This window comes from Bacillus rossius, chromosome 11 (genome assembly GCF_032445375.1).
Source record: "Bacillus rossius redtenbacheri isolate Brsri chromosome 11, Brsri_v3, whole genome shotgun sequence".
Lineage (NCBI taxonomy): Eukaryota > Metazoa > Arthropoda > Insecta > Phasmatodea > Bacillidae > Bacillus > Bacillus rossius.
This window is the reverse complement of record NC_086338.1, coordinates 23884317-23956405: the sequence shown is the minus strand read 5'-3', so window position 1 is coordinate 23956405 and position 72089 is coordinate 23884317. Positions and strand designations below refer to the sequence as shown.

The following is a 72089-nucleotide window of genomic DNA, read 5'->3' as shown; positions in this document are numbered from 1 at the left end:
ATACAGTGTGTTTAATGCTGAGGTGAACTACCAGAGCTACTCCTCCCCATCTATTTTGTTCTCTATCGCGCATATAAACTGTATAGTTTAGTATTGTCAGTCGGTCGGTCGGCTGCAAGTGTGTCTCGTTAATCGCAGCTATTTTGATTTTATATTTTTCCAGGTGGTGGATGAATTCCGGTAATTTATGTTTAATGCCACGTGCATTCCAGAACAGGAGGGAATGTAGACTTAACCTATCGGCCGAGGTTGTTATGCAACACTGGGCCTGTGACGTCGACCCAAGTGTCTCCTCGGCTCCTTCAGGCCGTTATGCCTCATCAGCGTCCTCTCATTTATAAGTGAAGTGTTTACGATCAGGGACGCACCCGTGTGCGCCCTAGTACGTCAGCATATGTCATGGTGTTGTAAATAGTTATACTTATTATGTACATTTTTTAAGTGATCACGAGCCTCCACGATTGTATATATTTGTAACGTAACAGAACTCACGTCATGAATAGTGTGTATAAATGTTGTACAAATACTTCGCTTGTCATTAATCTGTAACTCATTAATTAATTTGTATTCTCATTTTATTAATTAATTACTTGTCATGTCGTTTTAATAATTCTGTGATTCTTTTAAGTGCTATGTTAGTAATGTAATCGCAGCCTGGCGCACCGCGAGACGGGGCTCTCCCACGCCGGCCAATTTCCCCTCCCCTCCTCTGTGGCCCGCGGGCCTCAGCGCGCGGACGGGCGGAGAAGGGCAGTGGCTTGTCAGACTCGGAGCGGACCAGACGTGGGCTCGCTCCGCTCCACTCGGGACGCGTGTAGCAAGGCAACGTTGTTCGCTCTCAGTATGGGACTGCCTCTGCAGAGGAGTTGCATTGTGTCGGGATTCGTTATACCACTGTACTATCTGAGTCAGTACGTTACGTTACATAACTGTCTCCGCATACGTAACAGGCCACGTATGTGCTACTTTGAACTGCCGAACTTTCTGAGTCAGTATGTTACGTTACAGAACAATCTACGCATACGTAACAGGTCGCGTACGTGCTTCATAGCACTGCTGAACTTTTGTAATCGGTACGATTCGCTACGGGACTGCATTCACTGTCAGGCCTGGTCGTATTTTGCTTCCCTCTAGTTTATTTCCAGGAGTCTGAGTTGTGGCAGGGAGAACGCCCGTTCCGCGACGTGCAGGCCAGGCTGCGACAGGAATCTTCACGGAATAAAGGAGCTCGTGAAAATGGACAGCATCATTTTCTCCTTGTTACCACCTACTATTCCTTCACCTAACGTAAATGCCCCTCCTGGTCCCATATTTCACGGTCCCGGCCACGTTGCCCTGAACTCCACTCCCTCTCCGACTGGAGCGACGCGGGCAAAACGGGACGGTTCACAACGGGGACTTAGGGACCATAGGCCGAGGGATGTCATATGGCTCCCAACTAGTGTGGCCGTAAGTGCACACGAATGCACGCAAACGCAAGCGAACGCACGTAAACACATGCAGACAGGACGGAAGCAGGTGCGACAGCGCGGTGTGAGAGCGACTCGAAATAGAGAAGTCGGCGCGAGATTACGTGGCGCGGGAAGGCGCGAACCCGATACGTTGGCGAGAGATAATCGCGGCGTGGAAACGGCGCGAACCCAAGCCGCCGGCGACAGATAACGCGACGTGGGAGCGACGGGAACCCAAGACGTCGGCGAGATATATCACGGCGCGGGAACGTCGTGAACCAGAGACGTTCGGCGCGAGATAATGCGATGTGGGAGCGGTGTGAACCGGAGACGGCGGGCGGCGCGGCAGGGATCGTTGGCGAGATAACGCAACATGGGAGCACCACGAACCCGAGACCGCCGACGCAACAAGGATCTTCGGTGCAAATTAATGCAGCGGGAAGACGCAGACCGTATTACGGATCAGTGAAGTTGACTACCGATAAGCATGGACGACTTCCAGGAAGCGTACGAGACCTGGGCGGAAGCGGACTTTCCAGAGCCCGGTGAGAGCTGCGAGCACATCGCAAATTATGAGTGTGGATTTTGCTTCGAATACCGGGCGTATGGAATGACAATGTGCGGTGCGGAATCATGCCCCGGCGGGACATCTGATGGGTGGATCTGCGAGACGTGTGGGAATCTATGGCACAAGGAGTGTTCACATCTGGTCGTGCGAGAAGAGGCATGGATGTCCGGCTTTACGTGAGACCAGTGCCGAGCGAAGCTGTGTGTGGGTGTTGCCGCAAGTGTCACGACCACGAGGATCGAGTGGTCACACAGGCCGACTCAGAAACGCCGCCCCCAACATCGCCGCCCCCAACATCGCCGCCCCCAACTGCCGTAGGGGCTCACAATGGGCTGACGCGGTGCGAACCGGCCGTGCTGCCACAACTGCCCATCATTCACGTCAACGAGAGCGTGCCACAACCGCTTGTCATGCACGTTGACGAGGGCGTGCCACAAATACTCGCCATGCACGTCACCGAGGGTGTGCCACTACCGCCTGTCACACACATCAACGAGGGCATGCCACAACTGCTCGCCACGCACGTCACCGAGGGTGTGCCACTATCGCATGTCACGCATGTCAACAAGGATGTGCCACAAACGCTCGCCATGCACATCAATGAGGGCATGCCACAACTGCCCTTCACGCACATCAGCGAGAGCATGCCACAAACGCCTGTCACGCACATCAACGAGGGCATGCCACAACCACCCATCACGCACATCACCGAGAGTGTGCCACAACCGCTTGTAACGCACGTCAATGAGGGTGTGCCACAACAGCTCGCCACGCATGTCAACGAGGGCGTGCCACAACCGCTTGTCACGCACGTCAACGAGGGCGTGCCACAACCGCCCGTCACACACAGCAACGAGGGCGTGCCACAACCGCCCGTCATGCACGTCAGCGAGAGCATGCCACAAGTGCCCATCACGCACTTCAACGAGAGCATGCCACAACCACTCGTCACACACGTCAGCGAGAGCGTGCCACAACTGCCTGTCACGCACATCAGCGAGAGCATGCCACAACCGCCTGTCATGCACGTCAACGAGAGCGTGCCACACCCACTCGTCACGCACGTCAACGAGGGCATGCCACAACTGTCCGTCATGCACGTCAATGAGGGCGTGCCACAACCGCTTGCCGCTCACGTCAACGAGGGCGTGCCACAACTGCTCGCCGCGCACGTCAATGAGGGCGTGCATCAACCGCCCGTCACGCACGTCAACAAGGGCGTGCCACTCACGCACATCATCGAGGGCCTGCCACAACTGCACGTTACCAAGGGCGTGCCACGACCGCCGCCCTGCATGCACCTTGGGAGCACCGCCGCCTGCCACGCGCGCCTCTGAAGGTGCCACTCCCCTTCCACCCACTCGCATGCCACCTTGTAAGCGAAGCCGCCTGCTGCCATGCACACCGCTGAAGGTGCCACGCCCCTTCCGCCCGCCACGTGTGCCGCCTTGGAAGCGATGCCGCCTGCTGCCACGCGCGCAACTGAAGGTGTCACGCCCCTTCCACCCGCCTCATGTGCCACCTTGAGGGTGACGACGCCGCCCGCCACGCATGCCCACTTGGAAGCGATGCCACCAGCTGTAACGCGCACCGCTGAAGGTGCCATGCCCCTTCTGCCCGCAACGCGTGTCGCGTTGGGCACACCGCCGCCTGCTGTTACGCGCGCCGCTGAAGGTGCCACGCCACTTCCACCCGTCACGCGTTCCACCTTGTGAGCGATGCCGCCGCCTGCCACGTGCACCAATGAAGGTGCCACGCCCCTTCCGTCCGCAACGCGTGCCGCCTTGGGTGCACCGCCACCTGGCGTTGAAGGCGACGCGACGCTGCCGCCGCCGCCCACCTCGGCCGCCCCCATGGTGACAGGTACGGTCCGCACTGACACCACGAGGACGCCGGACTCACCAGGTTAGTGGTCCAGTGCAACGGCCCAGTGTATCACGTCCATGCGGGTAAATGAAAGGCGTTGACGGACATAACGGTCTCGTCGGAGTGGGGTCATTTGACGTCGACCCAAGTGTCTCCTCGGCTCCTTCAGGCCGTTATGCCTCATTAGCGTCCTCTCATTTATAAGTGAAGTGTTTACGATCAGAGACACATCCGCGTGCGCCCTAGTACGTCAGCAGACGTCATGGTGTTGTAAATAGTTATACTTTTTATGTACATTTTTTAAGTGATCACGAGCCTCCACAATTGTATATATTTGTAATGTAACAGAACTCTCGTGTCTTGAATAGTGTGTATAAATGTTGTACAAATACTTCGCTTGTCATTAATCTGTAACTCATTAATTAATTTGTATTCTCATTTTATTAATTAATTACTTGTCATGTTGTTTTAATAATTCTGTGATTCTTTTAAGTGCTATGTTAGTAATGTCATCGCAGCCTGGCGCACTGCGAGACGGGCCTCTCCCACACCGGCCGATTTCCCCTCCCCTCCTCCGCGGCCCGCGGGCCTCAGCGCGCGGACGGGCGGAGAAGGGCAGTGGCTTGTCAGAATCGGAGCGGACCAGACGTGGGCTCGCTCCGCTCCGCTCGGGACGCGTGTAGCACGGCAATGTTGTTCACTCTCAGTACGGGACTGCCTCTGCAGTCGTGTTGCATTGTGTCGGGATTCGTTATACCACTGTACTATCTGAGTTCAGTACATTACGTTACAGAACTGTCTCCGCATACATAACAGACCCGTTCCGCGACGTGCCGGCCAGGCTGCGACAGGAATCTTCACGGAATAAAGGAGCTCGTGAAAACGTACAGCTTCATCTTCTCCTTGCTACCACCTACTATTCCTTCACCTAACGTAAATGCCCCTCCTGGTCCCATATTTCACGGTCCTGGCCACGTTGGCCTGAATTCCACTCCCTCTCCGACTGGAGCGACGCGGGCAAAACGGGACGGTTCACAACGGGGACTTAGGGACCATAGTCCAAGGGATGTCACCTGTCAAGTGGCTGCCATTGAGCTTGGCAGACAGAGATTGGACGAAGCCCATCATCGCATGGACTTTTCCTGTTAGTGCAACAGATGGGTCGCACCATATAACAATGAGCTGGCACATTGGGACAGTTGTAGCCACCAGATTTGCATCTGTGTTGAAATGTGCACTTTCTGGAAGTCAGCCAAGTCTGGTTTCGGAGCTGTCTGTTCGCGGGGCACGAGCGGTGCAGTTGGCAGCACTGGAGCTGTGTCCACCGCGATGCTGGCCTTGGGTGCGGGGGCTACCTGCGGCCGGGTGAGCGCTGTCGTGCGCCTCGCCAGAGCTGGTACAGCCTTGGCTGCCACGAGCTTGTCCTGGGCAGGCTGTCGCGGCCTGTCCGGCCCAGGCTACGGGGGCCTGTCCTGGGTGGGTCGCGGGGGATTGCCATGGCCATTTTATGGCCCGTCGGGTGCTTCTTGTACCCCTTCCGCTGCCAGGAGTTGTTCGCAAGCACTGGGTAGTCCAGCTCATTGTAGCCGGGCTCGCAGTGCTGCTCCAGTGGCGAAAATCGGTTACCACCTGCCTGCTGCAGGTAGTCGCCGAGGTTCTGGGGAGGGGGGTACCTCGGAGTTCCCCAGGGGTTTTGCCTTGGGGGGCCGAAGTAGCCCTGAGGGGCCCTTTGCGGCAGTTGTGGCTGGGGCTGCATTGCAGCCCGCCTGTTGTCGCGCAAGTCGCGGCGAGACTGCTGCTCGCGCTGCTTGCGCACCTGGGGCGGGAGGTGCCTGCAGGTTTCCTTTTTGTAGACCTGGCAGCCCTTGTAATTTGCACAGTGCACCTCATGGCAGTGAGCGCACTTTTTGAAATCGATATTACCCACATTGGGGCAGTCGGATGCTCGGCGTGGCCCGCTGCACCACTGGCACACAGGGGCCGCGTGGCAGGCCTTGCCAACGTGGTTGTAGCGCTGGCAGACGCTACATTGAGAGGGGCCTGAGGGTCGATGGTAGTTCGACACGCACAAGCATGCCGGCAAACTCTTTTAGGGTGTAGATGCACTCAGAGTCGCAGCTCTGAGGCACCTCAATGACAAGTGCATCGAACTTTTCACTGCGCTGCCGGTTCTCAAGGAACCAGTGGTTCTGGACCGGCAGATTGAGTGCGCTGAATTCCTCCTGGAGGAACTCAGATGGGGTGTGGCGGTGCACTTCGCGCAGCACGAACTTTTTAGGCACTTCGTCCCTCTGAAGGAGGACGGAGTGCTGTGCGCCAAATGCCTGCAGGGCTTTCACTGCCCTGTGGTAATCGGGGACGGACACGAGATTCACCTTGATCTCGTCACGGCCACGGTTCTGGCACGTGAATTTTTCCAGGACAGCCTGTTTCAAGCGGTGTATACCCTCGGGTACGAGTGCCCCTGGTCGAGGAAAACGAACAGGGGTTGATGCGTGGTGCCCTCTTGGCGGCCTCGGTCGTGGTTGGCTGCTGAGGGGGGGGGGGGGGGCGCGACGTCATCGCTGCCCGCACCGGACACCTCCGTGTGCAGGCGTTTTGCTCGTTTGCCAGCGGCCACTGTCCAGCCGCTGGATTCGTCGCTGTTGCTCGGCCCTGAAGGGGCCTCGCTGACTGCCATCTCGACAGCTTCACTTGTCATTGTCCTTGAAGCCTACCGCTTGGGTCCACCCACTGACCGTCTTCCAGGGCTAGTTAGCCAGGTTCAGTCTAGGCTACAGGGGATCTAACTCCCTGGGTGTTGCCAAGGTCGTCGGTCGTGACACTTTCACTTACACTGCTATCCTTTACCGCCTGTGCGAATTTAGCACACAGGCACCTTTCTTTATCGCTGGGTAGCACTAATAAGTGCTAATCACAGCTTGGGCATCGAGCACTTGGAAGCACTAAGAAGTGCTGGCCACAGCTGAAGCGTCGATCTAGATGTTCACGACGAGCTACTCTGGGACACATACGTCCTCCACCGAAGCGCAGCTGGAACTCCCCCATAGTTTCTGTATAACATAATTAGTATTTTACATTAAACATTGCAAAAAATGTCATGTTTTGATTTGATCAGAACTAGTGTGTTGGCTCATATAGGTTATGCACATTTATTCGTAAAAATAGTATAACTATTCTACGATTAAACTGCACTAGAAATATTCAAATATAAATGAATTTCGCTCAATTACAATTGATTGTGAAAATAATGCTTATTCTCTTTTCCCCCACCTTATCTTGCAAACCTAGCCAACATTAATTCCATGCAAGTACTTGCATAGAAAATATCCTTGAAAACATATACACCAATCAAACCCCTCACAAATATTACTAAATAAATAATGACTCTGTAACAGTCAGAATGTTTACAGTTTTTGTTTCATTATTTTTATTATTATTTTTAACTAATTTGCATAATTTTGTGGTTAATTATAATGTAACTTGGTGTGAACGAAGAAAATTACAAAACACCAAACAATTCACACCAAGTTTCACAATGCGCTCAATGAGTAAAGGAGTTTATAAATTCACCCTTTCTATTAAGGGTACCTAGCAGAGTGTGTCTTGTAAAAACAATATATCTGATTACTATAAATTGTAAGAACAAGAATAATACATTTAATCGAATTGAGTTCTTTTAATAAATTATTTTTCCATGAACGTTCACACATTACATACAAAATACATGCCGGTCCACAATGACACGAAAAGAGGACTATAATTAAGTTCAGATAATTTCTTCACCATCATATGCTCCAATAAGGCAGCAGCCAAAGTTCATTTAGTATGTAACAAGCTATGTGCATATGAAGCACCCATACATGATACAGGACAGAAATTTAGGTTTACTTTAGAAATTGTACGAGCATTTAACAAAATATTACATAGAGCAACAACGTGCTCCGCGCGGAGCTACAACAAGCAAGTTACAAAAGAACATATGTAAAAAATTTAATATTTAAAGAATCGTAACATGTAGACTATATATCAAGGCCGGCATGGCCGTTTACAGGTTCCTACGAACCACGAGCTCTCCATACGTCACAAGTGCACGGCCCGAGGGAGCACTTACCCTAGACGTGGCGAGAAACAGATAGCGAAGACAACAAGGCAAAGTCACTCAGGCAGGCAACTCATGACACCGGCACTTATGGTGCTTAAAAAAATAAGGGACAACGACATCAGGAGACAAAATGCATGAACGGACGGCAATGCAAACCGCGGCAAGAAAGAGAGAAAAGAACCTGGAATAGGCGAACCATCGAGGTCCCAGCAGCCATACAAAGACAAACCTGCATGATGGCAAACAATTACCTTACTTTAAACGCCGGGATCCTCGGAGAAAACTGTAGCTACTTTACCACACGGCAATCTCGTGCGAACAAAAAAAATCAAACCACAGCAGTCTCTCCCTCGGTGCCGTCACTGCCTAACAAACTAACTGATCACATGCTTATCACAGCTCAAAGTATGCTAAGCTAAAGAGGCCGAGTCACAGCCGACGGCTGCTTATAAAGCCTCGCATAGAGTGTGCTGCGGTCGGAGCATCGGTGGGGAAGCTGAAAAAAGAAGGAGGGGGGAAACAAACTCACAAGGTAAAGAGGAGAGAGGAGAGAGGGGTGGGAAGGCTGTGACGTAGCGACATACGAGGCGGCAGGCCGCTTCAATAATTAATTTAATAATTTTTGTATGTTAGGGCTGGAGCTAGCCAAATCCTTGGTTGCTCGCTCGAGTAGCAGAAGATGCATATCACCCAAGATTGAATAAGCTATAAGGTCCATTTTCAGAATGTCTCGAGCTAGCATTTTCTGACTTTGTACGTCAGAAGATATGGAGTTACGACACATTGGCGAAACACTTCCGCGTCGGTCGCTTTCGACCATATTGACGTTTGCAGCTTTTCACTACGAACATTTCTGACGTTGCCGTCAGCCGGGGTCTCGTGCTAGATTCCTGCGGCGAGTCTAAGGGGCTGATTGTAGATTATGATTTGATTATCGGGAAGGCGCCAGTCTATTTGGTGCGTCTAACCATTTGTGTGAGTCAATCGGCCCCAGCGTGCTTCCCTAGACTCGGTGGCTTGGATTTAATAGTGTAATCTAGCTGCTAATGAAATAAAATGGCACTTCCTATTCAACATAGATGGCTGGTGCCTAACTATGCAACAGAAACACTCATTTGCACTTGTGAATGTGGGTTAAACATATTTATTGACGATCATGGATTGTACATGGCACTAGACTTGATTAGTTCTTTGGACATAAATGGATACACGAGAATAACACGACACTATTCTCTTGATTGAGTTATGAATATCTCTCCCTAGGGCAGTTCGTCGTAGGGAAGGTTTAGTGGTCAATAGGAGTCGGCCACGTATGTATATGAAAGATAACAGGCGGTAAGCCTAATTCGCGTGTGCGAATTATTCACATTAAATTAATCCCGAGGGGAGGTGGTTGAGACTGGCAGACGTTTGCTCAGCTGCGTTAACTAAAGCTCTGTCTCCTGAAGCCGGCCAGGTCTGGATAATGGCTATCCTTAAAGCGGCCCTGTGGCCCATGGCTTTAAGGCAGAAATTTACAACGGCAGGGTTAATCCCTGCACCGTAAAAACCGACCCGAGGTCGCGTGGGGAGTTGACATTAAAGAAGGTTTGAGACATGACTATAATTACTAGTGTGAAGAATCAGAGAATTGCAAGTTGAAGGCTCCCCACAGAACGAAAACTTTCGCCCCGGGCCGCGAGCTGATCAGAACTGCCGGAGGAGGCTGGTGTGCGAGGGGGGGAATAGTTCCGCCGCGCGCCAAGCCTCGAGTCAACAAAGAGATTACCGTTATTTGGTTTAATATTTGATAACTTACTCACTAAATGTACATGACCCTTGTGTGATTAATTATTCATGTGATAATTTCATTTCTAAACATTGACTTATGTTTTAATTGCTATATTGAATCTTTATTATTTGAAAAAATGAGTCAAAGGTAAGACTCGAAATTAAATATTTAAAACCACTGGTTCTGTTTATGTTTGTGGTTTGTTCTGGATGTTTCTTCAGCACTTTACCTTTCCATTAATTTAAGCCCTTGGGCCGTGATGAAACTTAAGGGCGTTCGTTAATTACTTTGTCCTGAGGGGGTTTGCAGTCGTGTGCTACGATGCACTCTTTGAATTATGTGTTGATTAAATGGGATTGTTTTACGAGTGCGTTGAAATATTAATTGACGGTTGTTCGCGCTAGGCGGAGTTCTGTGGCAAAATTGTAAGACTGGAAGTACTTGTGTCACAGCTCCGCACTTGACCTGGGTTGGGTTTGCTAGGGGTGCGTTCCACCAGCGGGAGCCATTACTGGCAGGCTGAGAGCGGGCTCGGTTGTCCTCCGGTGGTACGACGTCAAACGCCCCCCCTGAAGAAGTCTGGTATGCGCGCGATTAGGCTCCGCGGTGTGGTTGCACCCCTAACATGATGTTGGTTCAGCATCAGGGCGCCTGTGTGGACTGCGGCTGATAGGGTCTTCTCTCTGGTCCTGGTGCTGCTGTTGATAGGGTCTGCGCTCTGGAGATGGTGCTGCGGCTGGTAGGGTCTGCCCTGTGGGCGCCGCCCCGGTGCTGAGGTAGCAGCTGGGCCGGGAAGTGGCGCGATGGTGTTGTTGTGTTGTTCGTGGTGGTGGTTCCTTAGTTTCGGCAAAATGTCCATGCTGGTGGCGCTCTTGGTGGTCGCAGTTGGTAGTTTGCGGTCACCAGGGGGTCGATCCTCCTCCGTTGTTGTTTCGGAGTCCCAGTTGCCAGCTGGGCTCTCTGGGGTCTCCCGAGATCATACTAGGCCAGGTACCCCGGGCGTCGCCTGTCTCACACTGGTCTTGTCATGCTGAGTTGTGGTGATTCGGTGGGTGCCACTCGTCGTTTGTGTGGCGTGAGTGTGGTTGTCATTGCAGATTGTCGGTACTCTGTTATTGGTGTGTGTAGAGCGTTTTTGTGTCGTTGTTGAAAGGCGACCCATTTAAGTAGGGCTGTCTACTCCATTAGGGGATACCTGGCGCCTCGCCCATCTCTTCGTCGGCTTACCTCCACTATAGGCATTGCGCCGTCTGTTTGGGTTCCGTTTTCTCATGGAACACGTCCGTATTTGTGGTCTGGGTGTGCAGAGTTGTATCCTCTGTTCGGAGGTGCCCGGGTTTATGTCATCAGGCTCTTCTATGATGGGTGGCGTGTCCTCTGGTTGGTGTTCTGTCTCTTTTTTTGATACTTCAGTGATGGTAAAGAGGCAGCAATGGGTCTCTTGTCTTGGTTGTGATGTTGTGGCTAATTAGAGTCGTCTCATCGTGGGTCTCTTGGTGTCGCCTGGTCGTTGATGTCTTCCCCTGGTGTCAGTGGTCGGTTATCTGGGTTGTTGGCCCTCGTGGCTGATTCGGGCTCTTCTGCGACCAGGTGATCGGGGTCGGTTATCTTGTCTGGGTCGGGTGTCTCGTCGTGGTCGGGTTCACCTGGGAGTTGTCCACCAGGTGCCGTGGCGAGTCGTAGGTCATCGCGTGGATCTTCTTGACCCGCCAACCCCCAAGTTGAACCAAGTGCGTGGTCCTCCCTAGGCGCCTTTGCACCTTGTATGGCCTGCTCCAGCGAGGGGTCATCCCTGCACAGTAGTTCCTGGGTTCTACTGATATCAGGTGGAAACTGGCGTACACTTGGTCTCTTGCTTGGACCTGGGGTGGTTCCCGCATTGTCTTAGGTGTTATTTCCTGGGAGTAGATCGTCTCGTCATCATGCGTCCTCGTGCATCGTGGTCCTGCACTGGTCGCGGTCTCCCACTCCTTCGTCGGGTTGTGGTGTTCCATGGTGTGTGCCCCACTTACCTGGGAGTGGCAGGTTGCTCCCCTGCACCATCTTGGCTGGTGTGTGGCCAGTCGCTGCGTTCACACAACGTGTGCAGAACAGGGCGTCGGCGATGTGTTGATCTCATTGTGTGTGGTCATCGCCTAGTCGAAGGCAGAGCTGAATTTTCAGATCCTGATTACTGCACTCAGTAGGGTTGGCTCTGGGGTGGTAAGGCGGTGTGGTTGCTTGCCGATGAATTGGCTACCATTATCGGTCAAGGCCGATTGTGGATAGCCCCACTGAGGCAGGAATTCTCGGGTCATGAGGTGAATGACGGTGATGGCTCTCATATTGCTGCATGGGTAGGCCTCCGTCCACCGCTTGAACATATCTGTCACCACTAGGAGGAACCTTTTTCCTCTGGTGGATCGTGGGTAGGGTCCCATTAGGTCGAGAGCGATAATTTGGAAGGCATGGGTTGGTTGTTGTGGGTGCTGTTGCTCCTCTCCGTCGTGTTTGCGCGCCTTGTGGACCTGGCACACCTCGCACTCCCAGACATACTCCCGGATGTCGCGTGCCACGCCGGGCCAGTGGTAGTGTTGGCAGACCACATTTCGCTTCTGGTCCGTGCCGGTGTCCACCGCCAGGTTATAGTTATGGCAGAACCGCAAGACGGCCTTGCGTGCTTCGGGAGGCACGTACGTCTTCCATGACCCTGCCTCTCCAGGTGCTCGGATCATGATCCGGCCGTCCCAAGTTTTCCATGTTGTCTGTTGCTCGTCCTCCACTTGGAGTCGTAGTCCGGTCATCTCCGGAGACTGTAGTTGGGCCATCATGACTAGCTGGTCTACGTCAGTCACTGTGTCAGGTGGTGGGTCGGTTTGGTCGGCGTCAGGGGTTATTCGCGAATAGGTGGCCATTGGATGGTGGGGTTCAGCATTGGGTCTGGGTGGCAACATGTCCTTCCATTCCTCCACGTCCACGACTTCGTGCTGGTCGCTCGGTTGTCGTGACAGGGTGTCGGGCAGCTGGTTTTCTTGTCCTGGCATGTGCTCGACCATGAAGTCGAAAGACTGGAGCAGTAAGGCCCACCGTATTAGTTTCTTCTTTCGTCCCTGCAATGTTTCTAACCATGTCAGGCAGCGAGTGTCGGTACGTATCATGAATACGCGTTCTTCGAGGTGCGGCCGGTATTTCTTTATCACCCAGATCACCGCCAGGCACTCTTACTCGTTGCTATGATACCTGCATTCAGCTGGCCCAAATTTCGTGCTGGTGTACTCCATGTCACCTTTCTCTCAGAGATCGTCTCCTTGAAAGAGAATGGCCCCCACCCTTAGGGCGCTGTAATCTGTTTGTAAAATGAGAGGACACTCGGGGTCAATGTGCGCGAGCGTGTGGCACCGGGGGAACATGCTCTTCACCTCTTCGAACACATATTGGGCTTCGTTGCTCCAGTAGTAGCGCTTTTGCGGGGACAGTAGGTCGGTGAGGGATGTGATGATCTGAGAGAAATTTGGTATGTACACCCTCAGACAGTTAATCAGCCCGATAAAACTCTGTAGCTGTTTTCTTGTGCGTGGAACTTCCGCGGTCGCGACTTTTGGCAGGTGGCCTGTCTGAGGCTGATTGCCCTCTGCATTGACAAGATGTCCCAAGAATTCGACCTCTTCGGTGCCCAGGTGGCACTTTTCAGGGTTGGCCATTAGGTGGTGGGTGGCGAGTCTTTCGAGCACGAGTGCTAGGTGTCGACAGTGGCCTTCCCACATCTCGGAAAAGACGATTACTTCGTCCAGATAGGCGAGGGCGAACTGGTCTAGGTACCCCTCCAATACCCGCATCATCATCGCCTCGAATGTTACCAATGCACATTTTAGGCCAAATGGCATGGCTCAATACTGAAATCGCCTGCCGTCCAGGACAGTGAAGGCCGTCTTCTCCCGATCTTATTCTTTAAACGGCACTTGCCAGTATCCAGATTTTAAATCGAGCGTACTGAAGACGCGGGCTCTCCCTAGGCCGACCACTGCTATCTGTACATTAATCTGCGGAGGTGGTGCGCTAATCGTTACGGCGTTGAGCGGGCAGAAATCGGTACAGAACTGTAATGTTCCGTCCTTTTTGGAGGCCAGTACATGCATTGTACGGGCTGTTTGATGTTTCGATTACCCCAAAGTGTAGCATTTCTGTGACTTGCTTGCGTATAATTCACTGTTCTTTGAACCCATAGCCCCGCGGTGACTCGTAAATGGGTTGGTCCGTGGTGGTTGGAATTGAATGTTCCACTACTGTGGTGCACCATAAGGGCTCGTTGGTGGTGAAAACGTCCCTTCGTTTGCGAAAGATTTAGTTTATGGTGTCAGTAAACTCTGGTGGCACGTTATGGCGGAGGTCATGAAGAGTGACGGTAGGGCCTGGTGGTTTAGGGGCTCGGCCCATCGCGTACACCGCGAACCTCTCGGTCCGTCCTAAATTTATCTTGGCAGGGCCCATTTCTAGCACAGCGTCATGCTCAGCCAGCCAGGGCTGCCCCAACACAAGCTCCTCTCCCAAATCACTAACAACAGTGGACACTTGAGTAATCAGTCCCCGCAGGCTTACCTTCACATCCGCGTACCCCAAAATCTGACTGGTGTGGGTGGTGGTCGCCAACCGAACCTCGCCTTGGTATGGGCGGAGGGTGCCGGGTGGCACAAGTGAGGGGTGGATAAACACCTGGCTCGCCCCGGTTTCGATTAGAGCGATGGCTGGACGACCATTGACCTCCACAGTTACGCGGAATAGGTGGTCGAGAGACTGGATCAGTTACCCTAGCCTAGGAGGTTGTGGTAACCCTAGTGCCACATTGTCGTGTGTCGGCAAGGCTGTTGTCGCGTGATGCTGGGCTGGTCGTTTGCCATCGTTCGGGTTGTCGTGACTCATTACATCCAAGTCGAGGTGTTTGTTGGTCGTTTGGGTGTAGGCATTGTGGCCCTCGGCGTTTGTCGTAGCGGCTATCGACGTTTGTTGTGACACGTCGTCTCGCTGTGGTCGGGCGTGTTGGCAGGGCGGGTGTTCTCGTGGCGACCATAGCTGTTCGTCGTGGGAATTCACTCTTCCTTTGTCATGCCCTTTGTATATGCATGTGTTGTTGTGATGATTATTGCTTGTTGTGGCGAATAGTTACACTGTTGGCGTGCTGGTAGGCTATGCGTTGTCGTGACGGTTAGTGCTTGTCGTGGCTAGTTGCTTTACCACTGGTGCGCTTGTTGGCCATGTGCACATAGTCGGGGTGGCCAGTGAGGTTGGTGTTGGCGAGCTGCATCGTCGTTGGCATGTCGGCTGGCTACACGCGGGTAGGTGCTGCGGTGTTCAGTGTCTGGTCGATTGTTTTTTTGTTGTAGTGCGTTTGTTGTGTTCTTGTCGGTTGCTGTCATGTTGTTGGTTTGACTGTTCATCGGTGTCGTGGAAGGGAAACTGTGTCTCTTCCCCCCCTTACTCGTTTCCCGTCAGTTGGTTGTCCTATGAAGTTGTAGGCGGCCGATGGGTGGTTGGTGTTATTCTTCGGGGGTCTGTCCCCAGTGGGCAATCAATGTGCTAATGACAGGTGCCCCTCGGGCATCCTATCCTTCATTGTGGCGGTTGGTGGTTTAGGCTGGTTTCTGCTCGGGTTTGCTCGTTGGCCCGCGGTGGCCATAGGTCTTCGAGGTTTTGAACTCGATGTTGGTGTTGGGTGGCGGTGCCTGTATTGCGAATAGGCATCGGCAGTTGGGTGGGCTGCTCCGTTCTCGGTCAGGATTTCGTGGGTTTCACCGCCAAGCTCATTGAATGTTCCTTTCCGTGGCCGTCGCTAGCTGAAAATATTCCGCGACCGTGGTCACATTGCTGACGTGCATAAAGGGCTGGAGTTCGTCTCTTAACAGCAGTGTGATGGTGGGTAGTGCCCGAGTGGGTTCCGCGAGTGGTGTGATGCATCTAAATAACTGCAGCTTGTGTGCTACGAAATTTTCGACCGGTTCCGCTTCCCATTGGGGGTTGCTATAGAACTGCGTGGTGCATTGTACCATGGTTGACCCAGCGTCGAACCGTTGGTTAAAGGCATCGGCGAATTCTGGCCACTCCATGTCGAATCGCCCCTATAATCGCCATCAGGCTAGGGCATTCCCTCGCAGTTGCTCGCTGGTTCGCTCGGGCCATTCGTCGATGGGTATTCCGCTCTGTGTGAGTCGCGCCTCGCATTGGCGGATGTAGGCGCAGGGGTCTTCGTGCGGAGCTCTGCTGAACTCCAGTAACTTCGAAATGTGTGTGGTGGTTCGTGAAAACCCTGTGCGTGTGGTGGGTTGTAGTGCCACGCCTTCGCATCCGCCTGGTTGTGCGGTGGTTTGGTGTGGTGTGAATCCGAAGTATGGGTTCGGTTTGGTTTTGGTTACCGGCATCGTATTTGTGGGTTGCAGTGGCCTTGTGAAATCTGTTTCTATCTTCCCTTTCCATATTCGGTCCCAGTCCACATCCCATTGCTCGTGACTTGGTCGTGTTGTTTGTAGTGGTGTGTTGTTCGGTAGCGGGCACTGGCAGGTACTCAGCCATGGCAGTGACCCGGTCAACAGATCTGTTGTCGGGCATTGTCTACAATGTGTGCATATTCCCTGAGGTGTTTGTGAAAACATTGTCGTGTTATTGGTCGCGGCGATGTGAACTGTCTTGGCTGATGTGTCACGTGCTAGGCTAATCCGCGGGTTGGGTGCCCGGACAGTCGCACAAGGAGAGAGTGATAACTGGGCGGTGGCGTGCCTGTGCGCGCCGATCCAGGCTGTCGGATAAAGGGGGTTGCCCGGACCACCGCACAAAGAGGTGAGCGAAAATGGCAGTGGGTGGAAGGGGTGCTGGGTCGTGACGTCACTCGCCCGCGTCGCACGCTCTGTTGGAATGTCGAGCGCTGGGGAAGGGTAAGGGGAAACCTTTGACCACCGCTCTCATCGCGCCTCCCCGCCTAATCCCCGTGCGTCTAAAATGGCAGTTTCGTGTCCATGTTGTTGCTTAAAGTTGGAAATTGCGTGAAAATTATTCGAGAGAGAAAATAAATTTCTGACTGGTCTTTTGTCCGTTTTTGGTCGGATTTTTGCTGTCCTTTTTCTTTGAATTTCACTCTGTTGATTTTCCACAAGCAGGGGCGCCAAATGCCGTCAGCCGGGGTCTTGTGCTCGATACCTGGGGGGAGTCTAAGTGGCTGGTTGTGGATATTAGTTGTTTTTTTTCAGGAAGGCGCCAGGCTACCTCGTGCATCTAACCATTTGTGTGGGTCGATCGGCCCCAGCGTGCTTCCCTAGACTCGGTGGCTTGGATTTAATAGTGTAATCTAGCTGCTAATGAAACATGATGGCACTCCCTATTCAACATAGATGGCTGGTGCCTAACTATGCAACAGAAACACTCATTTGCACTCGTGAATGTGGGTTACACATATTTATTGACGATCATGGAATGTACATGGCAATAGACTTGATTAGTTCTTTTGACAGAAATAGATACACGAGAATAACACGAACCTATACTCTTGATTGTGTTACGAATATCTCTCCCTAGGGCAGTTCGTTGTAGGGGAGGTTTAGTAGTCAATTGGAGTCGGCCACCTCTGTATATTAAAGATAACAGAAGGTAAGCCTAATTCGTGTGTGCGAATAATTCACATTAAATTAATCCCGAGGGGAGGTGGTTGAGGCCAGCAGACGTTTGCTCAGCTGTGTTAACTAAAGCTCTGTCTCCTGAAGCCGGCCAGGTCTGGGTAATGGCTGTCCTTAAGGCGGCCCTGTGGCCCATGGCTTTAAGGCAGAAATTTACAACGGCAGGGTTAATCCCTGCACCGTAAAAACCGACCCGAGGTCGCGTGGGGAGTTGACATTAAAGAAGGTTTGAGACATGACTATAATTACTAGTGTGAAGAATCAGAGAATTGCAAGTTGAAGGCTCCCCACAGAACGAAAACTTTCGCCCCGGGCCGCGAGCTGATCAGAACTGCCGGAGGAGGCTGGCGTGCGAGGGGGGGAATATTTCCACCGCGCGCCAAACCTCGAGTCAAGAAAGAGATTACCGTTTTTTGGTTTAATATTTCATAACTTACTCACTGAATGTACATGACCCCTGTGTGATTAATTATTCATGTGATAATTTCATTTCTTAACATTGACTTAAGTTTTAATTGCTAACATTGAAACTTTATTATTTGAAAATTGAGTCAAAGGAAAGACTCGCAAATAAATGTTTGAAACCACTGGTTCTGTTTATGTTTGTGGTTTATTCTGGATGTTTCTTCAGCACTTTACCTTTCCATTAATTTAAGCCCTTGGGCCGTGATGAAACTTAAGGACGTTCGTTAATTACTTTGTCCTGAGGGGTTTGCAGTCGTTTGCTACGATGCACTCTTTGAATTATGTGTTGATTAAATGGGATTGTTTTACGAGTGCGTTGAAATATTAATTGATGGTTGTTCGCGCTAGGCGGAGTTCTGTGGCAAAATTGTAAGACTGGGAGTACTTGTGTCACAGCTCCGCGCTTGTCCTGGGTTAGGTTTGCTAGGGGTGTGTTCCACCAGCAGGAGCCATTACTGGCATGCTGAGACCGGGCTCGGATGGCCTCCGGCGGTACGATGTCAACGTTTGGTGAGATCCAATTTGACTATAAACATTTCAGGACCTAGAGGTAGGCCGATCTTCGATCCAGTTCCTAATGGTATCTTCATCGTCGTACCTAATTATTTTCAGCAAAACAGAATAATTTCCCGTTTAGCTGAGTACCTACCACCTGGAAGTCCGATAAATACAAGAAGATTGCTCCCGACTCCATACTGCTAGTTCCAGAAATTTTATTGTGTATCCTCTTACCCTATTATATTTCAAAGTTACAACGATTCAGTTTTACAACAAATGTGTTAAAATCTCATTTTAATTGTTTTGTCCTCTTGTTTTAAGGTCTACTTTAAATACCTTAGTAAAATTATACTTGCATTATTCACTCTATAACTATGCAGTTGTCCTGGTTATCATGTTCGAGACCGGGCATTTATTCTAGCGGGAAATTGGCTCTTATTGAAATTACGGTCCGGGAGGGCGCCAGGTTAGCTCAGCTGCTAACCAAATGTGGGTTGTGTGGGTACGTTGTCTCTGCGTGGACCACTAGGATCGTCGGCGGAGTTTGTGGTTGGAGGGGGCCCTAGCTGGTGTAGGGATTCTGAAAACAATAATAGACATGAACTCGAGATTTAGATGGTTGTTGGCACGTCGCGCACGGGGGCAAATTACTCTTACACTACAATTGCACGTCGCAGACAGAATTACCCTACAAAGTTACAATTAGTTCAATATGAATGCCCTGACGCACTGTCACTAGTTAAGCCCTCACGCCAGTCGAGGTTAATGGGAGGTTGATTGGAGGCTGCCAATACCGAAAATTGTTAACTGGGCGGCGTCCGGATTCACTTGTGGGAAGCGGGGCCCACAGTTAAATTAGATACAAAGTTTACTTGTGGTTGTAGTCGGTGACTGCACTCGAAATTAATGAAAGTTCATTGGTGGCGGGAGTCAGCCCGTGCCGTAAAGTGGACTACCCCGCGTAATGCCTCTTGCAGGGAGTTTAGAAATTAAGCGGCTGGGTTAGGCCCTACACCATAAAAAGACCGGGGACACGCGGGGAGTTAACATAAAAAATATAATAGGTTTGGGTTGTATGACTATAATTACCAGAAGTACTGTTCAGTGTGGACAAAGGATGATGGCTCCCCATGGAACGCATGTCTGCCCCGGTCCGCGAGTCGCTCTGTACTGGCGTTTGCCCGTGGCGTGAGGGAAGGTCTCAGCGTATTCTCGCACCAAAGTTGCTAAATTTCCGTTATTCGGAAATTATTTTAATAATAAGAAGCTGAGAGCAGCTCTAAATTCACACATTAATTATTAATAATGAATATGATTGGCAAATACTCTTTAATAACTATGGTTAGCAAATTAACGTAAATTAAGTTTAATAATTACACCAGAGATTGTTCGTCACTTGCTGACTGCTCCAGTGGCTAGTTACACATAAAAAACAGGGAGGTAATATTTATGTTAACACAACACTATAATTAATTAAGGCTGAAGGCTGCAAAGGAGGCACTCACAAACTTATTAAGGTAAGTTCACACGTGAGTGACTCGGGCACTCCTGCGTCGCACTTTCCTTAGGCGGGGGTTTTAATTAATGGTGGAGTTATTAATTTATGTTTGATTGTTATTGAACTGGGGTTCGAGGTGTTTAATTAATTAGACACGGTCCTTGATTCTACCTTGGCATCGAAGGCTCGCCTGACTCGGGTGGGCCATGGCTAGGGGTGCATTCCGTTAGAGGGGTCGGATACTGGCGGGTGCAGGTCGGACTTTGGGGTGGCCTTCAGCTGGACGTCTATTATACAGATAATTCCAATCTTTGGATAAACTTATTATTTGTTAATTTATTCTATCTTATTGAATAATTAATAATTGTACCATATAGACCTGACAGTAACTTTATGTAGGGATACCCTACACATCTAATCTCACACACTCTCTCACAACTTCAGTGGCGTGCTAGTTGGGATAACAGTTTGGTAATTACACCAGCAGCAGCTCGTCCTGACGCAAAAGAGGGAGTAGAGATATATTTACTACTGAAACCGAAAACAAAAATCTATTCTAACTATAAATAAGTTCAAGTAAAGAGAGTTAGGAGAACTCTCTATGTTCAAACTCCTACAGTTTGGTCTCTCAACGTGGGGCCACACCATTACAACAGAACACTTAGTTGCTTAAATATTTTTGATAAAAAAAAACAAATGTTTCCAAGAAGCCCATATTCCAAAAATTAATAAATTTCCTCCCGAAATAATTTACAAGAAAGTGTCCCTAAAATTATAATTTTGTAAATAATTGCAGTGATTATATAGATCTCAATATACTGTGCCATAAAATGGTCACAGAAGTATGAACAGTGTTCGCTCTATTATTTTTGATTTTAAACTGTATTTTAGTATGTATTTCATGTATGTTACTATTTGATGGGGTAGTTTCATTAGTCTGTGAGACTATAACCATAGAGCCACAATTGGTATTTTTATTATTATAATTTTCCTTTAAATAATTACGTGTTGACCATAGATTTGGAAATGTTTTTATTTTGGAAACGTACTCTATGGAACAAGGTTAGGGAAATAAAAGAATAGGTATGTGAGAATGACTAGAAGGTGATCCATTTGATTTAGGATATGTTTAATTACAGACCCAAGAAGCGAATTGTTGATCAAGAAATTGTAATGGTTATCACAAAAGGGATTATTGTATATTGAAGTGTATAATTTACAGAAGAGTCACAGTAAGTTCTAAAACTGCTAGTTTTGTGTATACGTTATTTCTAGTGATACTATTTGAATATCAAGTTAAATACGTACAAAACTCAAATACCTGACTAGATTTTAGTCGCATCAAAATAACTATAACTATTGGTGATCGTTGTTAGACATTTCAAGCATAACTCTTAAACCTTAAGACTTGTGAATAATTCTAAAGCAGTTCTACCGACTGAAAAAAAACCGAAGCATTTCAATTTAAAGAAAAAAATATTCCTTTACCTTATCATTATTGATTTGACACATATCAATGATACCACATATTTTATAAAGACGTGTTACATGTTTTCTACATAACATTATGGTATTTATCGGACGGGTAAATATGTAGTTGAGCGGTATTTGCAGAAAAAAAATGTTAAAAATCTGAAAATACTTTTAATTTATGCTCTTTAAATTCCTCTTTTCATTAAAGCCGGCGGAGATAAGAAATTCCAAATACTTAAGGAGATATCGCCGTTCTTAATTTTGCTATAGAAGATGTGTAACCATTCGACCGTCGCCATTTTTGTTATTTTGCCGTGTGTTCGGCAAGGCCTAATTAATTAAAATGGTCGATTAGGTTAGGTCAGTTACATTATAAATACTTTGAAACTAAGGTGACATTAAAAATAATGTGAATTAATTTTAATTATTCTTTAGTTTTAAATTATTTATAATGTAATTGACCTGACCTAACCAACCAGGACAAAGGATGGACAGTAGGAACTCACGTAATTTTTTTAAAATTATTACATGCGCAACAATATTCAAATAACAAAGAAAACATTAAAATTTGAAACGTTAATAACTCACCTAAGTTAGAGGAGGCTACAATTCATTTGCCATTAGTAGAAAATGATGTAGTCGTTCACCTAAATCACGAAAAATAAAAAAATTCATAATCGTAAACAAGAAACAATGGTGAACGCCGCATGAATGCAGGTATTGTGATGAAATAAAAAATTCAATATCTCCTAAAGTATTCAGAATTTCTTATCTCCGCCGAGTTTAATGAAAAGAGGAAGTTAAAGAGCATATAATAAAAGTATTTTCAGATTTTTAACATTTTTTTCGCAAATACCTCTCAACTACATATTTACCGTCCCTACTAGTTCGTGAAAAAATTAAAAATTTAGTATCCTACATTACAATACCTGTGCTTTTACACTGCTGCCGCCGATCATTGTTTACCCACGATAAATAGAAATATATGTTTTCCATATACTATATAGACATTCGTGAATTAACCCTGAAAGGAAGGTTTCTTAATTCCTCCTGGTTTGTAAAAAATTACAGTTTACAGCTTGCATTACAATGCCTATGTATTTACGCATTTGCTGACATTCATTGTTTACCTGTGTGGTTTTGAAAAAAAATTTTTAGAGAACTATAGTGTATGTGGTGTTGTAATAATGGAATTCAACCACTATTGCAATCGTAAGGAATTTTTAATGCTTACCTATATTTCATGTTTGTTGTTTTATTAGACTAAATAATTGGTAAATATGTAGAGTAGCAGTATTTGCGAAAAATAATGCTAACAATCTGAAATTACTTTTATTATCCTATCCTCTTTCACTTCCTCTTTTCGTTAAAACCGGCGGAGATAAGAAATTCCAAATACTTTAGGAGATATAGAATTTTTTAATTTTGCAATACTATACCTGTGCAATCATTTGACCATCGCCATTTTTGTTCATTTGCAGTGTGTTCGTGAAAGCGTAATTAATTAAAATGGTCGATTAGGTCAGGTCAGTTACATTAATACTTTCAAACTAAGTGGACATTAAAAATAATGTGAATTAATTTTAATGGCTGTTTAGTTTTAAAATATTTATAATGTAACTGACCTGACCAAACTAACTGGGACAAAGGAAGAACAGTAGGAACTCACATAATTGTTTTTTTATTTATTACTTGCACTACAATAAATGAATAAATAATCACGTATTGGTTCATTTGAATACTGGCCAATCACGGAACTGTCACGTGACAAAATTCTCCAATAAAAAAAAAATAGATACTCGTAAACAAGAAACAATGGTGAGTGCCGTATGAATACACATGTATTGTGATGAAAATCAAAAAATTCGTTATCTCCTAAAGTATTTGGAATTTCTTATCTCTGCCGGTTTTAATGAAAAGAGGAAGTGAAAGAGCATATAATAAAAGTAATTTCGGATTTTTAGCATTTTTTTCCGCAAATACCGCTACTCTACATATTTACCAAATAATTGTATTATGAAATGTTTGTTTTGTTACATTGTATTTAAAGTAAGTACTTTTTTGAGTCATGTAACTACAAGTCTAATGGGATCCAAAAATTTGAATTGTTAACATCATTCATTTTCAGTGAGGAATACGTGCTGTGCACTGAAATAGCTACACATTGAATTTTGCAGTCTTTCCAGGAAATTCTTTGATTAAAACCATCTTATATTCTGGGTTTGATATGGCTAGTGTTTCATGTATCCAAGTTTATTCCGTGATCCTGATGGCATGATCCTGTTGGCTTGATACTGTGGTACATAATGCTTGCTTTTTTAATTCATTACGTCATAAGATCCTGATAGCATGATCCTGTCTGCTTGAACCGGTGGTACATGACAGGGGTGCCCACAAGGGGGGGTAATGACGCAGACTGCGTCATTAAAATTTCAGGAGGGGGTGGTTAGAAGACGAGAAAAATGTATATATTATTTACATAATTGTAGCTTCTAATGTGAAAATTCGTTTCTGGTGCTTTGATAATTGAAAGGGATCTTGTAAATAAAACTGGCAACCCCGCACTTTCCTCAACAAAAGCAGTTTGGCATCTGTCGGTTCAGGATGGAAATATTACCTGATATGACCAAAATTATTATTAGAAAATCAGTTTTAATTAATGCAAAATGTGATAAAATATAATACTAAAAAAGTATAATATTATAAAATAATTGAGTAAATAATTGAGAAAATGGCATAAAAAAATTTGGGGGGGGGGGGGCACATCATTAGGTTAAGGGGGGGTGAGTCATAGTGTTTGGGGGGGTGGGCACCTCTGTACATGATGCTTGCTGTTTTAGTCAGTACGTGGAAAGATCCTGTTGGTTTGATCCTGTGGTATATGATGATTGCTGTTTTAGTTCAGAACGTCGTAAGATCCTGCACATAAAAAGTTCCAGAATAAGAAAACATTATGATTGTAGGCTGAAAAAAAAAAATACTTTTATTCTACTTACGATCATACCTACCTATATAATAATTTTTGGTTATGTACAAGATCTTCTACGTACTCAATTAAAACAGCAATAATCATGTACTACAGGATCAAGCCATCAGGATCTTTCAATGTACTGAATAACTGCAAGCATCATGTCCACAGGATTAAGCCAACAGGATCATGCTATCAGGATCAAGCCTGCATGATACAGGGATAAACTCCAATACAAGAAATGAAAGAATTATTATATTTTTAATCTTCCATTGTTTACTACAGAGATACACGATCGTGGGTAAACAATGACTGGCGACGGCAGTGTGAACACACATGTATTGTAATATAAGCTTTAAACTGTTATTTTCACGAACCAGTAGGAATTAAGAAACATGTTTTCAGGGTAAATTTAGGGATGTCTCTAGTATTTGAAAAACATATTTTCTGTCTTTATTTACTTTTAGTTCCACTCCTGCAATAAACTATTATTTTTTACAAACTAGAATGAATTAAGAAACCATTTCTTTAGGGTAAACTTGGGAACCTGTGTAGTTTGTGAAAACCATGTTTTCCATTTTTTTTTTCTTTAGGTTCTAAAATGTTATGATGTCCGATAATTACTACCACTTCACATACAAGCAATTTGCAAATTCACTAGTGTCTCGATTAACAAAGCTTCATTTAACTGAGGTTCCATTTTATCAGTGCCGACCTAAAGCATCATTACCAACACAGACTGACATCGTCCGAGCCCGATACGCCAGTACCCTCCCACCTTCCCCTCCAGCCACGGCATTCAAACCTCCCGCCACGTGTGTAGTGGGGGGATAGAGTGCGACGGACCTGGAAAAGATGGCGCGAGAGGCTTTTGTTGAGGCTACCCGGCGGCCATGTTTTTCCCGGCAGTTCTTCTTCGTCATCGCGGTGAGAGGGAGCTGAACTCGACGTAAACCGGACGTACCACGGAGTGTTTATTTGAGTATGAGTTACCTTGTAGAGTTGAATTCGTAACTAAACGTGTGGACAATCTGTGCGCGCGCGCCTGTGACAGTCAGCTCAGTGCTACCACGTGCGTGTTGTCTGAGTGCCGGATCACGTGTTTGCCTCCTCGACGTCTGGCGTGTGGGATGCCCTAAGAACCCACCCATCTAATCCTCAGAGCGTGCCCGGCGCTGAGATCGGGCCAGGTTCAGGTGTCGCCGAGAACTGCAGCAAGGGGGTCGAGTCACGTCCTCACACGGGCGACGTCACGCCCTGAGGCGAGAGTCTCCGCCGTGTCCGTGCCCCTTGACACGGTGGCGCCCAATAAACTCGCACGTCTCATTTACAATACCCCCGACCATGTCAAGACTGTTGAAACTTTGGCTTGATGTCCTAGTAAATAATGTAACTGTTGTTGAAAGCCTAAAGATGCCATTAGCTGATTTGAGAAAATCATTGTGCGATGTGAAGGAATTTACACCGAAGAAAGGTTGGAATAAGTCATTCCTAAAAATTACATCACTGGTCCAACGAAATTGAAGGATTTCTTGCAATTTATTTTCATGTTATCCTTTCACTTATCCAAGATTGCCTTGGTCCACATTAAATCAGTTACAGACTTTACTGTAGTGTGAAGTAACAAATTTTGTTTCTTGACTCAAAATAACCACCACAATGTAAGCAGAACGAAAGAAAAATGATTTTGAAACTCTTTGTTTTGTAATTTTTTCATGTCATGACTTTTCCATAAAAAATAAAATTAGGTAAATATGTTTTTTGATCACTAAAGGTGTTCCTCTATTTACCCTGTAGCAGTGTTTCTTGGGTCATTCGCCAAAAAGTGTGCAGTTTGGATTTTGAAATCTCAAAACTTAAAAATATGATTTTTTCATTATTATTTTTACAAGTTACCTACAGTATTATGTACATTATTGCTGTTGTGATTGTTCTTCAAAAAGATATTATATTAAGAAGTTCACATTCACGGAGGTGAGATTATGGTAACGGAGGTGAGAATAGAGTTCATAGAGTAGAATTAATGTTATCTTTAAAAGATTTGTGCAATGGGAGTGCATGACTTGATGTAAGTTTTTGGACATACGCCATTGCTAAGAACTTTTTCTTTTGAAGAAAAACTAATAAATAAAATAAATAAATAAAAATACCCAAAAAACACAAAATTAAGCAAACAATTGCTGTTGTCAACAAGGATATGAAATCCACAAAATATTCCGAAACCGGAATATGGTCAACAAAAAAAAAAAAGAAAAAAAAAGAAAAATGTACTAAGAGAACGAAGGAAAAAAAAACCCACAAATGATGACAACACAAAAATATTGAACGCAAAATAATTCAGCACAACAGTTGAAACGAGACAGAAACACGACAAAACGAAAAGACAAACAAATACAATAGTTTTACCAAAACAGAAACAAGCGACGTTTCAGGAACAGCTATCTGCTCCCGTCCTCAGGCAGAGACGCACATGGTACGGAAACACAGGTTTGTTTTTCTTCAACATAAAAAGTTCTTAGCAATGGCGTATGTCCAAAAACTTACATCAAGTAGAATTAATCTCTAGAAGCCAGTATAATAAATAACCACAGACAGACAAAAAATGTACCTATAATATTAAGACACAATTACTCTAATTTAAATAAACTTAAATTTCACATATTGATGTTAGCAAGTAATTTGCACTGTTAAATCAGCCTCCGATTTCAAGTTTCTATTCAGTATTAAAACTTACTAGTAATAATTTGAAAAATTGCAGTACACACCCACTGGTCTTACAAATTAAAAGTATTTTAAATACATTTCATGAAAGGTTTTCATAGCCTTCCAAATTATTGCTGAATAAATATTGCCCACGATTGTTCACCAAAGGTTGTTCAAAAATTTGGACTTTATCTATTCTTACAAAAGAAGTATCCTTAACTTCAGGAAATATAAATTTTTTAGATGTTGTCCTTTTTATTCATTCTGAAATGTAGAACAAACTGTAATTAGCTTACTAGATCCCGCAAATACAAAAACTAAATTTTTACAAATCTATTTACAATTAGGTCTGTACAGTTAAAGTAATAAAAAATATTTAAAATTCAAATTAAATATTATTAGTAAAAGTAAACTTTGCATACTTTTCTTGAAGCATCACTCCAGAAAAATTGTCCTGCATATGAATACGTACATTTAAGAAGCTTATGACATTTCATGTTCAATATTTTTATTTTTTTAAACACTGCATTGTAGATTTTGCAAAATAGTGATTATTTGTTCTACAGTTTTGAACAATGGAAGTGTCTGTTACTATAATAACCTTAATTGTAGGTCACAAAGAATAATTGAACATCCATTTAATAGCAATGCATCTTTAAGAGCATGTTAAAATGGCCAATACATAAATACGGGGGTTATTTTTTTTTTTCAACCTACGATCGGCTGTAATAAAAAACGGAAATGAATTGGGAAATTATTTTAATGTCAAATGAAACGTACATCTTTACTCTATTTTTCCACATAATCACCGTGCAGATTGAGGCATTTGTCGTACCGATGCACCAGCTTTCCAATACCCTCTGCATAAAATGATGCTTCCTGCCTATTCAGCCACGTTTTAACAGTGCCCTGCAGTGTGATTACAGTTTCATTTCTCCATGGCATGCCCATTAATCGATACCCTAATTGCTCGTACACGAATCGACACGTCTCGTAGTGTTTACCACCTTCCACCAACCATGTGGAGCGGCCAAGTCACACCTCAGTTGAAGCTTGGTTATGGGAATGTCAACATGGCTGCAACGATAAACTGTACGGCGAAATGTGAACTGCATGGAGTCATCCGTTTCTTACAGGCAGAAGGGCACACTGCAGCAGAAATCCATCGCCGAATGAGTGTTTTGTGTTAAAACGTGGCTGAATAGGCAGGAGGCATCATTTTATGCAGAGGGTATTGGAAAGCTGGTGCATCGGTACGACAAATACCTCAATCTGCACGGTGATTATGTGGAAAAATAGAGTAAAGATGTACGTTTCTTTTGACATTAAAATAATTTCCCAATTCATTCCCGTTTTTTTATTACAGCCGATCGGAGGTTGAAAAAAAAATAACCCTCGTATATTATGCCTGAAGTATACTTTAATGCTTGATAATTTATGTGATGTAATAATGTGTACATAATGTTTTACTCACAAAAATAACAAAATTAAAATGTTGAAAAATGTTACTTCGTTACTTCTTCTCACCTCCGTGAATATTGCAAGTAACGGAGGTGAGAGTAACGGAGGTGAGAATTTTAAACTTCAAGTTAAATAATTATGGCATATTTGAGGTTAGGCCATTTGTGTTTGTTGATTTCACTTTTATTCACCACATTATTACATTTATCTATAGAATGAAAGTTAAATACAATGTTTCTTACCTTGAAATAATTATCACGGAGGTGAGAACTTCAAAACACAATATCCATATTTCATACTACAAACTTCAGAAAATACATATTTGAAACAACTTACTAAACTGCATTTTTAAGAGTAAACAAAATGACTACCATGCCTTGCTTTTGTCTACAGATTGTTGCTTGCAATGCACTCTGTAATAAATTATTACAGTTTCAAGTCGTACTGATGGAGGTAAGAACCTGTGTGAGGTACAAACATAAAACACCCAATATAATTATGAAATAAATAAATTATGCACTTTATTTTATCAACAAAATCTTGTTTACAGGTATATATTATGGTAAATCAAGGTGTCCACTGTACGGGAAAATACGGGAAAAGTACGGGATATTTTTTAAATACGGGAATGTACGGGAAAGTACGCGAAAGTCATTGTTTTGTACTGGAATTTCAAACAAAGATAAGTTTATGGGGTAAGGTAAAATGATCCAGAAAAGTTGGTGTATTTGTAACTCAAATTAAAGGTAATACGAATTTGCGCGGAACATGAGTTACGCCCCGCTGCGAACCGAGATTCAATGAACGAAAACGTCAAAAACTGTTGGCTTGCCTTGCCAGAGTGCGTTGTGAGCATGGCCGTGGCGTGGCTAGGTTGCCAGTCCGTGTTCGCTCAGATACACTCAGTTCTCGGCTAACGTGGGACAATACGTGCAATAATTCTTGTACGCCTTCACGGCTTGGCTGTTGTGTGTGCGGTGTAGGAAGGATTAATATAATATATCACGTATAGGACTTTAGTGTTAGTACATACTGTGGCCGCAAAGAATAAAAAGTTGATTTACCAATAACAACTTCAGGATGCCTCTCTTTGAATTCCTGGTAAGCTTCTCCTACCATCATGACCATATGCCTCTTTTGCACAAGCCTTCTTTTTCCAGTCTGAGGATGTTTTACAGATTTCACATCTTGTTTACCCGGTGCCTGCTGCGCCGTTAATTTACTCTTGGTTCGGTTTACCAAACCTCACCAAGGTAAAACACGACGGAAGACTCCAGGACCTTAGGTTCAATGGCACTGCACTTTGTTGTATTAAAAAAAAATTACGAGTAGAGAGGAAATATGCAGACTGGGAAAACTACAGAACAAAATTTGATAACCTGTTAAGTATTTATATTAATAAGAAATTAAATAAATGGTTAGGAAACTGCAACATAAAATACACACTGATATCGGGTCAGCCATAACAAAACATATTTATTAAAACAAGATAATAAAAGAGTATTAGTTGAGTATTCGTACAGTCAACACAAAAGTGGGGCCCCTTACAAAAGAAAATATATTCTTATAACCTTACATATTCAAAAATTAAAGGAAATACAAAAGATAGAATAAGTATTAAAAAAAATATATATTATTCTTCAATTAAATGTTGATTTAGATGCCAATAGGGTAGTTTGATGAAATTGCAAGAAGATACGCGTGGCCGAAACAGGTTAACTACCCATGCTGCATGCTTAGGATTAGAGGTCGAAAACTTTCCTGGGATTTTCGTTGGCAGCTCCCATCGCCGTAGAACCACGGGACAAGCCCTGGGGTGCCCAGATGTTATGGGCCAAGCGTATGGATCACGCCTCAGGCATGGGGCAGCGAGAGGTCGCCAACACCCGGACCGCTAAACAAGTTTATAACAAAAAAATAAAACTATCCCATAAATAATTATAAAACCATGATTCCCAGGGAAAAGGCAGTAGAACTCACCTAATGCGGTAGTAAACACACAACTTTCGACATGGATGTCGATGGATACTTGACGAGCACAAAAATTTAGAAGTTTACATCATGGCTCACAAAGGTAGAAAGGAAAGTACTACCTTGTCTTTTCCAATAGGAAGATGACCATAGATATGACGACAATACGTAGAGATGAGAATCTTAACATTGGTTACACTTTCCTGCACTTAAGTGCAATAACTCAATAAATAAATCTTAACCACAATATTTATATAAACAAAAGGAAAAATTAATTTATGATGTTTAAAGTCTTTTGAAGTCCATATGTTTTTCTTTTAAATCCACAAGCTTAACAAATACATAAATATATTTAAAAAAAAAAAAGATTTTTATACAAAACAATTATTTCTTACAAATTGATACTTCAGGTAATAATAATTTCATTATACTTTAAACAATCTAAAGGTTAAAAACAATTAGGTATTGCAAAGCAATATAATAAAAAAAAATGTAGCCGTCCAGTTTGCATTTAAAATTAAACAACATATATAAGCAACAATGGGCGCATGCCCACACAACAAGTGCACAACGGCACACTGCCTACTTATTTCGTCACTGCATAAAAAGTTCTGTACACAAACCCTAGCTTCAGGTGATAAAGTCTTAGGGCCTCTCTTTGACGTATGTAGATGTGTCAACACATGTGACCCAATTACTTCTACTGCTAGCTTCTTTACAACTGCAGCCTTTTTGTTAGGGCTGCTAGGTAGCATTTGTCTTACTTTATTTACTGCCTTTCCAAGTGACTTTAAACACTTAAAACTACCTAATGGAGATTCTGACATAGTACCTGTAGATGAATAGCTTTTCTGGAGTTTCAATTTTTTTTGTGTAGTCTCACTCTGTCTCGGATCTTCTTTCTATTTTGTTCCTTCAATCTTTTGTCTTTTCCTATCTTTTCTTTAAATTGTAACCTCCTTGCCTTATCACGCTCTCTTTCTTTCATCAAGTACTGCTTCCATTTTTCTGGATCTGATTTTAATTTGGTTCTGTATTTCTCCATCCTAGTTGGCTTCTTTTTAGTGGGCGCCATTACCTGAAAGTAAGAGACACAATGATTATTAACATGAATAATAATAAAACTAATTAAAGATCATAACAGTGAAAAATTATGTAGGCAAACTTATTTAAAATGATGACATGTTTTCAGCAAGGTTAACTTATACTGTCTTTAGTTTTTACATTTCAATAACAAAAATCAAACAAACAAATTTGAAAAAATTAATGAAAAATAATTTTTTTGTAGTAAATATTTTTCCAAATGTCCTATCCAAAACATGGGCAAATAATCATGAGAAATGATTAAGTAACAACCTGTTACAGCCACTTTGTAACACCCTGACACGGGGGGGGGGTCGATCGGTCGGCTTTACGGTGGGTTGTTAGTGGGCGCCACCACGTGGTACGGCACGTGGACCCGGTGAGACTCCTAACTCAGGGCGTGACGTCGCCCATGTGAGACTGATATCCCCCCTTGAAAACATCTGGCACTAATTCCTGCCCGCTCTCAGCGTCGGGCACGCTTTTCCCTACGAAGTGGGCTCTCAGGCGTCCCACACGCCGTCACTCTCCACGTGGTCACACAGATTGAAAATAAAAGAATAATACGTGAAATTCACACACCTGATTTATTCCGCTAATTCCTCTCACACAAGTACACGGTTGAAGCTATGCAAAACGCCCGCGGCACGAATCGGTTTATAGGTGATGAGCCACCACGTGGTCACATGTTGATTTACGTAGTACAAAGAAAAAAGACCGAGACTGGTCATAAATTAATTAATAAAGCAGTCCCCCGACCGAGAGCCGCTCCGAGGACTAAAAGAAAGCGATTGAAATGAAATTAAAGTTAACAGAATTACTTGGCAGAGAATACAAGCGGTGAGGTCCCCGGAGTGCTGATGCGTCTGCTCTCTGTCGTTGATGGCGGAAGACTAGGGTGAGATCATGGCTCGCTCGACTAACATGGCGTCCTCCCGCCGAAACAATTGCCGTTAAAAGATATTAGCGAATTCGTGCCACGGGAAACTAAATTAACATGACAAGAATGCATTGAAAATTATGTAACAATTTTTGAATGAAAAGAAAAGATTGTACAAATAATAATTATTAAGATTGAAACGTAATTATTGTCTGGCTTCGGGTTTCCTCGGGAATGTCCGGAAACGCTATGATATTTTAATACATTAGTTAAAAAATAAAAGTACATAAAACCCTCCCGGCCGATCTGCCGTCACGTTGCACTTAGGGAATTTAAAACAAACAACACAATTATATATATTTATGTTTTTAGGGGTACGGCGCACTGGCTCGACAGCGCCCTCTTGCCGGGCGAGCACACACGCACGCACACGCACGCACGGGTAGGCGGAAGGTTTGAATGGAGGGTGGATGGTGTTTGGGCGGTGGCATATCGGACTTACAGGGGCCGTAGGCCCGGACGATGTCAATCCGTTACACCTATTTTCTATAAATACAACTATAATGTATAACATATACTTTAGTTTATGTAATGAAAATGGACTTAACCTCACTCCTACAGAAAGGAAATGATTTACTCCTGGAGGTTAAAGTATTATATAAACTTTTCTATATTTTGTGTAATGGGTGTTACACTGTGCATACGTGTCAAAATAGATCTATTATTAAGTGTACTGTTTTTTAAATACCTTTTCAAGTACACAGATGTTGTAGTCCAATGTTTCATTGATACATTAATGGCTCTAAAATGGCAGGAGTTGTTTGTGTTTATCCAAAACCAGGGCTTCCAACATGAGAAGAAAATTTTCCTCTCAGCCTTAATGAGACATACAGAAAGTTAACAGTCAAGACATAAACAAAAAAAGACAAAATTGGCAGTTATTGTTTCATGACTACATACCTAATTCACTAATGATGTGAATTGACTGTGGTTTCATAAATCTTGAATTTAATTTTTTGCTTTGAGGCTCATTTAATGTGGAATGCATGTATATTAAATTAAACTGTATAATATGCTCTTTAAAATGAGGGGTCTAACAGCTCTCTTGCGTTCTGGATACATTGGCTGTGTGTACTCGACCAGACTGTGTACCAAAAATATGTAGCCTACTTTTGAAAGTTTTGCAAGTCCAAAATTTCCTTTAATAATCAAGGTTGTAAGTTGCAACAGAGTATCAGATATGCTGAAGCAGACAAGAGCTCTATAAAATATCTTCAGCATGCTTTTTAGTAGACTGTTACTTTACAAATTTTTTAAAAATGGTGGCCACTCTAGTTTAAAGTCTTTGGAATGTGTCAGAAAAATTTGAGTACAAATTGTAGAAAAGATTTAATTGAATAGGTATTTTGTTAAAATAATTTTGTAGGTCAAGACAACATTTATACAAGATTAGGAATATTCCAGATGCTGAAATGCAGCAAGTTAAACAAAGACATTTTTAACACAATCTTAAGGGCCCTGCCTCGTCAGGGGTGTATCTGTGTTAGTTAGGCGGGATTATAAGTGTGGCACTCACTGGTGCTTCTAGCATGGTATCGCCTCTGATCGCAAGGCTCTGAATTGATGCGTAGTCTTCTCGTTGTCCATAGGACAAATATGAAATTTGAGCAGTTATCGTAACATGTAGCGGAGAAATGAAGATAAAAGTGTAATGCAAGTTGTTTGGGCATAGTGCTAGAACGTGTGGTGGTTTGGATATTTGAATTTGGCGCCATCGATCGTGAGTGCGCCACTGTGGCGGCCATCTTGTTCAGCAGTGCCATCTGTAAATAGTTTCGTCAGTCTTTTACCGTTTCTCCGCGTTGCTGGGCGTCATGCAGCTAAACTATTAGTTTCAATTCAGTTTTGTGAACATTTTTTGGTCCTCCGGGCCGGATATCTGTATGTTTGAGCCAGTTTATTCGGTGGATCGCATAAACAACGTAAAAGCCATTCAGATATCGGTCTTCTTTGTTCAAAAATTGACATGTGCAGTACCGTTACGAATCGCGTGCGTGACTTTATCCGGGACTATAGTGTTGTGCTATCAAGAAAATATCAGTGTATACGCAAACACTGTATTATTTGAGCTCATAAATGTACTTTACGTAATTTTGATTGCGTGCAAGCGATTATAGGCAACACGTGTGGTTTTAGGTTAGGCCTAGGTTACCTATCTTGCATTGGTTCGTGTATTGCCGGTGCGTCCGAACGTCTGCAAGACCGTTACTTAAAATGTCAAATCAAGCCAAAACACGTTTGCGCCTCGTTAAGTGCCGCATTACAAGACTTCTGACGCTCGCCGACGAAGTCGAGCGCAACCCGAGTCGCGCGGGACTTTTCAAGGCCACGTGTACCGATTTACACCAATTGAAGACAGACTTTGAAGAAAATCACATGCAACTTGCTATTCAAGCTACAGAGACCGAGTCGTTAGTGGAATCTGAAGCCAGCGAAAGGGAACTTGAGGAATTTGATGAAGCCTACTATAGGATACAGGAAGTATTTAACAAGATCACTGTTAACGAAACAGGCCAGAACAAACAACGCAATCAAATTGCCAAGACATCTTCGAACGTTAAGTTGCCGAAGCTGCAGTTGCCAGAATTCAAGGGTCTCTTGACTGACTGGCCCACATTTTATGACCTTTTCACATCCTTGGTGCATAATAATGAGGGCCTGTCAGATGTGGAGAAACACCAATACCTTCTGACATCACTATCAGGTGAGCCATTTAATCTAATAAAGACACTCCCACTGTCTAAGGAAAATTATATTCTGGCATGGCAAACTTTGGTAGATAGGTATCACAATGTCCGGGCAATTGCAAACATGCATTGGGACAAGATTGTGCAACTTCCTCGTCTGTCAATTGTTGCGCCTGACAAACTGAGAAATATGGTAGATGTTCTAAAGGAGAATCTGGGTGCCTTGAAAGTTCTGAAGTTGCCTGTTACTGAATGGAGCTTTGTGTTGCTGAATCTAATGTTACCAAAGCTTGATCCAGATACAAGAAATCAGTTTGAAATAGCACACAAAAATGTTCAAATGCCCACATTTAATCAATTGTTAGAGTTCGTGGAGCTGCAGTCTAAGGCCCTGATGATGTCAAATCACACTCCAGCTGTAGTGCCTGACGCACGCCCTTTTCCAAAGAGGTCACTGCCTAAAAACCCAAATTTTAAATCCTCATTTCTAGTGACAGCAGAAGCAGAGCCCTGTAGTGCCTGTGGAGACATGCATGGACTTCACAAGTGCCCTGTTTTTACGGGTCAGTCAAGTGATGACAGGATAGAGTTTGTACGTAGGAAGATGCTGTGTTTTAACTGCTTACAAGGTCACAGAGTGAAGGATTGTAGGTCAAGAAGAAACTGTTATCACTGCGGCAGGAGACACCATTCTCTCCTTCACACTGCGGTTCCCAATCAAGAAGTGAAACTACCTGCAGGTGAATCCATCCAAGAGATTACTATGCCACAAGCAAGTCACAAGGAGGATGCTGCGACAGTGGTATCGCTAACTTCTTCAACTGCAGTTTCAACCACTGTCGTTCTAGGTACTGCTATGGTACGAGTTCAGGATGCAAGTGGAATGCTGCAAAATGTTAGAGTACTACTCGATTCAGGATCGCAGAGCTCATTTATTACCGAAGAATGTGTTCATAGGTTGGGGCTAAAGTGTCGAAGGGCTAAGGTTCCTGTTGTGGGTCTGGCTCACTCTGTTGTTGTTGCTAACAGTGGTGCAGTTACTTGTTTTCTAACATCATGTAAGGGCGTAGGAACTGACGTTGTTACTGATGCTTTAGTGTTGAAGAACATAGCTGCCAATTTACCCACCATTCCCCTTCCCCACCATGTGAGAGACATGTATCGACATCTGGAACTAGCGGACCCATCTTTTGATACTCCAGGAGCAATTGATATCCTTCTTGGTGCTGATGTATATCCAGACGTGTTTGATGGTGGGCGGTACCAGCCTTCGAAGGGAGTTCCTGTAGCGTTGCACAGTATATTTGGTTGGGTTATTATGGGTAAGGTGACTCAGGTTGCAGATACTTCCAGTAGTGGTGTTGTCTCAATGTATGCGTCATCGGATACAGCCCTAACAGATACCATCCGCAAGTTCTGGGAGACCGAGGAGTTACCATCTGTCCAGCATTCCAGCCTAGAAGACACAAAATGTGAGAATCATTTTGTTGAGACTCACTCACGAAACCTCGAAGGAAGATATGTACTGAGACTACCATTTAAGGAGAGAGACCCAGATTTAGGAGATACACGTAGTCATGCAGTTAAGAGGTTACGTCAGTTGGAATCCAGACTACATCACCAACCGGAAGCCTATATCGAATATTGCAAGTTCCTCCGTGAATATGAGCAACTGGGGCACATGCATTGTCTAGATAATGCAACTGGTCAGGAACGTCGTTACTACATCCCTCATCACTATGTGTGCAAGGAATCCAGCTCAACAACAAAGTTACGAGTGGTGTTTGATGCCTCAACTCGCTCCACTTCAGGGAAGTCACTCAATGATGTTTTGATGACTGGACCCAAGCTTCAAAATGACATTGTGGACATAATCACTCACTTCCGTCTTCACCGTGTGGTATTAACTACAGACATCTGCAAAATGTATCGTCAGGTTCTCGTGCATCCAGACGATGCACCATACCAGGTAATTCTGTGGAGGGAGAACCCTGACCAACCAATACGTGAATTCCAACTTGACACTGTCACTTACGGAGTCTCAGCTGCTCCATTTATGGCGATGAGAGCCTTACAGCAACTTGCAATGGAAGAGGGTCCTCTGTATCCGATGGCAGCAAGGGTTGTGATGGATGACGTGTTTGTAGATGACATTGTGACTGGTGCAGCATCAGTCACAGAAGCTCTCGCGTTACAGCAAGAATGAATAAATCTCCTGAAACAAGGTGGTTTTGAACTAAGAAAATGGTCCAGTAATAGTAAGGCAGTTTTGGATGCAGTTCCAGAAGATCACCGGGAGAGTCCACTTAGTTTTCATGGTAGCAATGAAGTTATTAAGGTACTTGGTCTTCAATGGGATTGGAAGGCAGACGTTTTCTCATATCATGTTCAGCATGCCAGTGCAACAGTCACCAAGAGAACCATCCTTTCAGAAATTGCTAGGTTATATGATCCGCTAGGGTGGATTACTCCAGTCATCATTCGAGCCAAAATCTTTCTCCAAAGGCTTTGGTTACTGGGAGTTTCTTGGGACGACACCCCACCACTAGACTTAGTTGCTGATTGGCAGGTTTTCATTGGCCAGTTGGATGTCCTAAGCAAGCTGTCCGTACCTCGTCTTGTTTCTGCACCACAGTCAGAATACCAGCTCCATGGTTTTAGTGATGAATCCAATGAAGGTTACGCAGCTGTTGTGTATTTGCGGACTTCTAGCCACGGTGAAACAAAATCACATTTGCTTCTCGCCAAGTCACGTGTTGCACCACTGAAGACCGTCACACTTCCGCGACTTGAATTGCAGGCTGCACTCTTGCTTATCAAATTGATTGAATCACTGATCACAACACTGTCCGAGCGAATCCATATAAGTTGCATTTATGCATGGTGTGACTCGACCGTAGTGCTTGCTTGGATTAAGATTCCGCCACATCGGCTGAAAACATTTGTGGCGAACAGAGTTTCTCGTATTCAGGAGAGCAAGGTTCCGGTTCACTGGAGACATGTTTCCTCTGCTGAAAATGCTGCAGACTGTGCATCAAGAGGACTCTCACCCAAGGAGCTTCTAACACACCCACTTTGGTGGACTGGGCCAAGTTGGTTGACAGCAGAGGTGGATTTATGGCCCAGTCAAGGATATACCAGTTCAGAGGAAGGTAAAGAGGAGTTGAAGGCAATCACGCTAGTCTCATTGGTTGGTCAGTGTATACCGAACATTCTTAACATCCTTTGTAGGTTTTCGTCCTGGTCACGACTGCAAAGAGTACTTGCGTACGTGTTGAGATTTGCATTAAATTTAAAGGTTTCAAGGGAGTTGCGACACACAGGTCCTCTCACTGTAGCAGAAATTGACGCTGCCAAGAAGGTGTGTTTGAAGCAGCTTCAGCAAGAGAATTTCAAATTAGAGTTTGATTGTTTGGCTGCAGCTCGCGAATGTTCTTCTGGAATTAAAAGACTACAGCCATTCATTGACGCTGATGGGATCATCCGTGTAGGTGGACGCCTGCAGAATTCACATGTAGCCTATGAAATGAAACATCAAGTCCTGCTTCCCAAAAGGAGTTTTGTGACAGAAATGATTATTGACTACTATCATGTCTTACACCTTCATGCTGGCCCCAGTGCCACACATGCTGCAATTCGGTGTGAGTACTGGATAGTGGCAGGTAGAGGAGCTGTCAAGACTAGGATACACGCTTGTGTAAAATGTTACAGATTCAGAGCCACCAATGTGCAGCCATCCATGGGAAATCTTCCACCAAGTCGAGTGCAACAAACAAGACCATTTCTGAATGTGGGTGTTGACTATGGGGGCCCTTTCCAAGTCAGGCTTTCGAATGGTCGAAACAGTCGTTCATCCAAGGCCTACCTGTGCTTATTCATATGCTTAGCAACTAAGGCAGTACACTTGGAAGTTGTTTCATCATTGAGTACCACTGCCTACTTAAATGCCTTTTTCAGATTCGTGGCTAGGCGTGGACTCTGTAAGGCTGTTTTTTCAGATTGTGGAACCAACTTCATAGGGGCACGTCGCTACTTCAATGACCTTCAAAGGTACCTGAGGAACACCTCTAACTGGCATTGTGTGGCAGACACTCTGGCTACTCGTGGGATTCAGTGGAACCTCAATCCTCCATCTGCGCCACATTTTGGAGGCCTGTGGGAGGCAAGCATCAAGTCTGCGAAGTACCATCTCAAGAGAGTCGTTGGCCAGCAGATACTCACGTTTGAAGAGCTGTCGACTTTGTTCACTCAAATTGAAGCTGTCCTCAATTCACGTCCACTCTGTGCCATTTCATCAGATCCAAATGACGTGGAGGCCCTTACGCCAGCACATTTCCTTGTTGGCACTTCTCTGACATCTCCTCCAGCTGCAGACCTCACGGAAATTCAGACCAACAGATTAGACAGATGGCAGCTGGTACAAAGTGCATCACAGCACTTCTGGCAGCGGTGGCACAAGGAATATTTGCACACACTACAACCACGTGGCAAGTGGACCAAAAGCGAAGGTGACCTGCAGGTTGGTGACCTTGTCCTCATCAAAGAAGACCACCTTCCACCCCTGCAGTGGCAACTCGGCCGCGTCGCAACCCTACATCCTGGTCAGGATGGTGTGTCAAGAGTAGCTACTATCAAACAGCAGCATCGAGTGGTGAAGCGGCCAGTGATAAAATTGTGTCGGTTGCCAGTCAACTAAGAACCAGTGTAGTGAAACATAAAAAATGTTATTTTTGGTGGGCGGTATGTTTGGGCATAGTGCTAGAACGTGTGGTGGTTTGGATATTTGAATTTGGCGCCATCGATCGTGAGTGCGCCACTGTGGCGGCCATCTTGTTCAGCAGTGCCATCTGTAAATAGTTTCGTCAGTCTTTTACCGTTTCTCCGCGTTGCTGGGCGTCATGCAGCTAAACTATTAGTTTCAATTCAGTTTTGTGAACACAAGTGATTAAGTGCTTTCAAGAATCTGTTCCGATTGTTTTATGTCTAAAAATTACTCTGAAAACATGTCTTTTAGCCATTTTAACACATCTAGAAATACAGTTTAAAAACTTCATCTGGAAACAAAACTACTCAGCCAGTGCTTAGTTGCTTTTTGTAAACAGTCCCCACTCTGATGTCAGTAGGTTTTCAAATTGCATTGTTTTTCCTGAAGCTCTGCGCACCATATGTATGGCCATGTAGGTGGAGCCTTAGATCAGAAGTGTGTTTTGTGTAATGAGGTTAGGCACATGTTTTAGATTGAACTCTTACATTGCAAGATTCCAATGTCAAGAGTACTGCTCGTACTGGGGGGGGGGGGGGGGGGGGGGTAATTTCAGGAGCTCAGAAAATCGGGAAGACCAGCCCATTATCAATGTTGGACTAATGGAAGGTCAGGATTTTTCATTTTTCCAGGATATTTTTTGGCAATGTGAACATCCTGCAACCAGTAGTCAAGTTGAGGCTATGGGGGATTCAAAATCGAAATGTTGCGGGTAACTAAAGCAGGATCTAGGGAAAAAATTACACAGAGTACTAACTAAATGGAGCACATGTCACAAGGACAAAAAATAACACCAAATTAAAAAAAAACTTAAAATAATTTTAACAGGGTCAACACCAGAATGGAGGATGCAAAACGTAGCACATGTAAAATAGAATAATTTATAGGGTAGAAAACAAATTGTAAGAGTTCAAATCAAAAAGCTGGTTTTGAAACATGTGAAAGTTAGGTTACCTTTGTGAAGGAAAACATTAAATTTGTTAGAATGTACAAGAAAACAAGGGGAAAATATGAGATTTGCAGGTAAATTACAGACAAGTACAGACAGAAGTTTTCAAAAATCACAGTGAGATTAACAAAATTTAGATCAAAGTAAATGAAAACATTTAGATGCATACATGTCAATAAAAGAAACTTATCATGAAGTTGCAGATGCGATGGAGGTCTGGATTGTTGCAGCAAGAATATTGTGTGCAGTATATCCCAGTATAAACATAGGTTAGATGGTGCACTAAGAAGTTTTTAGCTGTAATTAAAAATTGTGTTGGTCTAAAGAGACTAAAAATTGTCAGTCTTAAAAGTTTCTTTCATTCTAGGACAGTTAAATCTGTCTTATGTTGTGTTACATCCAACATTGTAGGATTTTAATTTTTCTTTTTGTTTTAAGTGTAGGAAAACATAAATCAGTAGAAGTCTATGTACCTTTCCTTTTCTATCCAATGCAGGGCCGTCGAGAGCAGGCCGGGGCCCAGGGGATACTAACAGTGGGGGCCCCTTCCATCACTGTTAAAAATACCTAATGTTATCAACGGTGAAAGGAAAATTTTTATTCTCTTATTAAAATACAACATTTAAAATAAGAAATGGCATGTACTTATGTTATTGAAAGTCAGAAAATTATTTATGCTAACATTAATAATTTTAATAAAATTATGGGGTACAAAATAAACTCTGTCAAAGTCTGGTCAAGGAAGTCACTAATTCTACATAAATAATTTACATGAAAAATGGCATGCAAATTAAGTCGAACACAATGAGATAAGCATCAAAAACACCACGAATTCCACATAATTAAATTACATAAAACTTGGAGTACAGTAAATTATACTCGAAAACTAGGCCACAGTAAGATAAGAGATGTTACAAATTTAACAATCATTTAAATGATAGCCTGTAGTCTGCCACAGTCTGATCACATGTCTTGCAAATTCCACATAATGTAAATAAATTACTTAAAAAAATATGAGGTAAAAATTATACTGGGCCACAGATAACAGATGTTGAAAATTTAACATTAAAATTTTACATAGGACCTACATAAAAGTACACAGAACAAGTAACAGCACTCTTATCACAGCCTGAACACAGAGTTCCAAATTCAAAATTATTTTAAAGGGGCTTTGCGAGCTTTGCGATTAGCAAATATCTCAATGACCTGATTAAAGTCTAATTTTTTCGCAAAGCCTGCCTTCCACTGCTAATGTTCCTAGGTTGGTCAGACGGTCCTGGCACATTGTAGATCGTAGTACATTCTTGATCCTAGACAGAGTACTGAAAGATCGTTCACCTTGTGCTACAGTCACTGGAAATGTGCAAAATAATCGCAGAGCAACAATAATGTTATGAAATAAACTGTCCAGTTTCATTTCATGCAATTCATTCAGCAAATCAATAGGTGGAAGAATTTTCTGTCCTAGATTGGGAAGATGAATTGCTTTGAGATGTAACAGTTCCTCACATATTTCCTCACTTATGTCCACACTATATTTCTCATAAATTTGCCTTCCACATTCACGAACTTGATCCTGTTCTATCTCAGGACATTTCCACAAGATTCTGAAAATGTTACACAAGTATTTAGCTGCTTCAAAACGCTTCGTCAAATTTCCAATAACAGCATCCAACAGTACATTAAATACTTGCCAGTGAAAATGTTCTTCTGGGTTTGCTTGTTCGAAAGCATCTGCAGAAAGACTCTCATCTGCAAACTGTTTCCTGCACCATTTTCTTTTTGATTGCTCCTTTGATAACTCTGGTAGTATATTTAGACATTCTGCAACACATTTACATTCAGCCCAAATCGAATCAGAGCAGCCAGTATTTTCCTTCAGTATTTGTCATCTCTGAGGGCTTGCAGAAAAAACAGTGAACAACTTCTGTAACACCCCGAAAAATTTTATAACTTCAACACAACTCTCGGCTGCATGAACTCCACACAAATTCAAGCTATGGCATGCACAAGGTGAGAAGATGGCAAGTGGATTTTCCTTCTTAATGTGAGCTTGAGCACCCTTGTAAATGCCACTCATGTTGCTGCCATTATCGTATCCTTGACCACGACAATCACCAATGGGTATACGATGATGAGCTAATGTCTGAATTATTAGATCCGCAATGGAGGCACCAGTCTTTTGGTTGCAATTGACGAAAGCTAAAAATCTCTCGAAGATGACATACTTGTTACTCTCATCACACAAGTAGACATAATGTATTATGAAGACTGTTTGTTCTACATGAGCTGAATCAGGTGTTTATCGACTATGATAGAATAGTACTTCGCAGCTTCTCTCTGTTTTAAAATACAGCCTACAACATGGTTAGCGCAGCACTCAATGAATTCATTTTGAATTTCAACTGACAAATAATGCACCTGAAGTCGTCTATGTTCCATTTGGGATTCCTTTACATTTTTTAAGTGTTCTGAAAGTAATGGATCATAGTGGCTTATCAACTCTAATATTCCCAAAAAGTTTCCATTTCTGGGATCGCCAATCAAATTACTTTCCCCACGAAAAGCTAAGCCACATTCTCCAAGGAATATGATAACATCGAGAAACCTACAGAGTAATTGTTTCCAAACTTCAACTTGAGACTGAATATTGCGCAGTAGTAATTTGTTAACAGTAACTTCTTTACCCAGCTTCATTTCCAAACTGCGCCATTCTACATAGCAGCTTTTGTGATTGATGCTGCTTTCATGCTCTGGAAGTTTGCCATAAAGCCTTTTCCAGTTTTTACAGGGTCCCCAACCAATGGAAGTCGACACAACAGAACAACTTGATGGTGGCAACTTACTAAACAAACTGCAAGGAAAACAGAATAAAGCTTGTTTGGCATCACTCCATACAAGCCAGTCATGTGGCAAAACTTCTCCATTTTTCAATTTGCAGTACAGAATATTGACAGGGAATGCATGGTCTCCTGCGTCAGTAGGCAGTGTCTTAGGGTTTGCTTTCGGCCCTCGCCGAACAGCATCTTCAACATCATTTGAAGAGGGGTTTGTCTTAAGCAGACCAATATCAAAATCCAGCAGTTTTCCCCCACGGATTGGGTCTTCTTTGTTTGTTTGATTTGAAGATGAGTTACCAATTGAATCTATCAAGATGTGGCCATCTGCAAAATCCTCCTGCTCTATGCATCAAATCATGAGAACTGCAGGGTACTTCTTTCTCCAAGTTACCACCATTTGTGTTAGCACTTGTTACAAGGTCGTCACGTGAACTCTCTGTGACACTGCTAAGAGCATTTTCAGTTTTATCAGAGTGTACAGTGGAGATAACGCTGCATGTCATGACATTGTCATCTAACCCATGAGTAATATCATCAGTTTGATTGCTTCTATCATTGACTTTTTCCAAGTTTGATCTGTTGTCCTCCGATTTAGAGCTGTAACTACAAAGCCTGTAATATATCTCTGGCCACGGCTAAAAATCTTGTCCCGAGCAGCCTTTTCTTTTCTTTTCTGTGCCCCAGATTTATGATGGTATTCCATGATAGTTACCACTTAAAAATAATCATACCTAAAAAACAGTTAACTTAATGCTAACACAATTATCAGTTTTAACAGATTTTACTAGGTTGGTTATAGTAAAGGGTTATTTTTTTGCATCTATTTAAAACTTAGATATTTATAGGATTGTGTGATTGTAACCTTTCCCCCACGAAACGAAAGCGAAGGAAAATTTATGAAGTTTCGCGAAAGTGAAACGAAAACGAAAGTTCTTGTTAGATGAATCCAGCCTTTATTTATTGTCACTACCTATATTATAAACATTTTAATACGCAGAGGAAAAGTGCGTAAAATATGAATAAAGTTGACCACTCTGTACATTTCAAAATTGTACATTCAGAAGTAAATATGTACTCTGCTGTTTGATAGCAAAAATGAATCAGGTATTTTTTTTCAAATGTTACATGATTTTGTTACAATGCCACAACGTGAGTACAATACTATTTTTGTCAGCGTCTAACTGAATAGTACCTGGCTATTCACATTGTTGGCCATGTTTGTTTACACTTTATTGCGATTTCACTGAAGAGCAAAAATAAACACGCACACTATTTAAATAGCATGTAAATAAATCTTAATATAAATCTTTTCAAATAGATAGTATATTGTTTGCATTACTTGCATATGTGAATGTGTTTAAAATACACAGAATATTTTTTTTTTCTGAATCAATTAAAAAGAAACGAACTTTGTTAAACTATGAAACATTTGTTTGGATTGAAATATTTCGCTTATTTACGAATTTAGATAACTGAAATTCTATTTGAAATCGAAATTAAAGTGGCGAAATTCGATTTCGAAGTAACTCACCAACCATTCGCACAACCCTAAATTAATTTAATATATAATTGATTGATTGTAGACTGCAGACGTGGTTTAGTGTAAACCGCAGAGACTAATTTTAACATGGAAACAGGCACATGCACAGACGTTAAGAACAACGTTACATGTGCTTAAACTGCAGAGCAGATAACTAGATGCACTTGACTTACCAAGGCCAACTATTGAATTCTTGGAATTGTTCGCACAATCGTAAAAGTCACGTTGCATGAGTTATAATATACTACATTTTGTATAGCACTAACACACTCACACAGCGACCCATGCTACATGCCTACATGTAAATGTAACTTCATTTTATCAGCACCAGGTACTAGCAGTCCAGTAAGTCAAGTGTCGCTGGCTCGCTGCTTGCTAGACAGTACATAATTTACCCGGTTTTTTTTATGGCAAGTAAGCGCTTTTTAAAACCATCACTACGGGAATAATATCCAATAACATTTTTTATAAAGGTCTCAGACAATAACATATGATTGCAGTGCAAAGTATACATACATTTAATAGTCATTTAAATCTACCATCGCCTTTTCAAACGAAAATGTTGAAATACTATGCTCGGGCCTCGGGGCCCCCTGAAGGGAGTCGGGCCCCGGGGATTTTACCCCTGCTTCCCCCCCCTCTCGACGGGCCTGATCCAATGCATTTGTGCTTGGATGAAAGGATGAAGTTTTTGCTCCTTTTTACATTGGACAAGATTATTTTGGTTAGTCACGCCAGGAACAGAATAATTTGGCTAGCGACAATTATGGTTAAGGTGGCCAAGCATTCAGCCCTCACTGTCTTTTACGTACTAGAAAAATAAGTCAGATGAGCATGCTAGGATTACTGTGTCCTTGTTGTGAGATATTGGCTATCAGATTTATTTATTTATTTATGTATTTATTTATTTATTTCATGGTGGCCACTCAGTCACCAAAAATATTCCCTGATTTTTCCCTGATTTTCCTGATTAAAAATTCAAAATTTCCCTGATATTTACAATCACAAAAAAAATACTTTTGATGAAATAACATAATATTATAGAAAGAGATTAATCACATTTTAACACCCTGATGTATTTTCTTCATGATATACATACGGAAGTTCATTAAATAACATAATACATTTTAAATATGTCACTTTACATTATAGTGTCCCTTTCAATGACCTGCAGTCTGTGTTTTGTTTTATGTCGCTTCACAAATAACAAATAAAAATTAATTAAATACACACTAGCATATCTTGTTACAAATTGCAGCAATTTCAAATGCACACTACAGTTTTCATTTATGATAATGAAGCTCTTTCAGCTGGTGTTTTCAGTTCCTCATCTATCAGTTCTACTTATTTTCTTGCTTCATCAATTATTCTTTGTTTCTTGGCAGCAAGCTCTTTTGCAGATATTTCTGCCCTCTTCTTTGCCATTACGCTTTCGTTCTTCGATTCATAATCCTTCTTTTGTTGAGCCATAGCTTCCTTATACCGTGCATGTGAATTACGAGCAGCGTGTATTATGTCCTTGGAAATATTGGACACGAAACTGTCTAAGCCACCAGATGCAACAATTCCATCAGTTGAGCTACTAGGGACTCCTCTTTAAGATTCTTTATTAATGTGTGCAAATTAAAACAGACCGAGATGTCTAACTGAATTTAAGTCTGAAAAGTACTGTATTGTAAATGAAAACTTTACAGAAACAAGCATTTAAAAGCATCATGGAGAATTACGTAACGGAAGTTAAAGACAAAAGTTCTTAAAATGCTTGCTTACCAATGTTATTTCAGTTAAAAAAAAGCTAGCATTCCACTAGTTCTTATATTTTTTTAATCTTCGTGACATGAAAAAGTTATATTTTTACAATGCTGTTTACGTAATGTATTGAAGTGACTCAACTTAAAGATTAAAGCAGTGTTAATGTCATTAATCTTGCTACTCTTTCGTCAGAAATTGTAATCTCCATCATCAGGGTAACAGCCATGGTACAAAGAGTGGGTAGGTATACTTTGTAGGTCAGTGGTGAGGGCATATAGTTGAATACGTAACAATCTAGAGCTACTACACTGCCAAGAACATGGCAGATTAGATTTTGTCCGTTATCACTCCTCGATAATATGCCGCACTGTGCGTTCCATAACGGACGTAAAGTTTGTATCATTTCTGAAAGACATTGGGTTTTCGAAGACAATATATAAATGTGTGTAAGAGGAGAAGACACTATTAACGTGATCACAGGTTATCACATATTGTGATCGTTGGAACGTTATCAACAGCACTCATAAAAATTAGAGTTGAATTTATTTTTTAATTAACTTGCGTAAGCGGTAGTATTTCGTTGGTTTATTTATGTTAGTTCTACCTTTGCATTACAATATCAACGGAATGTTCGTAATTATATATATGTATATATATTTATATATACATACTTATATATACATACTTATATATACATACACACAAACTCATGCCGTTACACAGGGACGATTAAAGGTGAAACGATGTAAACAGCAAAAGTACACAGCGTAGTTCACACGGGCATCTTTCTTGTATAATACCTTCTTATTCACTTTGGCTTGTAGGGAGCGTTTGTTGTGCGAGTGATCACAGAGCATATTAGTGTCTATCATACAAGGACTTGTTTACGAGCTAGTGTAGGACAGTGACAGTTATATTTTTTCTTATATTTATTATACAAGTCGAATGTAAACGAACAGTTAACGAATACACGCAAATGTTGTTATACGAAATAACTTTCGGAGAACAAAGTAATTTGAAAATAATGATGTCTAAGTGGATGAATAAATAAAAATTTTATGAGTAGGGTACACGAGTCTCATACTCCGAGGGCAGACTTGTAACTGGGCGCCCGTTGTCATCTGCATGCCCTGAAGGATGCAGAAGCGACGGAATGAGAAGGGCGGGGGAAACGGGAGATCCCCAGCAACGTCCAAAAGCAAAAAATCTCGGATAGCCTTTCGAAGAAATATTGCCTGTTTTGCATCATGTCGCTAAAATAATGACTTAGTCCTCTTAACTATATTTCCATTTTTGCCTTCATTATGTTCCCTTATGCCTAACCAATTAATATTGAGCGAATAAACTCCAACTGGTTAAAACACAACTTCCAAATATGCATTCGAAATATTTAAGGGTACACATTTTCGTACAAGAAAGTTTGAAGTGTGTACTGACCACTATTTGGTTGGATGCTAGGTTCACCATAGGCTCATTCACGCAATTTAACTACCACATCATTAATTCTACGTTTTGTTACAAATTATTTGTATTATTTGTGTTAGTACAATATCATATTTTTACCACATATATTTACAATTGGGAGGTTTTTGCTAGCAGACTGACTATTTAAATAATGATGTTTTGTTTTCGATTTGCTCTGCAACTAAAACACTAGAAAAAATCAACTGGAATTGACAACAAAAATGCATTTATTTACACACCGAATTTTGGTATGTTACTTTACTACTTTAATTAAGGATGATAAGCTGAGGTCGCGACGAGACCTTTGCATTTTTTTTATCTTTCTTTATCATGTGTTTATTATAACACAGAAATTGAATTACAGTTTATGAAATTTTATGCCCAGAAAATTTGTTTAACGTATTTCGTTTACAACAAGACTGCAGACAATGTCAAACTATGTCAACATATTACAATTCGCGGGTGCGCGGGAATAAGGGGATAAGTCAAATATTGGCAAAAATGGGTTTTTTACGGCATGAAATAAAGAAGAAAAAACTCTACAAAATGGTCCAAATGGGTTAAGTATAGCACCCTTGGGTACTATTTTATGGCACTGAACTTTTGGAGTTACATCACAAACTGACAGTTTTCGTGCGTGAAAAAGGGGATAAGTCATTCACAATGACTTAACCCCTTTTAAACACCAGATCTTCGGTGATATGTAAAGTGTGTGAAAAAGGGGATATGTCATTAACCTTAATAAGTCCTTATTTTATCGCAAAATATTTTTGGTGAATAAAATGATATATCACAAAAATCTGATACAGCACATGACCACTATTAGGTGCTTATTATTCTGACTGTTTCATGCTTCCTTTTTGTCAGGTAGTTTTCACCAATAAAATTTTTCTCACTTTGCTCTGTTTTTATTGTTGGAAATTCTGGGAATTTAGCAAGAATAATATTAATGGGTTTTTCAGTTCTAGACAGCGAAATCTTATAGTTCGGTGACATGTTGGCACATCTTAAACAGGCTGCTATTGTTGTTAGGTTATTTAGATTCAACACCACGATATTGAGACAGTGAAACATGTAATAAAATGAGAGTAAAGTATTAATATTCTTGAAGGCGTGGCAAAATGAACTCCAGAGGGAAGAAGCTCGTGTCGTTAGTATTAGAAAGTGTAAATAAAGGTAAGAATCATGCGTAATATCAGCCCTTAATTTTAATCTGTAGTCTTGTGCATGTTGTATTTGATTTAAACCTGACACAAATGTCACAGAAGTACATTTATGAATAAAGTGATCAATGGATACATATCAATGCAATAATTTTGCTGTTTTAATGATAATATGTGCTGTATAGTTTATTATCTACAGACACAAACACGTTTTTAGGTTATGTATAAATATATATACAAACAATCGGTACTGTATAGTTCGTTCTGCTGGAGATACAATAATGTTTGTACATCAAAGCTAAAATTTTAACCTTACTTTTAAAATTAAAATGCAGGGAATAATGTTAAAAAATAAACAATTTGATAATGGTAGTAACAAAGTCATTCTATATAATAGAACATGCCATTCTATATAAATATAAGTTGATGGAGCATTTGAACATATCTAATTTGTACTTATTTTTCAATAATAATGTATGTGATTCTTATAATGTAAACATGTGTATTGCCTATGCAAATACAGAATGTAATGAGTGTATTACATTCATATTTACAGAACCTGCAAAGATGTTGCTCTGTCTTCTAAGCCAAATGAATCTACTGTCCCTCCAGCATGTCGTGAACTTATTGAAGCATATGTTAATGATTCTGATGACAGTGATCACGACCCAGATTTTCAGCCTGGGTCATCTTCAGATTCCTCAATCGAGTGTTCATCCAAGGTTTATACTCTATGTTCAAAGCATAAAGATCAATATAAAAAGAGATGTAACAGTGAGCATAGGACTGACAGCAGTGAAAAAAAACAAACCAAACTCTACAAAGCCAACGGGATGTACAAAAGTGTATCAGCATATGACTGAACTGCCACAAGAGAAAGGAAACCTAACCTTAATTTCTGAACAATGGAAAGACTGTGCTGACACATTAGACAGTACAACAGAAGAATCGCCAAGTTGTTCAAATAAACGTTTACGCCAACATAGAGGGAAAAAACGTAAATTTAAATCTACTAGACAAGAAAAGGAAGAACGGAAAACGAAAAGAAATAAGGGAGAAGAATATGTAACCGCTAAAGGAAAAATAATACATCCAAGAAGAATGATGCCACTAAACCAGTGCAGAATGAAATGCAATGAACGTATGACGGAAGATCAGCGAAAGTCAATTTTTGGATGTTACTGGGGCTTAGGTAATTATGAAAAAAGAGTGACCTATGTTGCAAGTTTACTACAAATATGTCCAAAGAAGACATCAAGACCAAGATCTAAAGATGCAGACAAATCACATTATCGACAAATTACAATTCAGTACCATTTAATAGTGGATGGCACTAATGTTACAGTGTGCAAAGGATGTTTCCTTAAAACATTGGGAGAAACAAACAAGTTTGTGGAAATTGTGGTAAATAAGAAAGGTGCGGACCAACCCGGATTACCTGCAGAGGATTGTCGTGGAAAGCAAAGTCCCAAAAATAAAATAACTGAAGAAGTGAAACAAGTGGTTACCAATCATCTGCTATCCATACCAAGTTATGAGAGCCATTACACACGACGGTATTCTAGGAAAAAATATCTGCCGCAACACTGGACCTTGGCTGCACTTTATGAAGACTACAAGAAAAAAAATCCAGACAAACAAGTCAACAGAAAGTACTACGAATCACAGTTTCACAATTTAAATCTGTCGATAAAGAGGCAAAATAAAGATACTTGTCAGAAGTGTGAACGACTGAACACATTAATACAATGTTCAGAAGACAAAACTATCCTCAAGCAAGAACTTGAAGAACATCACATTGAAGCTAATGTAGCTTACAATGCCAAAGACAGAGATAAGCAAATATCAAAAGGTAATCCTACACTGAAAACAATAACGTTTGATATGCAGCAATGTCTTCCGACACCCTTAGTGAGCACTTCCATTGCATTCTATAAGCGTCAGTTGTGGACCTTTAATTTCACTGTCCATGATTGCGATGAACACCAAGCTCACTGTTTTGTATGGGATGAATCGATTGCGGGAAGAGGTGCCAATGAAGTAAGTTCTTGTCTCTACAAATATCTTCTCAGTTTGGATCCATGCATCACTCACATAACCATGTACTCTGATACATGTGGGGGTCAAAACAAGAACAGTCATATGTCTGCAATGTGTTTGGTGGCCTTGCAGAACTCCACAACATTAAAGACCATTGACCACAAATTTCTCACTCCAGGACCTACCCACATGGAAAGTGACACTGACCACAGTATCATCGAGAAAAAAAGGGCCAAATTTGCCATTCCCATTCAGCATCCACATGATTGGGCTCAACTCATTCGTCAGTGTGGAAATAAAAAGCCAATGATTGTTTCAGAGCTCACTTCGGAAGAGTTTCTCGACTATGCTGGACTGTTGAAAACTACACTCCAGCTGCGAAAAGAAGATACCGAAGGAAATAAAATGAATTGGCGTCAAGTTAAGTGGCTTCATTATGAGAAGAACATAACAAGACTTTTTTTCAAGACTACTTTGGATGAGGATGCCACATTTCGAGAAGTTTCTTTAGTACGAAGAGGGAAAGCAAGACCTAACCTGACACCACACAAGCGATATGATGGGCCACAGAGTATTTCAGCTGCAAAGAAGAAAGACCTTCTTGACCTGTTGCCCTTTATCAATCCAGCTTTTCATCATTTCTATCAATCGTTAAAAACGAACAACAACCCCGATATCTTTCCGGATTCAATTGAGGAGGATCATGATGTGTGAGATTGTGCAAATATGAAGGAGAGAATTACCTCACTGACACTTGTATTAACATTTTGACAGTTAATGTCCATTCATTATCAATTTTTATTGTGTGCTTTTTTATACAACAGGTAGATGTGGAAACTGTCATGCGATGATAGAATATTATATGTGGTATTCTAAATAATGATTATATGGTTAAATTTCTTAGATAAATAATTATTATTATACAGTGAATACTCAATGTACTTTAACTCAAAAAGGGGTAAGTCAAATTATCAACTGCCCCAAAAGGGATATGTCGAGTGTGTTCACACATTAGCTACATTAATGATACATTAGAAATGTTAGAATTAATATTGTACAGTTCATGTATGTTGTACGTTTCCTTACAATTCTAATCAAATAGTAAATTCAATCAAAAACCCCAAATGATTATTTAATGATCTTGCATACTTGGAAGAACTTTAAATGTTTAATATCTTAATTTAAGTAATTTTGACTTATCCCCTTTTTCCCGCGCACCCGCGAATTGATAACTGGCACGATGGTGTACTCTGAAAAATTACTATTTTAAATTAAAACAATGGCTAAACCTAACATGGTAATTTTCCATTTAAAATAATATGACTAAAACACTAAAATATTGTCAGCATACTTGTTATGTTACTTAACAAATACATCATATTTAATTTATGTAATTTCGTGTTAAATCCATGGAAAACTAATGATAACAATACATTTGGTTCTACAATATGTGATCCAACGAGTTACATCTTTGCTTAACATGTTTCTCCACCAATTTCAGGCCAACCACATATAAGGAAAATTCAGTTTGGTGTTTACAAACAGATTCAGTTAAAATGTTTTCCTTGCGTATTTTCTTTTACAATACAAACTTACAACTATGTACTGAAAGTACTTTCGTCCCCTTCTTTTTCCAAATGCACATTTGTCGATGTTTTAAGATTCCATGGAAAACAAAACAAACGTAAAATTTTAATAATTTATTTTGTTTAATATTATTATTTAAAATAGGATGTAAACAATGCTCCCCCAAAACAGTTTACACATAATTTGCAGAGCTAGACGAATAAACAATTTTACCTTTAGAATGAATTTTTATATTTTATATAGTACGCATTACTTTTAATCCTAATTCTATACGCAACTTTTCACGAAATTTCTTTCACGGCATATTTATTACTACTGACACGATTTACACTGATTGTTATTAGGTAAATTTCAAGTAAATACTACCTTTTGTAGCCGAACCCACGTTGTGAATTATGGGAAATTTTTATATAGTTTTTCGTCTTGTGGTCCATAGACCTCAAATACAATTTGAGGACACAATAACTGCAGAAATTTTTTACCAATCACTTCTAAACTGATAAATAAATTCTGAAAGTGGAAAATCTCGATCAAGTTCGTTAATAGGCAATATCTGACCAAAGTGGTAGAATTAAGAAAGGTTTTTCGAAAACCTGAAAAATCGCTAGAACTCCCATAGTATGAGAAATATCATATTCGTTTGAACGTATTAAAATTTGTACAAGTAATGTAATGAAGTTAGGTCTTAGCTTTTTTTTATATGACCAACCATAACTGCAGGGGGTTGATAAAACAAGGGTTTGAGGACAATAAAAAAATCATAGCTCTCAATGTAGGCACAACTTCGAATCTATGTGATTTTTGTACTATTGTTATGATTTTTATCTAAAACTTTTGTCTAAAACATTTTTGGATTAGACAAACGTTTTCTGAAAGGGGTCAAAAAATAGGAGCGAATTATTAAAAATAATTCATAACGCCCTTAGTAGAAACACTACCAAATCCGTTCAAATTTTTGTTCATCTTTTAATTTTTATCAAAAAATTTAGTCTAAAACATTTTTTTGATTAGACAAACAGTTTCTAAGGGGTTATATAAATAGGGGTTAGTTATAAAAAACCATTACTCCCTTAGAAGAAACACTTTCAAATCAGTTCAAATTTTTTTGTAAAACTTATAATTTTTATCTAAAACTTTTGTCTAAAATTACTTCTTAAGAGACGAGCCAATATTGCAACAGGTTAAAAAAACAGAAGTTGGAGAACGAAAAAAAAATCACAGCAAGGCGACAACTTCGGATCCTTATGATTTTTATATTAATTTAATAATTCTAATCTTAAACTAATGTGTAGAAAAATTTTTGATTACACAAAAAATTGCTGCAAGGGTCTGAAAAAAGTGTGGTATAATAACACACACAGTTCCCTTCTTAGGCATACCATAAAATCCGTTCAAACTGTGTTTAAATCTTATAATATTCATCCAAAACATTTTGTCAAGAACATTCTTGATAATACAAACCATTGCTGCAAGGGATTTTGAAAACTTTGGAATGGAATATGAGAATAATTAAAAGCTCATTATCATGTACTCTATGGAATTAAGTTTTGGTTTTGTTTACATTTTTAGTATTGCAAATATTTTCTTAAGTAAATTTTATGTTACAAATCATTACTGCGTGAGGTGGGAATAAAAATGATAGAAATCTAAAAATGTTATTACTTTTTTAACAAATATTTTTATAAAAATGTTATAAAACATTTTTTAAAACGTTAAGCTGAAATAATTGTTGATAAAAAGAACAATAAAAACCGAAGTTGGGATTATAAAAAACAATAACCATAATAAGTATCAATTTAATTGAATTTTATTTTTATTACCTTTTTTTTAATATTACCTTAAACCTTTGTCCAAAGGATATTTTTGTATGACCACGTATTAGTGGCAAAGATGAAAAATAGTGTTTGAAGGTTGAAAACAATTACATAACTACTTAGTAGGTACAATATTAAAGAAATGGCACGCCAAGAAGCACTGAGGATGGGAATTTATAATTTCCAAGCATCAAATGCTTGGCCATTAAACAAGTGTATTCTATGTCCTTTTTTATGTTTAATTCCTCATATCGTATTAAACCGTCAGAATGACAGTTCTAGCCATTTATGTGAAGCTTTATGATGACTAGAAATATATAGTGCAAAACCTCCAATTAACAAACCCAATTACAACAAACACAACAAATTTTGGTTCGTTGAGATTTGTTAAATAGAGGTTTCACTGTATTCATTGTTGGAAATTCGAATATTCGTACAGGTCACTATCCAAGTTTTAAGATTAAAAAAAAAAGTCAACAAAAATATTACGAGATGGTAAAATTTTTCTTGAATTTGTATACATATGTCCAAAAACTTCTTATTGCTTGTATAGTGATACCAGTGAGAAAATACAACCACCTTAAAAAAAATTTGTAGAAGTTTTTATTTTCATTATTATTCAATTTAATAGAAAATATTTCACAGTAAGCAAATTATATTACACAGTGATATTATATACATAATATATAATTATTTTGAATCAGCACTTTGTTGTGATAATAAATATTTATACCAAATGATTTTTAAACTAACAAAAGTTATAAACAATCAAATGTAGTTGAAAAATTGATTTTATTCAACTCATCTGGAGAAAAATGGATTTTTGCAAAATAATTTAGGAAATAGGCATGTCATTTTTCCATGGTGTGAAAATAAGGGAAGGTTAATAATTATATCTCCAAATACACTGAAATGGAAAATAAGAAATTGGCACACATCTCTTGTGTCAGAGTGTATGTTAAAGAGGGGTGTGGGTGGGGTCTGCAGTGATTTGTGTTGGTTCCTGTTGCAGGATCTGCGAGTCACTTTCCTCAACTCTGCGATGTCACAGTCACAATATGCTCAGGCAACTGTGTGCTAACCCACGCGTGTGTGTGTTGTTATGAGCCCAGTACTCATGTGTCCCTTGCATTGTTTACTCTTGCCCATAAAAATAAATTAACTTCTATACTCACCTGGCTGTTAGACAATGCTTGCTTACATTCTGGCTCAAACAAGGCTTAGTGCTTCAACACATTAATGACAAGATTGTTTGCCAAGCTCTTCACCCAGTTTCTATGATACGTAACAACCCTGCTGTGAATCAACTGCAAAGACACCATGTAACTACAGCAGCATGATACCTAGATCTTATATACTTTAACTCAAATGTGTGCATACTCTTAACAATTTTATGGTTTACATATTTCCTTAGGTTTATTCCCCACTAGCCACCAGCTCACAGTTCCCCATATCTGGACCAAATGAAGGGTGCAGGGGAAAATCCAACAGAGTCCAAAAAAGTTAAAATTGAGGTTATGATTGTAATGCAGTGCTGTCATGCTTTATTGTAACATTGCAAGTTGATAAAATGGAAAAAACGATGCAGTCTAAAGGTATTGCAGCTTTTATTTTTATAGTGCAGGGGAAAAACCAACAGAGTCCATCTGAAACAGGGGAATAACCAACACAGTCCTAGTTCTGACTTATGTTATTCTTGTAGGGTATTGCACTGCTGTGTGTTATATTATCTTTGGCCCAGACGGTTTTTATTGTCTTATGTTGTTTGTGTGTTTGTGTTTATTGATGCAGATTGTATTGTGTTATACCAGTTATAAAAGATTCTTACAATCAATGTTTCATGGTGAATGAAATAATTCTTCAATTTCTGTAGTAACTTGTGTGCAAACAATGATTGACGACGAATTTCAATTACTTGAAAGTGAAGTGAGTGATGTACATGCACGTGCAGACCTGCCAACCCTCCCGCTTTAGGCGGGAGACTCCCGATTTTATACCCTTTCTCCCGCCCTCCCGATTTGTCATTCAAATCTCCCGATTTTTGGTTCTGTTTATCTTGAAGTTTCTAATGCAATAAATTTATAGAATTAATGTTTGTACCATTATTCCGTACAATCGTATAGTAACTACGGTTCGTACCATAACGTATGGTTATTTTAATAACCTAAATGCCCACAATTGTCGGCTAAAACGCTTGGTGAAGCGTACATCTAAGAAAGAAACGTAGTTATTTACGATAATTATGGAAGCTGTTTTGGTACGCGTTCGTCATTGGTGTTTATTAGCCAACCAGAAAAAGGTTTCATTTGTTTTCCAAGATGGCGTGTGTTAACATTGTAAACTGTATTTTCGGTGGTGTTGGTTTGAAATAAAGACGGAGTGGATTACTGAGTTTATGATACCACTGTTTACATTCGTGCGCAAATTCGCTTCGGTTTGTCAGCCGGCTATGTGTGAATTGTTTGTTCGTCCCCGAACAAATTCGCCTTTGTTCGCGTCTGCTCACAGACGAAGTGTAGAGGTAGCATTATAGTAGTCTTCGAATTTATTCAACGGTGTATTCATAAAAATATTATTTTGTGGAAGCAGTTGCGTGATGAGTATTTTGTATGCGTTGTTTAGTTGTAGGCCTACTCCGCAATATGGATTTAATAGAAATGGCGCTAAGTAAGCCTACAGTGAAGTATCTTGCTGTGCATAAGAAGACATTTAGTGACGAATTTCCGTGTATTTTGCAATCGAGGAAAGGTGAACATGCTGCATTTTGTTCTTTGTGTTGTGATTTTTTCGTCTCGCATGCCGGAAAGGGCGACATTGTGAAGCATATAAATACGAAGAAACATGCCGTCAATGCTATGGCATCAAATCAGAAACTAGACGTTTTTCGTGACACAAGTCGGAAAGAAGATAGTGTGACAAAAGCAGAGTGTTTGTTAAAGTATTTTATTTTAGAACACAATTTGCCCATTGCTTGTGCTAATCATGCTGGTTTACTCTTAAAAAAAATTCAAAATTTACAAAATAAACAAAATTCACCCCTCCCCCCCACCACTAAAAAACCTCCCGCTTTTTGACTGGCCAAAGTTGGCAGGTATGAACGTGATGAAACAACAACGAAAAAACGCAAGAAATTTGGTCGCCTCAAAGATGTTACCAAGCAGCTGCGGGCAACGACATTTGAAACTGGAGTTGACTGTCAGTGTAAACGGTTTGAATGTTTTCAGAATATTTCTTTGGCTGAACGAAATGAATTAATAAGAACATTTAACAACATTGGACATGAAGGTGGTACTAATGCACAGAACAGTTATCTCTCAGGCCTTATTTCAACACATCCTGTGGCACGGCGAAGACCAAGGAAGAATGTAGAAGATGCTAGGTTAAATGATAGTTCCTATAGCTACAAAGTTCGTGTGGTAAGGAGTGGCTGTACAGTAGAAGTACCAGTATGCTTTAAAGGGTTCCAGTCACTGTTTGGAATTAAACCCTCCCGGTTACACACAATCAAAACATCTTTGAGAACAACAGGCACGTCACCTATTGATGGACGAGGCAAACACGCTAATCGCCCTCATAAGCTCACTGAACAGACCCGTGAAGCTGTGATGAAGTTTTTTGGTAGTTTAAAGGGACGTAAAGCACACTACAGCTTGAAAGACTCTCAAAAAGTGTATCTTCCAGAGGAATTGAATGTCAAAAAACTTCTTGGGCTATTTTTGACTAAACATCTCAATATTGAGATCTCTTATGAAACATTCCGAAAAATTTTCGTGTCTGAGTTCAACATTGCTTTCGGCTATCCTCGAACCGAAACATGCTGTTGGTGTGATGAACATAAAGCCAAACTCACCGATACCGCTAGAAAAATTGCCAGTGCTACAAGTAATGAGGATCTAGTGAAGTTGCAGGAGGATCATAGGAGGCTAGAAGATGAGAGAACACTTCACCTCAAGAAAGCTGACTGGTTCTACAAAAAGAAAAGAAGTGCCAAAAAGGAAGCTATGTAGTCTCCAACTGTTGAGGCCATTGCTATTGATTTCGGGGCAAATCTTCCTACGCCAAACATAACCTCAAGTGAGGTGTACTTTAGAAGACAGCTTGCGTTTTACATCTTCAATGTACATGTTTTATCAAGTGGCTCCTCAATCATGTATACCTATGACCAGACAGTGGCAAAAAAGGGGTCAGATGATGTTTGCTCAATGCTGTATCATTTTTTCTACACCTATCTGGACACTGGCATTCAAAAGCTTCATATCTTCGCCGACTCATGTGCAGGACAAAACAAAAATCATAATATCATTCAGTTCCTGCACTATGTAACTACAGAATTAAGGCGTTTTGAGATGGTTACTGTTACATACCCGGTGCGTGGCCATTCTTTCATGGAACCTGATAAAAATATGGGTTTAATCCCTAAGCATGCAAAGGCTGAAACTCCTAATGCCTGGAGAGAAGTTATCGAAGGGGCCAGAGCCAAGCCGAATCCGTTTGTTGTTGTATCATGTGGCCAACCAATGTTCAAAGCCTGGGGTGGATTTCTTTCTTCAAAATTGTACAAGAAGAAGCTTCCTTTTGCTATAAGGCCAGTAAAACAGCTAAGATTCGTTCAATCAGATCCAAAAACCGTAGATCACAGAGAAATGAACAATGGAGTGTTCTTCTCTGCACTTGTAAAGGATCAATTGAAGAAGCGGCAGAAAAAATCCACACTGTCAAATCTTCAAGAACCTGCCCAGCTCTACCTTGCACCTATTCCTCTGCCCAATGAGAAGTGTCGAGACCTGGAAATCCTGTCAAAGTTCTGTGAAGATGAGGGATCCAAGGAATACTACAGACAACTTCTTGCTATTCATCAGCACAGCCATGATAATGACATCCCTGATGAGGAAAGTGATATCGAGATATGTGCTGATAATTTCAATTTTATAAAGATATCTGTGGAAAGATACTGTCACACAATTAAATAGAAAAGCATATTTTTTTTGCTATCAGAATTTTATATCTTATATTGTTTAATGTTAGTTGAACATAAAAATAAACCATTGACCTCAAATAATTTATTTATTTAATATATTCATGGTTACTTCAGTCATACAGCCATACAGGTAAATTAAGTTGATTACACTAGGAAGTAGAGATGGATCAAGATTAAAATGTAATCAGTCTCTACTTTATTGTACCGATGGGATATAACAATGCAGTATTTACTTTAAAACTTGTTAAATCTTTGACATTTGCAACAATTTACATTATCAAAATCATTATATTGTAATTACGTATACATTTAAAAAGTAATGCACACCATAGAAGTAAACAACTGTACTTATGTCGCAATTGTGTTGCGTCAGTTCCCTTTGAAGAAATAATATGTTATATGAAAACATAGAAAATATTTTTAGGAAAAGTACTTAGTCTGAAAATAATATACTTATAAAAATATTAGCTAGAAAACACTAGAGGTGGAATCACAGTGGCAAAAGATATTAATTTTTGTACACAGACTAAAGGTGTCCTACTGTAGATTGTTAATATTGAGACCAGGTGATTAAATAAAAGAAAATTATATTTGGTTTATCTTGCCTTAAATTTGGTACCTAGTATTTAATTTTATAAAAGCAAAGAAAAACATATTCAGTTTTCGAAAGGGAAGGCTAGCCAGCTTCAAAGATCCTTAAAAATCTTTTACCTTTTTTTATAACTTAGTTTTATAACAATTTTACTCTGTATCTTTTTGGCATTCTTCATGGTAATTTTTAAAGATGTCAAAGCATTGATAGTTTATTTATTCTGATGGTCATGTTGATTATCACCTCAATTCCGATTCTGGATCATGGGTTTGCAAAATTTTCAGTTTAAAGTATTTCGTGTGTTGTGTGATAGCTGAAGAAGTTAACTTATTGTCTTAGAGGTAAAAAAAACAAACAAAATTACTTCATAATATTATTTTGGTACATACTGCTATATTTCAGCACTGTGACCATGTCTAAATTAACAGTTTTGTTTTTCAAGAAGACTAGCATTTTGACTTATCAGGGTCCAAACAATTTAATTTTTTGTCTGCAATGATTACTGTTTAGTAATGATTACTGTTTAGTACTGTACTGTTTAGTAAGAAAGTCATTTAATATAAAATAATATGTGCAGTACTATATCTGGTTTATTTCAGAAGTGGTGCTTTAGCACTAGCATGTAAATTAACTGTGAAAGTCAAACACATAATGAAGTGTGAAAAGTGTTTTCAAACAAAAAAAATAGTTAAGTACCTGCAAAATCAGAGAAGCTTCGCTGAGAAAACATTAAACAAACACGAGAGAAAAATTTAATCATGGAAACTGTATCAACATTAGTGACAAAGAATTCCTGTTGCAGAAATGCAGCTGATTCTGCCGCCACAGTGAACCTGCTTACACCAAGTGCACAAACAGACAACCCTAACACATCCCCGGCTGCTCATGGTTCCAGAATCCTAGGGATTTACTGCAATATAGATATCCCGGTGGTCCAGTTGCAAGAATTGAAATCCCACTTCTGTAACTTTCAAGTCATGCTGGCAAGAAAACAAACAACTTTCTTCCCAAAATCAAAATATCAGCATGTGGCTTTGCTAGAACACCTTATTGCTTCCAAAAGCAGAACCCTACACCCGGCCCTTCCCAAGAAACTAGAACTGGCAATGCTGCAACAGGTCAGCTATCTAGCCAGGTGACCATCAGTGGGCTCGAACCTCCCCCCCCCCCCTCCTTCCCATCCTGCTCCATAGTTTCATGAGCTGCATGCATCATGCGGCCCACCCCTCCCACCCAGCCCTCTGGAGGAATGGCTGGCAGGACATAAAATCAGCTCTCCTCTCTCCTTCCTCGCGGAGTGTGAGATTTGTTTAATCTAATCAAGTACTTTGTGCCGCTGATTTACGCCACCGGTTCCCGGTTGTGACAGGCCACTGACCCCATGCAAAATATGGGAATTCTCTTGGAAACAGTGTGTGCTGACTTTAATGGTGGTACACCTTAGACTAGCTACCTGAAATATTTTACAGTATTCCAGGATATTAAGTACACAGATGCAATTGGCCTGACAGGGCTGGAGGTGGGGTAGCAATCCTCGTGTGCGACCACCTGACACCAGACTTGTGGCCTTAACCCCCCCTCGACCTCACAGAAACAGTAGCTATCACCCTGGCGGGAACAGGCATCTCCCCATGCATGATCTAGAACAATTTGCAATAATGGGAGACGACTTCAATGCTTCGCACCCGCAATGGGCCTGCCCTATGACAAACAGGCACGGGTCTCTTTTGTGGCACTACACCAAAACAATTTATAAATTTTTCACTCAATAAACCCAACATATTACCTAGATGCCTGAAACAAAATACGTAGACTTCTTTATATTAGACTGTACTATAAACTATACTGTATACTATATATTAGACTATACAAAATACTAGACTTCTTTATTGGCTCAACAAACATAGACATCCGCAATGTGCAGGTGCACAACATGGGCACGTCAGACCACTCGTGTGCTGGAATGTAACCCCATCCACCAGGAGTCGAAGCCACGACCCAATTTCTCCAGAGATGACTAGCCCCTCTTTAGGACTGTTGTAAACAAGGGAATTGACCTGTCTACCCAATTCCCAAATAAAGAAATCCAGTGAAGCCGCCATCCCCCTCAAGCAACCACGAGCTGAGAAAGCGCGGCTTCTTGTGCACCTAGCATCTTTGTTTAGTGTCAGAAACCAGGCTAGGCGTTGATGGCAAAACACCCGCCTCCCTGTTTACGACGCCCTCTACTCTCTGCCTCTGCAGAGCCTACAGGAGGAAATTTAAGGAGTCCCAAACTAACTCGGACATTGCCAAACTCAGAGCCATCACACACAACAGTGACCAAATCTGGACGTGTGTGAGAATGCCCGGTCTACCTCCGCCTTGACATTAAAGGAATCCCAAGGCTACAAGCAGTGAAGTAACTAGGAGTCACCTTAGACAGGTGTCTTACTTATTCTGACCACCTGGAACTCGTGTGCGGTAGGCTAGAGCAGTACTTTTCACGTACTAGCTGAAGTGATTTCACCAGTGTCATCTCTTGACCCTGCCACTAGGTAACTCCTCCTGCATATGTACATTATCTCAATTATGACATAAGCAGCTCCGAAATGGTGCCATGCCAAGGGGAGACAACTCAAGCTTGTGTTTTTCCTGCATCACCACTTAGTGTTTGGCTGGAACCGACCGCGAAACACAGTGACAGGTACGTCTCTGTGATGCAGAGATTCCACCCATAGCGAATATAATCATGCAACAAGTTGCGAAGTTTAAGCGAACTCTGCTAGGTCATTGAAAGCCCCACATAAGGGTGCTAGGAGACAAAATAAAAAACTGCCATGTACCTCCATTCACAACGTACCACCTTCAGGACCACCCTCGTCGACCCAGACGATAGTGCGTTGACCCCATGCCGTGAATAAAGAGGTGAAACCACCGTGATGCTTGGCTAATGCAACCCACACACTGCAGCAAGAAATGCACCCTTCCTCCACCTCACTCCCGGGCCCTGTGAAAAAGCGGTAACTGCCCCAGTGTGTAAAATCTTGTATGAGAAGTCAGTGCCTCGGGAAGCAGGAGAACCCTGCCCCACCTCTTCCCCCCACCCTCCACCAGGGGCCAGACACCACTTCCAGAGCGATAGTAGTTGGAACATGTGACTATGTCTAAGGCGCTATAATATGGCCCGCCACCCCTCCTCCCCCTCAGTGAACGACACGTCTGTACAGCACTCTCGTCTATTCCTTCGCTGTGCAGACACAGTCATGACTCAAGGCGGCCGTGAGAGGATGCTGTAATCGTAGCCCACCCCAATCCCCCCCCTCCTGCTTCCTTGGCGAGCAATACGTAGCGGGTACCACAGAAAGTCCAGTTGGCAAGAGCTTTGAGCACGCAACAGCCGTAGTGCCACAGACGGTGCTGCTACAGTGGTCCCCTGCTGAACTACTTGCAGCAGACTGCTGTCCCCGGAGTACCCAAATGAAAGTGCCAAAATGAGGCCATCCATACATGGAAAGTACCATAATTAGGTCATCCATCCTGCCATCTTAAATGCACCCCAATAATGCACTAGGTCAGATGCACTCTCGAAATAGCTCACTTTGCTCCCCATAAAATGTGGGTTTTTTCGGGGCTCTCCCCTCCCGTTTCCCACTTGTGCCCCCCCTTAAGCACTAATGATGCCCCAGAGCAAACTCTATTTGGCAAACAAAAAGGTGTCCAAACATAATGCTTCCTGAGCTAAAGGTTACTGAACTCATCAATATGCCTATTTGTCCATCTCTACTTGAAAGCTTGACGGCCGTCACAATTCTTTGGGTAATTTTCGTTCATTTCATTACTAACAGGGCCTTGAAGAAGGATTTCATCTTTTGTTGCAGAGACAATAATAAGCGGCCATTTTGAAGTATATATTTTTTTCTTTCTAAAAGATAACGATTTATCTGATACAACTTCTTCTGTAATATTTTGAGAGGCAGACAAGGTTCAAGGAACAGCTAAATCTTCTTGAAAATGGTGCTCTGTATCTTCATGATCAGAACTTTTTTTAAGCGGGTCTTCTTCTATTGCTTGTTGATATTGAAGTTCTGGTGATGAAGGGTCAGATAACTTTCCGACTCTCAAAAATTTTTATAGCAAATTTGCAGATTTTTCAGTTTCGGCTTGCTTTATCCGTGTTCTTCTTAGTTTTGTGCACCAGAAAATTTTTGAAGGCGGTGACATGTTTTTTAATCTGTAAAAGACATATTTAACCATTTATCGTTACATGATATCAGGGATATAGAATAGGACATACTGTCAGTTAGGGTGAAGGTGACCATATTTCATCTTCATAATGAATTTTTGTTAACAGATTTTAATATGTTTATTTATCTAACTATGTACGGGTGTACATATATATATGCTTGAATTCTGAATTGCGGTAATTAAAAAAAATTTACTAATATTTAAATTATGTTTTTAATTTTTTGACGTGACAACGTCTAATGAATCGAACGCCGGCTGCACACACGAAAAAGTGTCCCATTATGCACATTTTCCCGTTTCGCTGTGTCCCATTACGCTCATTTTATATTGCTCTTTGCTAACCTGAACCACCTAGCATTGCGACCGAGTCCGTGGCGTAATTCTGTTTTCATGCATTTCAATGTAACATTTTCATTGCTCTTTGCCAACCCGTTCCTCCTAGCATTGCTGCAGAGTCCGTGGCGCAAATATATTATTTTTGACTGCATCTTGGTGTTGGGTAAGCCATTTTTCTTCACATCATCCTTGAAACACTCCCATTTGTTTCCTACTTTTCCTAGTATCATCATCATATCCTTAACAGAATAACACAGATTGGAAGAAGTTAAATAGCAAACATGTATAAAAGTTATAGTTAAAATAATCTCTTTGTTAAAGTAATAAACATAATTGAATTAATGAGTGCAAATAAAAGTAAATTTATCAATTAAATTGTAGATTTCATTTCACTCCTTTTTTGTATCCATACAAAATAGTGATAATTCAATAAAAATGATTCAATTTTATTCATAAAAGTATGCAATCATTTCATCAATGTTTGTTATGAGGTCACGTTAAACTATCGTCCGTAAACCGACTTTACAGACAACCAATTTTTTATGTAATTGATCATGTTCACCCCCCAGTGGGGTGAAAGTGACCATTAGGTTTATTTTCATTGTAATATTCATCTTGCTAGTGGTAGGGTTGAGGACTCTCCCTAGTAGCATTTGAAAATTTTTCACCCACGAGAAGAAACTACAAAAATTGTGGGTATGAGTTTTAATTTTAATTTTTGCGTTTCTAAATATGAAATAAAAAATCATCAAATGTCCAACTTTGAGTCACTGTTGTGCTGTTTGGGAGAATGAAAGAAAGTAAGCTTACAGACAGAAAGATAATGTTATTCTGAAGACATTGGTGTCATAAAAACCTATAGTCATCGCTTTAAATTTCGAGATTTCTTATGAAAATTTTGGTGTATTTCCAACCGTCTCGTGCTGCAGCTTGACGGAGCCAGCTGAAACCCAGGGCGGGTAGAAAGTGGTGGGAGAACACGGGCTCGGAGGAGAGGCAGATTACTTGTGCGTGGAGATGAAGATAACGGCCAAGGAAACGATACCCTTGTGACTGAAAGGAATTCTCACTTCCTATCCACAGATGCCAAGATAATTTCTTTTAACCAGTCTGCCTCAATGTTGGAGACATGATTTTTTTTAAGTTATTTCATCAAGGGCAATTGTGACATATTGTACCCTTAATGTATCATTCAACATTACTGTTGGTGAAAGGCTAGCAGCTCCTTTTACCATACTCTTACGTAATGGATGGAGACTTTGGTCCAGTCAATTTCATGTACATTTCAAGTAAAAAGCTTCTACAATCTCTTCTAAATAGTTGCACATCGAGTTCTTTTACATTCTTACAACTGTTTTTCACACCCAATCCTATGTCCACGTTTTGTGTAGATGACAATTTATTTTTCACATCAATTGCAAGTAGCTGTTTTGTGTTCTTCACAGAACTCATTACATCCCTTTTCACAAACCGGCTTGCAATGCTGCATGCCACTGAATACAGTTCTAAATACAGAAATGGCAACATTGGACTGTCACTCTGGAAGCTTATCAAGTATGGCTCAACTTCTTTTACCACTGATTGCAAGAAAAAAAGTTTTGCTTCAAGAAAACTGTCTTTAAGAAAATCTTCAAAAACACTGAAGTTCTTTGTTTATGGTCGTTTGGGCTGAACAAAAGCTACATATTTTTTCAAATGTGGGATCATCTTTAAAGCCCTTTCAATGACTTTCGAGTTTTCCACCCATCTGATGGAACACATTTTCAGAGGGAACTCGGTGGACCCACTTGACTTAGTGTAGTCTGCTCTTCTGGATGGAAATCTTTAAAAAGGTAGTATAGTGCACACAGGAAATTATTTATTTGCCACTCACATTTATTGTGGCCTGTCTTGTAAGCCCCATGAACTGTGTGAAGAGAGCAAGTTCCAACATCAATCAGTTTCTTATCTTCGTTGTCTGCAGATTTTTCCATCATGTAGAAGTTTTTCAGAAACTTGAGGTTCACATTTGGCCCATCTAGGGCTATCTGCAAAACATTTTTCAGAGGCAATCCCAAGTCATGCATTCCTGAAGTGAAAGACTCAAGAAGATCAGCTGCAGTGGCATGCCCTAGAAACACTGAGTTCAGGTAGCGAGTTGAAACCATGTTTAAACTAGGGTCCCAGTAACGAACAATTATATCCATCTGTCCTTTTTGCGCAATACGATTCAGACTCTCGTCCAGCGAAACTGCAAAAAATTTACACTTCTGTAAAGTATTGGCAAGTTTTTCTTGAAAAAAAGGGCCAAGGCCAAAGGTTGTCACATAACCAATTTTATCCTTCTGCATTTTGAATTTCTTTGCTATAACACTGTCGGGGAACATTATGGGGAACAAATCACTAGTAGCACATGCACCTCTGTCAGATGTGTGTGTCATTACGTTATTAAGTGACCACAATATTTCTGCTTTCCACACATTCTCATCAACACAATATTTATTTAAAGAACCTGGGAAATGTTGTGACTTTGAATTTGAAGGAGTTGCACATTCAGTAAATGATTTATCAATAGAAGTCACGGTTCTTGAACTACCCAAATGTGTGAGCTAGTCAACCTTCAAAAAACTTAGTGTTGATTGTTTGCTTTGTAGTTTGGCAGAAGACAGCTCCAGATGTTTTTTTCCTGCTTCATGAACCTTCACAGATGACAAACCACTGTTACTTAGATCAAACTTCGATTTACAGAGTGTGCAAAATGCCTTGTACTTGTCATCTTTAACAGGACGCAACCACTTGGAAAACCTATCATTTTCATCTAAGAGCCAATATTCTTTAAAAGAACATTTAGCAGGCATTTTCTTTTAATATACAAAGTTAACAAATGAAGGTTAGTTTGAAACTTCATTAAATAAAATTAATTAGATCTGCTTTCCCACATGCCAATTTTTCGTTGCACTTTAAGCGCTAAAACACGTAAAAATTTGTTGGCAAACATTTTCAGCACATTATGTATATCATAGAAAATATTACAACAACATTCCGTGGCACTTTAATCTCTTCGACAATGATTTCAGTTGGAAAATAAAATGTGGCGGCAATTAAGCGATTTTGTGTTTTGTAATTTGTAAACATAGTCGTTAACAAAACCAAAACACGAAAATACATCACACATTTTGTGCACAAATTTTTGGCTTTCTTTTATCCTAGCCAAACATAAATTTACGTTTCGTACACACCAAACGTCTTATGGCGAAAATGGCGGGACTAGCCTAGTTAAACACGGGAAAATGTATTGTGTGGGAACATTTTAACCGATGATTTTCCTGAAAATGCAAGCTGCCAATAGCACAAAAAAATATGGTAAATACAAGATCAGTGCACAAGAAATACACATTAGCCTTTTAATTAATTTTTTCGTGACCTTTACCAAAATATACTTAAAAATGGTGACTTTTTCGGGACTTTCGTGACCTTTTACAACATTCGTGACTTTCGTGACCTAGTAGACACCCTGTAACTAGACCGACGATATTCTTTAAATATATTAGTTTGACCCCAAAATGTTGTGTTTCTTTAAAATGCAGAGATATCTTTAAGCTTACAACAATAGAAAATATCTAATGAAATAAAGTATTTAAAGTGTTCAAACAACACATTGAAGAACTATAAATGTAAGAAAAACCAATTGAACAGGAGAAAACGAGACGTCGCTTGAAGCTTAGTGAACCACGCAAGAAAAAGAGAGCAACTGCTTTAATCGCGTATAATAAAAATAGGAAAAAAAATAATAAAAATTACTCATATTTGTTAGTGAGAAAGTAAACTTAGCAAAATAATTTTTTTTTTTTCGTGAAAACTGTAACCAAGTGGTGCAATTTTTCTTGTTCCCTCCAATTACGAATTTGATTTCCCCCTCAGTAAAGTGGTATTTGTAACTTCTACTTCAAGACTAACAAGGTTTAGACTCGTGTGTAAGTTATGTTAATTTATTTGTAAACCATTCCCTGGAAAATATTTTCCAATATGAAACTAGTAAAAATTGATGCATTTAAAATTTATTTTTTATTTTTTTTTACTTATAGAAAATTGCAGAGACTGGAGAAAGTTGTTGCTGCAGCATCAACAGCCATTCTACATAAGGCTGCTAATTCAGAGATTTACATAAGTAGTACACTAAATATCAACTACAGCCATGGAAATGAGTGATTTATAATGATATTTTAATACTACTTTTTATTTAAAGAATGAATATTTAAACAATCGAGCTGGGTGGCTACTTTTTAGGTTAAATTAAAACCTACGTACTGCAGCACGCATATTAGGTCAGCGTACCACAATCTCATTGGTTACTTGTGCCAAACTTGCGAAATTCATATGAACCAGATAAATTTATCACATTTAAAGTTTATGGTGATATTGTCCTCATTTGGTAAGGAATTGTTAATTGTTTAGAAAAATAATGGTTGTGTTTCGCAGAAACACTAAGTATGTGAGCTTGAAGAGGCTCAATAAATATCTTAACAATTGTGAAAATAGCATTTTTTGCATAGCATGGTTTTTAACATTTATTTATAACATTGTTTTTATATACTTAATTTTATACAAATGTTGATTTTGATTTTGGTAGTGATTTGAGGAAAGTTCTTATGCACAACATACATAAGGAAATGGCGAATACCAACTAACAGAATTTTATTCACGTGCGAAAACATTGATTATGATTTTGGACCAAACATTTTATCAAATTGTCACTCTGCCGGATAACCTGACAGTATTAGTTTAGTATTTATTATTTTTAACCAGGCCATATTGCAATGTGAACGTTTGCCATTCTTATACCAGTGTAGAAACGGATTATTTCTAACTGAAGTTTAATTTTTTCTGGGACGAACAAAAAAAGAGACAAATATTGTTCTGTGAAAACAAAAGATGTGGTGAAAGATTCATTCTTAGAATTTCAATTGGTATCCACTTCAGAACACTATATCAGCCACGAGAGTGAAGCAGCAGAAGAAACTCCAACAATTAGGGAAAATAGCCACTCCAATTTAGAATGAAGTATAATCTTCTGTGAGCAAAAAAATAAGAAACTTTATCCAGATCTGGATGTTAAACTAAGCCAGTGTATACTTACTACCTTGCTTATACTCTATTGTAGATAAAATTCTAATTTTTTAAAAGATGTTTGACTAACGTTTTTACACTGAGCTGAATGCCGTAAATTAATACATAAAACATACTTTCCGTATGATACTAGACCAGCTAGTGAAGAAACCAAAATTGTTTTAATGATTTGTATAGTAAATCCAGCAATAGCAGTGGTGTATTTAGGGGTTTCGTTGGAGATTTTTTTCAGACCAAAAAGTTGTTCTAATGAAACATCAATGCAGCCATCTTTTGAAACTTTTTTGACAGACTAAATGCTGCACCAAATAATGTACATAGGTTAAAAATTAATTTCAGTTATACACTGCACTGACGCCTTGAGAAAAGCAGTCAGTGCACACTGAGTTCTTCCATACCACCCGAACTCCTTGGATCATATGTGACCTTAGGTGGACTTTAACGTGATTAAATAAGCCTGAAGTCTGAATCCACCACAGCTAAAAAAGTCTTGTAAATAGCTCGGAACGGGATCCCAAATCATTTGTGTTCAAATATTCATCATACTGTCCAAAATTCAAGTCGTTTTAGAAAATACTAAGATGCAGTATCCGTAAATTAAATTGTAAATAAATACGATCTGAGACGTACAATACAAAGCTCACAATGTGTCGGTGCAAACACCATTTTCTTCCCGAAGTTAAATTGTTCTTTACAGAATTGGGAAATGAGTTTGACTTGCACGTTTTCTTTGTTTGTAGTTTAGTTATTGCAAATTCATAATATATTTTGCAATTTCAAAATATATTTATATGTGTACGAGTATTAATGCTTAATTTGCGATGTTTTTATTTATAGTGTTAGAATACAATCTATTAGTAAGAAGTGATTTTCGTCGCGGTATGTAACATTTTTGTAAATGTAAGCGTGACTGTACGTGGAAAACCTTTCATCGCCAAAATGTTATTTCGGAAAGTAAAATGTAGGAGATATTTTTGTGAATTGTGATTGGATAACCCCATCTAGAAATGTTGGTAGTACTTGAAAAATAATATGTTATCGATCAATATGTTTATTACGTTCGGCATTATTTTAAAGAATTCTACTTTATATTCTGTGTCCGTGTTTTGTATTATATATTTATTTGCAGCATGAACAACATGAGAACACGTGAATTATCTCTTTACCAAGGTTAGATATAAACACATCACTGACAAGTACTAAAAGACTCTGTTTTTTTTTTTTAAATTTTATTTTCATGCTCATAAATCAAAAAATTTGCTTTAATGTGTTAGTTAACATGTTGTCTCGCTGTTTTAGGTAGATTCAAAAGAAATACTACCTATTGTAGCCGTTACCTTTTTAGGCACGTTATGAAAAAATGATGAGAGTGAAATTTTAAGATGCGCGCGCATATTGTAACACAAAATTAACGGGTTGAAGCTGCGCGCGCACCATGTGACGACATTTTCACAGGAAGATGGCGGACCCACGTGTATGAACATAAACCCACATTAGGGGACATACCAAACGTATTGGTGTGCCAAATGAAACTTTATGATAGTGAAATTACCTTGTAATTTATTTTGGTAAACTAAAATAGTCATAGTATAGAGCAGGCCTGCCGTTTTTATGGATTTTATCCGTTTTCACGGATATTAGAAGCTTAAAACATACTAACGGATAAACGGCGACATTCACGGATATTTACGACGCTTCGCCGATATTTTCATATTTGAATTTCGTTCGTGTAAATATTTACATTCAACTACCTATTTTAAGTTGTCAAACCATAGAAGCATCCAACAGTAAAGCAAA

General features: G+C 40.9%; 1 long non-coding RNA gene across 1 annotated transcript; it reads left to right on the top strand.

The window, feature by feature from the left end:
• Positions 1-20949: 20949 nt before the first annotated feature.
• Positions 20950-56227, top strand: LOC134536694 (uncharacterized). Its single transcript, XR_010075842.1, has 2 exons — positions 20950-21088; positions 56066-56227. It is a non-coding gene; the product is annotated as an uncharacterized LOC134536694 (long non-coding RNA).
• The last annotated feature ends 15862 nt before the right edge of the window (positions 56228-72089 follow it).